This window comes from Eumetopias jubatus, unplaced genomic scaffold, assembly GCF_037043125.1.
Source record: "Eumetopias jubatus isolate StellerSeaLion01/CBP00866 unplaced genomic scaffold, mEumJub1_p1.0 scaffold_2, whole genome shotgun sequence".
NCBI classification, from domain to species: domain Eukaryota; kingdom Metazoa; phylum Chordata; class Mammalia; order Carnivora; family Otariidae; genus Eumetopias; species Eumetopias jubatus.
The window spans coordinates 34,989,676-35,044,965 of NW_028274808.1; the positions used below are offsets into that span (position 1 = coordinate 34,989,676).

The window sequence follows — 55,290 nt, forward strand, 5'->3', positions numbered from 1 at the left end:
ATCAATCAGCTCCCAGTTCTAGAGTTCTTTTAAGAATTGATTTAGGCTTGTGCTTATCATGGAAATTAAACCCTTATGAAAGATCCTGGTCACAGATTCTAAATAATTGAGTGACCAAAGTGCCCAGTAGTTTTTCCTTCTAATGAGCTAGGGGATCAAGTTTCATTAAAATATTTGTCCAGGACTCCTTTAGCATGAAGTTGCAATTTACTAGAATGATTTTTTTAAGAGTAGAATTTTTAAACAGGTACAGACTGAAGTTTTGGTGTCAGTTTTGATTCTTTATTCTGACTGATGCTCATGGAAGAAGGAGAACTGGATTAATTCGTTTTCTATTTTTTTTCAATCAAGAAAACTTAGACTACATTTCTAGAAGGCACCTGCTGTGGGGAGTTGCTTGGTCTTGGTGCAGCTTGCTACCTATTTGGTAGAGGGGCAGAGGGTTGCTGGGGTCCCTTTTATAAGACCCTGCTGTCCACACACACTGCCTGCAGGGAATGGAGCTCATGAGCCCATAAAGGATAAGGTTCCAACCCTTGTATTTAGCACCCTCTGCACCCTATATGAGCCAGTACCATTTTAAAGATGTTTTAAAATAGACGTGTAAGGGCCCAGAAGTTTTACAAATATTTGGGGGCCTTTAACCTTCATTTCACAGCTAATCATTGAAGTTAGAAAGCTCTTTCTCTTAAAAGCCTTGTCCCCATTTTCTTGCTCTTAAAATGTTACCAATCTGAGTCCCAGTGTCCTTCTAAGTACACTCCCACCCCATCCCACGGTCCCCAGATGAAGATCTTAAACAGACTTGTAGGCTTCTAGCAGGGATCTTCCTGATAAGCATGCAAGCCAGTGCAGCTAGGAACAGTTGGAGGGAGCAGGCTGGTCCTTAACACCTGGCTTCAGGAGCAGGGCTGGACTCCAGGTGCTTGCGCAGGTGGTTGGCAAAATCCACCTGGGTCTGTGATAAGACCTGGTTGATGATGGTCTTTGGCAGCCATCCCTAGAGTAGAAAAAGAATGTGGCCATCTTGTGGGTAGTGTTCATTGTAGAAACGTCTGTACCCTATCACAAACATGGGTTGCTTAGGGCTTGGTCTTCCAGCTCTGTTTCTGGGTGCAACCTTGGTGTTGACCAGGAGGACTGACTGCGTTACTACCCTGCTGTGCCGAGCAGTGTCCCTAACTGCTCTCTTCCCAGCTGTGTGACCCTGAGCTAGCAACTGTATCTTGTGGGGCTTAAGTTTCCTTCTTTCCAAATTGATAACTGCAGAGTTGAAATTTGACACAAGAGGTAAAAGGGAGGAGCTATTGTAGGCTTTTGAGATGATGGAATAGCAGGTCATTACTCAAGCCTCTTCCCTCCAACAATCTGTCTCTCAAAATGGAAGAGGATTTTTCCTGTTCCTTGTGGGATAATGTGGGAGGGTAAAGCCAGTTTTCCTCCCCACCACCTACCCACTGAGCCATTTTGTGCCCCTCACCTTGAGGTCAATGCTGAGCAGCCAGATGAGTTTGGTCTTTGAGGGACTTTGAGCCAGGGGATGGAGCACCATGCACGTGGGACCATGCTCGCCTCTGGCAAATGAAGAGATGTCAAGTCAGGGGGGCCTTGCAGAATTCCCCTTTATGCTGACCAGTTACACTAGCCACACTTCCTTATTACTTTGCCTTCAAATCCAAGAAATATTTTTTGCCAAGGGTGATATTTAACGGTTGGCATGGTCACCAGCTCATCAGAACAAATGCTGGTTGGAGCTAGAGCCTGGGGGCCTCTTGTGGTGCCTTGAAGTTGCAGATGGCCAGGGAAAGGGTCCAGGATGGTGCCTGGGGCCCCTAGGAAACTGAGGTAGGTAGCAGCTGTGTTCTGAGTGGTGTGGATTACCTTTTAATCGACGGTACGGTCGTACCTGAGCATCCCAGCTAAACCGCAGCCCTACCGCATGTTTTAGAAAGTTACTAAGGTGCTTAAACTTTCTGGGAAGGTCAGGACAAACTGGCTATCTAAGTAGGGCCAAACTTGTCTTCCTCCCCTGCCATGGAAAAAGAATATTTCTGTGTGAAAGGAAGCTGAGGGTAGGGACCAAAGGACTGGTTTCTTGGAGCTGAGGATTCATCACACACTTGGTGCATGCCCACAAGCCTGTGTTAGGAAAGGGAGGTTTTTTGGTTTGGTTTGGTTTTTCTAAAGATTTTATTTATTTGACAGAGAGGGACACAGCAAGAGAGGGAACACAAGCAGGGGGAGTGGCAGGCAGAGGGAGAAGCAGGCTTCCCGCCGAGCAGGGCGCCCGATTGGGGGCTCGATCCCAGGACCCTGGGACCACGACCTGAGCTGAAGGCAGACGCTTAACGACTGAACCACCCAGGTGCCCCAGGAAAGGGAGGTTTTGAGCGATTGCCAGTATTACCTGATGACACCTTTCTGCTCAGGCATCTCCCCGAAATGTGTGGCAATGCCAGCCAACACACAGGTGGAGCCTCGGCGCTTGGCACAGCGCACGCTCACGAAGTCACGGGGCCCCACCAGGTTTCCTGCTGCTTCTGCAGCCAGCTCATGGGTGATGACTGTATCTTTTCCAATCTTCTGCAGGACCTGCCAGGCCACAGGGAGCCGAGTCACCACCCAGCCAGTGCTGGTGCTAAGGCACCATCCGCAGCTTGCAGCCTCTTTGGCGCACCCTTCCGACTGGGCTCCTGTGGGTGCCCCCCTCCCCATACCTGGACTTTCCTCACCTTGATCTCCTTGACATTTGGGTTCCACTCTCCCATTGCTTCCATGCGTTCCACGAGCTCTTCATAAAGCCTCTCCATGGGCTGGTCCACCACCACCTCCAGCCGGAATACCTTGCCCACATCTGGGACCACTTTACTCAGTACTTGGTCCCCATTCGCCTGTCAGGGAAGAAAAAAGGAGCTGCAGGATAAAGGTTAGAGAGAAATATCCCTCGCTTAGGGCACACAGACGGGCAAGGCAGGCAAGGCAGGAAGGGGAACAGCACGAAGAAGCCTAACATTACTTCTGATTAAGACCGTTGGTAATCTTTCCTGCCCCAAGCTGCTGAAGCCTGGAGAGGTAAGCTGCCAGCGCCTGGACCCTTTCTTCTTGGTGGTAAGTGTTGATGGGTGTGGGTGGGTCCAACTGAAAAGGCTGCTGCTCAACCTCAGAAGCGTAAAGTTGCTGGGCAAGACAAACCTGGGAGTGGGAGAGTCTGATCTGCTACCCAGCTAATTACACACACACAATGTCGGGTGGGAGCTTAAAGAGGTTTTCAGTCCAATACCTCCTTTTACACCAGAAGGCTGGAGGCCCAGAGACCCTTAGCCTGAGGGCATTGCTGGGCCTACATCCCAGATTTCCTGGCTCCCAAACCAGGAGTCTGCTAACTCAGAACTTGAAGAAGGAGCGGGTTTACCTGAACTTAGGGCAATAGGCAGCATGGAAGCTTCTGGATGAAGGCAGAGCCACCAGAGTCTCAGTAGAGCCCGTGGCCTCAAACACGTGCCTGTTACTGGTTCCCAGTCAGGATGCGGTGCTCAGGAGCCAGGAAATCCAGAAGGCTTTGGGCCATTTGTATTCTCGTCCAGCCCCGTTGCAGCTGAGCCCAGATCAGCCCTGCAAGCTCAGCTCTAAGAAGGCTACACAACACCAACCCTGCGCCTTGGCCCTGGCCCTTCTGACCCAGGGTGGTACGGGTCTCTAATGCACGCAGAACCCCCACTGCATGGTCTCTGCCAAACTGGGTGTAGAATGTGTTTGGAGGGTAACGAAGGATCCAGAACAGTGTTTCTCAAACACGAGTCTCTGCAATATCTTTGATGGGCAAAGGGAGTATCTGAGGATGTATTCTTGAGAAAGGAGAATTTTCAAATTACAACTACCTGCTGCATGAGGCAGGAATCCTGAGGCCTTTGAGAATGGCAGTGGAACAGTGAGGAACGTGGGTTCCTCCAGGCCCACGCTTACCTGCTGGTTCTCCTCCTTCCAGCCCTCCTGGCTGCTGAGGATACCCAGGGCCTTCTGCATGGCCTCCTCTCCCTGCCGGATATAGGCTAGCTCCTGGTCGCTGTAGAGGGTGTCTTCCAGCCGAGAACCTAGACACACAGCCAAGGAGAGACTGGGCTTGCTTCTGTTTCCCTGGCCTCCGCCATGGCTGCCATCCCTTCAGTCTGGATCTGCTCATTCCTCTGCAGAGCCAAGACGAAAGCCATAGGGTCCGGCTTGCAGGTGAAGTTAGATACACAGCTGCAGCTGACGGGGGTGGCCTTGAGGAACTCCAGCCCCACCCTCTCTGAGTGAGAGAGGCCAGCTTAGGGTTAGGGGGAGGCGGGGGTGCGGGAGGGAAGCAGGGCAGCGTGCCCAAGCTCACACCCCGGAGCCGCCTCCTGCTGGCACGAGCCCAGAAGCCTCAGTACTTACCGAGCAGAGAACTCCGACGCCGAACCTGGTGAATCCACGCGCCGGGGGTCGGGCCCCCCAGTGCCCTCCGGTTCAGCTCCTGGCTGATGGCCAGCACAGCCTGGTGCCTCAGCCCTGCGGAGAGGGGAGGCAATTGTTGCTTAGAATCGAGAAATCCCCTTAGAGCGAGACCATTGCACCCCTTCATCTTGCCACAGATGAGGAAACACCAGGAGAGGGAGGTGACTTGCTCAGGAACACGGATCCCTAGGGGAGACCTCAACTAGAGCCAGGTCATCTCCCAGTCTAGTGCCGTTGTTCTCTGCCAGGCGACCTCCTGGGCCCAGAGTCGACCTTCCATCTGGGCTGGCCAGGCCCGGTCCTGCCTGGAGGCGGGGGCTGGATGGGAGCCCGCTGAAGTTTCCTTCTCGAACGAGAGAGAAGCTTCGTTCGACTAGAAAACAATCTGCTGCAGAAGGAGGATTAAAGATGCCCATCCCCTGTAGTCTGTGTCGCTGTCAGCAGCTGCGGTCCTTTGCCTGAGTAACTGCTCAGCGTGCCCCTGGGCGCAGAGCAAGGTGAGTCTTGTTGATCTAGTGAGAACAGCCCTGCTGCTGGTCGGGGTCTTCCAAGCATGGCTTCCATCTAAACGGAAGCCGGTTCCTCCCAGTGTAAGTGGGGAGCACTTTCGATTGGTTTGTGTACCCTTCAATGACCGCAGGGGATTGACTCAGATGACCTTGGGTCCTGATTAGCTCTACAAAATCAGACTTGGGTAACTGGTTCTGCTTCCTCATTGTACAATGATAACCAGACTTCCAGCTGCACCCGCTTTCTCTCTTCACTTTGCTCTTCTCTGCCCCCGTCCCCCATGTCTCAGGCTTTGCAGCACTGCCCGCTGGACTCAAGGCTCACTGCCCACCCTGCGCTGCGGCTCAGTCTTTGCTGGTACCCTTGGTGCCGATTCAGGCAAAGTCAGGAAGAGCTCAAGAAAGACCGGAGCCCTGGAGAGCAGGGCAGAAGTGACCAAACCCGGGGGAGAGGGGCGAGGGACACAGGCGTCTTAGTATCCAGCCCAACTGTTCACATGGGCAAAGGGATGTCCAGAAGGGAAGAGATGTGTGCCGGTTCCCCCAACGAGGTGCAAAGTGGGATCAGCCGGGGAGCTCCCTGAGTGCTCCGGGTCACCATGTGGGCCACCCCCCTGGCCTGGGGAACTCACCCTTCATGTTGCGCATGTGTCTGTAGGAGCTCCCAGCACACAGCTTGAATGTGGCTAGAAGCATGGTGTCCAGGCGGTGGGGACAGGCAGGGGAGCGGTGCTGTGGACACTGCTGCCGTTGCCTCCGCTCTCAAGGGTGGCTTCTTCCTTCCCTCTCCCCCCCCCCGCCCCCGGAGCCTGTCAAGGTCTGCCTCTGGGTCTGGCAGCCAGGGCTGGGGACCAGCCGAGTGTTCTGCGTCTTAAATGCCCCCCCGCTGAAGGCTGTACTTCATCATCCGGAGATAAAGCCATCACTCGCTGTGCAAAGGAAGGGGTCAAGGGTAGAGGGATTGCCACACACCATGGCTTTGGCCATTTGCGGGGAGCCTGGAGGAGGCGGGCCCATAGAAAGGAGCAGGGAGGCCGGTGCCAAAGGAGCAGGGGATGGAGGAGGCAGAAAAAGAAGCAGCTGAGGTCAAGGCAGTTTGGAAGAAAGCATACACCATCTGACTGGTTTTCAAATAGCATGTGAAGTGCTGTTTAAAATGTAGGTTTCTGGGGGCACCTGGGTGGCTCAGTCAGTTAAACGTCTGTCTTCTCAGGTCATGATCCTGGGGTTCTGGGATCAAACCCCAGTCCTGGGATTGTCCGGGAATTATCCTAGGATCGAGCCTGCATCGGGCTCCCTGCTCAGCGGGGAGTTTGCTTCTCCCTGTCCCTCTGCTATTTCCCCTGCTTGTGCTCTCTCGATCTCTGTCAAATAAAATCTTAAAAAATAAATAAATGAAATGCAAATTTCTTTTTTTTTTTTAAAGATTTTATTTATTCACTTTGAGAGAGCAACAGCGCACAAGCCAGGGGGAACAGCAGAGGGAGAGGGAGAAGCAGACTCCCCGCTGAGCAGGGAGCCCGATGCAGGCTCGGTCCCAGGACCCTGGGATCATGACCTGAGCTGAAGGCAGACGCTTAACCAACTGAGCCACACAGGGACCCTAAAACTGCAGATTTCTGGCCCTTAGCCTCAGAAACTCTAGATTCAACAGGTCTAGAATTGAGGCTCTAAAACTTGTATTAAGAAAAAAAAAAAAAAAAAAATCCCAGGCCGCTGCCATGCAGGTATCTTGTGAACTGCATGCTTCTCTTGGAGAAGCATTGCCCTGGTCTCTCACGAAATCTTTTCCCTTTAAGATTGAACTTGAGGTTGCTTCTAAGCTAGATTCACCCGGCAGGGATATCGGGGGTCAAGAGAATCACACTAGTGTGGCCCCTGGCCCAGGGCCTGCCTGCCTTGTGAGAGAGTTCTGTGTCCTGTCACCACTGCCCCGAGGCAGGGAGGGAAGGCCTACGAAGTGGGGAGCAGTAGCAGAACCCTACGGGCTCCTGCTGGCTCCCTCACCACAGAAAGGATGAAAGGGACTGGACCTGCTCAGAGCTCGCCCAGAGCCCACGCAGAACCTAGTGACTCTCACCCCCACCCTCCATTAACCCCTCATGAGTGGGAAGGGTCCAGCGATCCAGGGGCCCTTGTCCTGGGCTCCTCTCTGAGCAGTGGCTGCCCGGAGGTCCCCTGGCCCATTTCTCAAGGCCCACTGTGGGCCCTCTTCCTCTGGGAAGCCTTCCTCGACCACCCCAACTTTCTGGAATGGCTTGTTACTCTGTCTCACACTCTTACGGTCACTGCCACCGGAGGCGTGCATCATCTCGGTAGAATGGTTTGGGTGTGTTTGCTTGTCTCCTCCATGGGACTGTTTCTCCCTGAGGCAGGCGCCGTGTCCGCTCCCCCTCATCCCCTGCACTCAGCTCCAGGCAGGGCACAGAGCAGGCTCTTCCTCCTTCTCTATGGGGTGCCCAACTGGGCAAGGTGGGGGGTGTAGTATGTCTTTGGCTGAGAAAACCCAGCCTGTAGGCTTTGTTTCCAGCCCTTGCAGAGTCCCAGGGAAGACAGCACCAAAGGGAGAGGCCTGTGTGAGGGGTGGGGGGACTGAACCTTTCACGGCTGGATGAGAGGGTGCAGAGGGCTTGCTGAGAAGGCTGAATAGCAGCTCCCCCTCCCCCCGGCTTCTCCTCCCCGCATGGACACGTGCGCCCTCAAGCACATGTGCCCCTCAGTGGAGGTGGCGGGGAGCGGGAGGGGGTTATTATGGGACAGGCCATGCAGATAATGTTCAAGGCCCTGCTGTTGCCATCCTGGGGAGAGTTATGGCCACCGTGAGTGGGGAGGAGCTGGGCTGGGGAGACTGCAGGATCCAAGCACACAGCTGCTGCTGATGTCAGAGCTGCCACTGACTCAGGGAGGGGTGCTGGTGACCTCCCCCAAGGCCAAGGCCCTCGTCTTTCCTTCCTCATCATTCCCAGGACCAATGAGTAGTTAACTCTCACTGTCCCCCTGAGCAGTAAGGTGGTTCCTCTGGCTCTGGACGTTATCTGTGTCTGGCTTTGCTTTTTGAGGACGGCAGAAGCCCCAAGGGAGGAGACAGGGTGGACAAGGCAGGCCAGGGAGAAAGGCAACCAGAGGTCCGGCTCAGATGGTGCAGAGTGCGGGAGGGAGGCAGCGCTTGGGAGCACTCATTCCTTCAACACCCCCTTGTTGAGTGTCCACTGTGTGGCTCTGCCCTTGCGAGGGAAAATGAACCATGTGGCCCAGGAGGAGAGTCGGGGAGCCGAGGAGGAGTTCGGAAGTACAGAGGGTAGAGGGCCTCACCACACAGCGGGAAGGCGGAGTGGCCAGGAAGGCTTCTGGGAGGAAGGGACATTTGAGCTGAGTGTGCAAAGTGCGGTTAGGAGTTGCTGGGTTTGAGATCGAGGATAGGGTGCGGGGGTTCCGGGGAGAGCATCTGGCCAGCAGCCCAGAGAAAGGATCTGAGGGTTGCTCCATAGCAGGTTGTAGGGAGTGGTGGGAGGTGGAGTACCAAGGGTGGGGGGGGGGGCACGGGAAGACCCTGCAGGTGACGGAGCTGTCTGGGCCCCCGCTCGGAGGTGTGCACGGGCATCCCCAGGGTCCCTGGGGCTGGGCTGGCCGTGTGGCGAGGCTGGGGAGTGGAGGACACGTGGGTGTCGCACCTCAACAGGCTCCCAGCCCCCACCCCGCCCCGCCGTCTGCCTCTTGCTTCGCAATTGCCAGCCTCTCACTCCTTCCGTCTCAACGTCCTGATCTGTGAAATTGGGGTGTATCTTCCTTTTCCTTTGTGTGACCCTCTCAGGGTGGTGAGAAGGCTGCCATCAGGTGACAAATACATTAGGAGCCCACAAGAGAAAGTCCGGTCCTCTTAGCCCAATCTCCAGGCCCTCCAGTGTCTCCCACCCCAGCTGTCTTCTCTGGGGCCTGCAGGCTGTCTGCCCTGTGCACACCTTCTCTTCATCCAGGTAGCTCACGGCATCCCCTGCCCTCAGGGCTTCCCCTTGGGCCCCACCTCGCTCTGCTCTTTAACTAGAATTCGGTACTTTTTCCTTTGGGCCCCCTCAATAAACGTGTAGCACAGTATCAGTAAGTCTACTGGCCTCCCACACACCCCTTTTTAAAAAGACTACTATTTTAGAGCAGTTTTAGATTCTCAGCAAAATTGGGGGGAAGGTATAGAGGTTTTGTTTTTAAATTTTTTTTTAAATTTAATTATTTGAGAGAGAGAGAAGGTACAAGCAAGGGGAGGGGCAGAGGGAGAGGGAGAAGCAGACTCCCCGCTGAGTGGGGAGCCTGACGTGGGGCTCAATCCCAGGACCTCAGGATCACCACCTGAGCCGAAGGCAGATGTCTAACCTACTGAGCCACCCAGGCGCCCTTAGTACAGAGGTCCCCACACTTGCAGGTCCCCCTTTTTTGCATATCCATAAGCTCCATAAGGACCTGTAAACTCCACGAGAACTTGGATCCTTTGCAAGTTCTTGAATCCCTAGCACTCAGCACAGTGCTAGATAATTCATGGATACTGCATACTGCATCAATGTTTAATAAATGATTGGAAGGCATAGAGCCTGGTACTTTGTAGATTTTTCAATAAATACTGATTTTCTTCCATCTCTTAAGGGTGGTCAGCTTGGAGGTGAGGGCAAATCCTGGACTGCTTTTAGGGTATATGCTTATTTAGGATTGAAAGAATGCAGTATTTTTCTCCCAAGGCATCGTTGTGAGGAGGCAACAGAGAGTTCAGGCAAGTTTGACTCGTTGGGCTTGAGGTAATTATGGATTACCTCCCATTAGAGTACATTTTATGTCGTTGGTATCTTAATTCCTTAACCCGAGTTGGTCACCATCATTTCACAGGGCACCCTTATTTGTACAAAGTATGAGTTCACTGAGGGTATGGAGTCTATCCCAAGAGTCTGGCACACGTTGGGGATTCAGCAGATGATAGTAGCTGACGCTGAGCACGCCTCTGGGCAAGGCACTCTTGCAAGCTCTTTATGCATATTACTTTATCCTTACAACCACCACCTGGAGTTGGTACTATTCTTTTTTTTTTTTTAAGATTTTATTTATTCATGAGAGACAGAGAGAGAGAGAGAGAGAGAGAGGGAGGCAGAGGGAGAAGCAGGCTTCCAAGGAGCAGGGAGCCCGATGCGGGACCCGATCCCAGGACTCTGGGATCATGACCTGAGCTGAAGGCAGACGCTTAACCATCTGAGCCACCCAGGCGCCCGAGTTGGTACTATTCTTATGCCAGTTTTACGGCTGAGGAAATTGAGGCATTGAGGTAAGCAGCTTGACCAACCTCAGACAGCTCTGAAGAAGCCAGGCAATCTAGTTTGTGCTCTTGGTTACACAGCTAAACCTTTAAAAATCTCGTGTTTCTGGTGACACAGTCTTGGTTTCAGCTCAGGTCATGATCTCAGTTGTGAGATCGAGCCCTGAGTAGGGCTCCACACTCAGCGGGGAGTCCGCTTGAGATTCTCTCTCCCTCTCCCTCTGACCCTCCTGCTCATGGTCTTGCTCTCTCTCTAAAATGGATGAATAAATCTTAAAAAAAAACCTCGTGTTTCTCTCTGGAAACCGGGGCCAAGAGTTGCCTCTCATAGCCTGTCAATCCTGGCATATAGAAGTAATCAACAAACTTAGGGCGATGAACGACTTATTCAAACTATATTTGGTTCCTTGTTGCCCCTTCACTCTCCGTCTCCGCAGGTAAGCCAGGCTTTAGGTCTTCTTGCCCAGAGATTTGGGCAGGGAACACAAAGCTTTCTGCCTTTTGGAATAGCCTAAACCAGAGGAGCAAATGGAAGGTGGGTGGGCTAAATTTAACCTTCCTGATTTTTTTTTTTTTGATCTGTACAGTATTTTAAGAAAATTTTGTATTAGTTGCCAACATAAACTATAGCAACAGGAAACAGGTCAGTGGTTGCCAGGGGCCGGGAAGGAGGGAGAAGTTAAATTCAAAGGGGCAGCGGTGGTGGGAACATAACTATATGCAGGTGTTAACTCATAGAGCTATGCACTGAAAGAGGGGATTTTACTGTGTATAAATTATGCGTCAATAAAATCTGGTCTTAGAGATAAATTCCCAGGCCATCTGGATATCTGACCTTGAGCTGCACTGAGCCCTCACTCTTCCTTTTTGTCCTTGCTACGGGCTCGCTGGCTACCCAGAGCAGCAGTATCTGAGGCCATTACCAGCCAAGTGGCAGCAACCGCTACTGAGGGGCTGGAGTTAGGGAAAACATTTTTTTAAAAAAGATTTTATTTATTTATTTGAGAGAGAGCGAGTGAGCAAGCACGAGAAGGGGGAGGGTCAGAGGGAAAAGCAGACTCCCTGCTGAGCAGAGAGCCCCCCAGTGTGGGACTTGATCCTGGGACTCTGCGGTCATGACCTGAGCCAAAGGCAGACGCTTAACCAACTGAGCCACCCAGGCGCTCAGAAAAACATTTTTTTTTTTTTTTTAAAGGAGAATGGGTACAATATAGGCTGAGAGGGCGAAAAGAGGCAGGGCGGTGAAATGAGGCAGGAGGAAAGAAAAGAACTTGATTTCATCCTCTGCTTCCAGGGAGCCCACGCAGAACCTGAGGCGGAGACAGGTAGAGGAGTCCTAACCCAGGCACACCCACCCAGATGAATAACAGATACGCTCCATTGCCTAGAGCTGGGTTTCCAATTCTTTCAGGCTCGAAGATCTTGCGAAGGGGATAGGAAAAGTTGCTTTCGATCTTGGTTCACTTAACTGGACACAAGACCTGCTTAGTTGTTAGAAGGCAGCTCTCCTTATTGGGGGAGGGGTGTGGCGCTGGAGGGTGATCGGCCAGATGGGGGTGGGGCACTGCAGTTGGGAGGAAAACAGGCTAAGAGTATGTTCTTTCCTTCCAACACCCCTGAGAAGTCCACCCCCATCCCCAACCCCATGTTTCCCTGGGATGCTCTTCCAGACAATTGTACGCCAAGTACTTCCACTCTTCACACCTGGGTGTCTGTGGTCTGCAGTGAAGGCTGCCCTACAGTAAGAGCACATTTCCACATTCAGCACAAGGATCTCTAATGATTACTCCTGTTGGTTGCTCGGTGGGTCCAGTTGTCCTCATGTTCAGTCTCACTGGCAAAAGCCTGACCTCTCTTGGATTTAAGAAGCAGTTGACCCTTGAACATGTGTTTGAGCTGCCCAGGTGTGCTTATTTTGATAAATAGAGAATAGTACTGTAAATGTATTTTCTCTTATGATTTTTTAAAAGATTATTTCAGAGGAGGGGAGGGGCAGAGGGAGAGGGAGAATCTTCAAGCTGATTCCTTGCTGAGCGCGCAGAGCCCCACGACACAGGGCTCAATCCCAGTGTGGGGCTGGACTGCGGGACCCTGAGATCGTGACCTGAGCCGAAACCAAGAGCCCGCCGTTTAACTGACTGAGCCACCCAGGCGCCCTATTTTTTTTTAGTAACATTTTCTCTAGCCTACTTTATTGAAAGGATACAGTACATAATACATGTAACATACAAAATATGTGTTAATCAAATGTTTATTTTAAAGATTTTATTTGACGGAGAGAAGAGAGCACAAGCAGGGGGAGCAGCAGAGGCAGAGGGAGAAGCAGGCTCCCCGCTGAGCAAGGAGCCCGATGCAGGGCTCCATCCCAGGATCCCGGGATCATGACCTGAGCCCAAAGCTGATGCTCAACAGACCGAGCCACCCAGGCGTCCCTGTGTTAATCAGTTGTTTATGTTATGGGTAAGGCTTTTCAGTTAACAGTAGGCTCTTAGTAAAGTTTTGGGGGAGCCAGGAGTTACACGGGGATTTATGACTGTGTATGGGGGCCGTGTTCCTGACCCCTGCATTGTTCAAGGGTCACCTTTAGGAACCAATTGCACTGGTAGAGCACGTGTGCATGTGAGCTTTTATCTCAGGTGACATTCCTGCTCAGCGCACATTAATTCCAAGGGGACAGCTCAGACTACTCTGCTGCTTTTCGCTTAAAGCTGGAGGACTGTTTCAGCATCGGGGCACCGGCCTGCAGCATCTACGGCCAGGATGACTTCTCTGTCCCTCACTGGGAATCCTGGCTCCTAATGTGAAAGGAAGTTGGATGGAGCTGCTCTCGTAGCATGCCTTTTTGAAAGGTGAAATATGCCCCTCCGAGACACACATATGTAGAGCTTCTTTTGGGGGAGAATGGAGGTGTGGAACTGTTCGTTAACTGCCTCTCCTCTAGCATTTCTTGCCCAGTATGATTCCTGGGATTGACTTTTTTTTTTTAAAGATTTTATTTATTTGACAGAGAGGGACACAGTGTGAGAGGGAACACAGCAGGGGGAGTGGGAGAGGGAAAAGCAGGCTTCCCGCGGAGCAGGGAGCCCGATGTGGGGGCTCGATCCCAGGACCCAGGGATCATGACCTGAGCCAAAGGCTCAACGACTGAGCCACCCAGGCGCCCCACTGGGACTGACTCTTGCGCTGTGCAGCGCTGCCATGAATCTCATGTATGGCTGCGACTAGAGGTTGCCTGGTGCGTCTGCTATCCGTACGGCCTCTGCCTGAGCCCACCAGCCTCTACTCGTCGGCAAAACGAGACCACTTCCCAGCCATCTTCACCTCTAACACCTCTGGGATTCATTCGGCCATGGCTTCCCTGAAAAGCCCTGCACAATGGACAAGTATCCAGGGCCTGTTAGGAGTTTATCAGAGCTAGGGAAGGCTGTGACTTGTTTATTTAAAAAGATTTTATCTATTTGAGAGCGAGAGAGCAGGAGTAGGGGCAGGGAGAAGCAGACTCCCTGCTGAGCAGGGAGCCCGACGTGGGATCCTGACCTGAGCCAAAGGCAGACGCTCAACTGAGCCACCCAGGCGCTCCAAAGCTGTGGTTTAAATTAGCTAAGAGCCTGTAATATAAGGTCGAGAGCCATGGAAAGGGAAAAAGAACAGCTAGAAGAGAAAGAGATAGGTTTCTGTACTCAATTTTATCAGAATAAAGATGGACAGGAAAGGAGCTTTGGTAGATCGTCCTTATTTGTCTCCCTAGAAAGCAGTCTCATGGGAACCCCTATTGGAAGACACTACTAAAGATAATAGAAAAGTGTGAACTGAGGTGGAGTCTGAAATTAAGTGGAAATTAAGTGCCTTTTTCTCATAAACCGTAACTCTTGCTTGTTACTGCATTTGGAATTGTTTGACGGAGGTTGGAAAAAACAAGATACTATAGTGAAGCAAATTTCTTGAAGGTATCAGATGTTCTGAAACAGTGGGGCCAGGAAAACGAATGTAATTCTGCTGACTCGCAGTTATCTTCTTAAAGTGACACATGCTTTTCAAAGGTGGGTGATGGGTCTTGTCCCTTGTTGTGTGTTAACTTTAGTAAAGTGCAGGATCTCATGGGAATGGAGTTTGAGAAGCTGCTGCTGAAGCACGGACAGCCAGTACAGCCTCTCCAAACCGAGGCTTCTCGTACCACCAGTAACTGCAAAACGTGACTGAAAGCTCTTTCCTCAAGCCTGAAAATGTGTTTTTCTTACCAGACAAAAACATGAAAAGCGGAGAGGGGAGGACCTGCAAGGTATTTAGGATGCAAATATTCCTTCATCAGTAACTAGCAACTTGGAATTATCACTGAAGGGAGAAATCCCAGTGTGTGGACAGCTTATATCTTTGAGAGCAGAAACTTAGTTTTGTCTATTCACTGGAGGCAACTCAAAGTTAGGAAATAAAATGAGTCTTGAGATTTTTATTTTATTTACAAGTAAATGAGGAATGTCTCCCCTGTGAACGCTAATTTGGGACAAGACAAGCAATATAAAGTAGTTGCCAGCTCCACAGTGCCGTGTGAAAGGAGTCCTTGCCACTGCTTTTTTCTTAAACAATGATTTTTGTCATTAAAAAGGAAAAAAAAAAGCCACATGATTTCTTCATGTTGCACAAGTGAAAGAATTCAAAATAAACAGGACTTTGCAAAACTCTACAGTCTCTAGTCAAATGTATGACTTTCGTTCAGTGACAGGCACTGCTCCCCAAGAGCAACAGCCTCTGAGCAAATGACTTAATACTCATCCAGAGTATCTGCCCGAGGAATGGAGAGACCGCGATCCTTCAGCGCTTGAACTTTCAGCTTCTCGGCTTCCAGCTTGGTCTGCTGTTCTACCCTTTGTTCTTCTAAGATTTCTTCAATAGACACTTGCTGGAGGGGTGTGTCACTCTCCTTTTCCAAGTCCTACAAAAAGCAGGGTTGAAAATCTTCAACTGACCACCAAGAATAGAAAATATTACAGACCTTAAGGCAAATGGATTCCTGGGTCAGGCTTGGGTTATTTTTCATAATCGTGACAGGGCTGAAATACCCTTCTCCTGGGGACAGAGTGCCACTACTACAGAATATATACTTATGTGAATGTGGTAACATGGTATCAGTGTGTCTCACAAAGCCTGAAGTTATCTGAAGTCCTACATTACTCAAGGACTGCTGTTCTTAAAAAAATTATACATATATGTATATATGTATGAATAGCTATCCCCCCAACCTCGACAGATCTAAGAGAGAAGTTCCCGAGGCCAAGATGGCTTTAGGTGAGTTTTGTAATTTTCCATTATCAAAGTCAGCTTAATTGCTGGTGGTTGGGGCTCACTAAGAAGGTAGAGAACACTGATTCAAAGAAGCGCCCCCCCACCCCCCAAAGACAATAAACTGCCCCTCTATTCCGTTAACTAGGAGTCTTTAAATTATAACACAAGATTCTTTCCCCCTCTATGGCAACAAATCTTCTAGAGAAAACCTCAGTAGACCAGTTAGGTTACTAAACCAGTTTGGCTCCAATATATTTCTCCACTGTTTTAATTTAAAATATTTTTGTTTAAAAAAAAAAAAACGTTATTTTTTCTCTTATTTTAAAAATACATGCTCACTGTATGAAATTTAGAAAGCAGACAAGAAAAAAAATTTTCTTAATTATCCATAATTCCATTATGGAGCAATATTTTGGTGAATATCTTTCCAATTTTTCCATGTATATATTGACTTAAAAAACCCCTACAATGCAAATATTAACTGTAATTTTTTCATTTATTCTGGCATAATATGCTTAATTTTTTTAAGTAGGCTCCACACCTATCGCAGAGCCTAATGTGGGGCTCGAACTCACGACCCTGAGATCAGGACCTGAGCTGAGATCAAGAGTTGGATGCTCAACAGACTAAGCCACCCAGGTGCCCCTGTGCTTAATATTTTTATGTCTGAGCACCTTACAAATATTTAGTAACTAATCTTATGATGCAGAACCTCATTATAAAAGTATTTTACCATCCAGATTCAACTTATTCTCCTTAAAATGAACATACAGGTACTATTCTGTGTTTCTGTAACATGGAAAGATTATATATACAAGGTATTCTTATTTCTTATCTTCCTCTATGATTTTCAATCATAAAATTCTGGGAAGGCATCAATACACACACAAATCCTCCAGACGTTACAGCCTACCACTGGGTACTAACATCCCATGTGCTGCCAAGGCCTCAGAACCCACAGGCAGTGACATCAGGTGGAAGATTTTCACCAGAGAGGTTAGAATGAAAGCCACACAAATTATATAAGCAAGTCCTGCCTTGGCTCAAATGTTAGCTGCACCGGGCAAAATATATCTTATCAACTATAACCCGCCCTCACAATCCATGGGTAGCAGCTTAAGGGAAGATAATGTTCTTAGCGTGGTGTACTGCCTCTTGGACTTTTCAATATGTTATTCATTGAGCTAGTCATGTGGTTATGATGATGCCAATTCCCAACAATCAGTCTTATTACTTAAGACTGTGTGCATCATTATCCTTGAGGCCGAATCCAGGGACTTCCTAAACAACAGACGTTTACAGCCCTTAATTGGTTTCTGGGTATGAGTTTCTCTAGGGCTGGGACTTGACTTCGCCACACTGCCTACTGACTCATACAGCTGTATAAGCATTCCTGAACCACAAGGCTTTAGTGGTACCACTGTGAAAATTCTGCAGCATCCAGACCATGAACATACTAGAGTCCTTTCTCCACAAAAGGGCTCCCAGGAAACAATGAATCTTCAAGAACAAATGCAAGGTCCCTCCTTCTCCTCACATCCACACACATCCACACAGGGGCCCATGTGTGCCAATGTAACTGGCACGCACAGCATTTCTGTGGTGTCCATGACTATCAAACTGAAGTAGAGTATGTGTAAATATTTTAACTTAAATCTTTTCTCCTGAGAGCAAAGTCATGTTTCCTCTTTAAAAATTATATTGAGAAAAGCATAAACAAAGGAGAAAATAATCACTCATACTCCTACTGTCCAGAGATGGGTGAGCCCCTCTTCATATACCGGCAGAGCACGTTATAGTCACTTTCTCCCGCCACTCCCCACACCGCATGGTACTAGAGTGCTATATTTCAACCTCTATGTATTACAACAAGATGACAACTTCTTCCGCTGAAACATGCAAAAAATGATCTACTGAACCAAAATTATCCATCACAAAAACACTATAAAAATTAGAAAAAAATCCTTCCTACATTTCATAGCAGCAACTTAGCAATACTGTTACTGACAGTATTGATTCATCCTCTCTAGTTAACTGTTTCACCTTGAGGTCTCTAGGCCAACCTGACCCTGGCAGATTATCTCCTTACTTTCTCACATGGCTTATTGTTAAAAGCTGCTACAGACCAAACCACTCCACTCCAAAGACTTCTGTAAACCTGACTTAAGATGTGGTTAGGTATTGAGAAACTATACTGGAAACTTTACAAACAAAATAGAAAAGGATAAAATTAAGCAAACGCCAAAATGTTTGATACTCCTGGCAAACTCAATAATCAGATGCAAAGCCAAAGGTTTTAAATAAGGTATTTTTCTTTTTATGTAAATATTTTATGTAAAACATGAAATCAAGTTTTATCTTCTTTTAAAAATGTCTGAGAATCACTATATTGTACACCTGAAACTAATATAACACTGTATGCTGGGGCGCCTGGCTGATTCAGTTGGAGGAACATGTGACTCTTGATCTTGGGGTTGTGAGTTTGAGCCCCACACTGGGTGCAGAAATTACTTAAAATCTTTATCAAACAAACAATAACAACTACTGTATGTTAACTAACTGGAATTAAAATAAAAACCTAAAAAGCCAAAAAAAAAAAAAATCTGAGCACTTCTATTAGCTATATAGGATTCTAATAGTTTTTTTCGTGTATATATATATGCCTAAATATATGCATATGTGTATATGCATGGTTATGTACACACACACACACACACACACACACACAGACGTATAGTAACACTTTAGAAGACTTAACTTTCCACCTGCCAACTGGCCTTCCTGGCATACAGAGGTATCCTCTTTGGTTGTGAGGATCCAAGTGAGGCTAAGCTCCATTCTCAGGAGTTAACAGAAAGGCTTCTCCTACAGGCCCTTCTTTCCTTCCCCTTCCCCCTTTAAAAAACAGGACATCACGATGTATATGCAATGTGTCTTTCCCCCAAGCATTGCTCATTAGCTTTATGTCATGAAAATCTACTTGTAACCAATTGTTTAAATGACTGCAAAATAGGGCGCCTAGGTGGCTCAGTTGGTTAAGCGACTGCCTTCAGCTCAGGTCATGATCCTGGAGTCCTGGGATGGAGTCCCGCATCGGGCTCCCTGCTCGGAGGGGAGTCTGCTTCTCCCTCTGACCCTCCCCCCTCTCATGCTCTCCCTCTCTCTCATTCTCTCTCAAATAAAATCTTAAAAAAAAAAATAAATGACTGCAAAATATTCCAGTGTATATAAATCATACTTTATTGAATTATTCCTCTCTTGTTTGGTATTAAGTTTTTCAATTTTCTGCTATTAGAGATAGCAGAAATAATATATTAATGAACACGTTTGTACAATATGCTACTTTTACATCAGGTAAAATTAATGATACTTTGCTGCTAATGGGATCAAAATGTTTAAAATGCCAAGAGGCACTGAAACAAAGTTAATTATTCTCTGTAGTCTTCCTTTTACACCTGTAGCTTTCCTAAGCTAATGTGGTAGTTTCTGTGAGAAGCTGGGTGCCATGTGGAAAATATATTTTTTCCTTCTTGAAAAGACAAAAAGAAACCTAACTAGTATGATTATCAAGACCCACAGCAGCTTAACGGTTTTCACTTACTATTTCTCCTAGTAGGACAACATTTTCTCCTCTGACCACAAAAATCCCTCGAGGAATATCACCGTATTTTTTGCCCACATGAATACGCTCCACAGTCTGATGTAGCACTAAATTAGCTATAAGTGCACAGGGAAGAAACAAAGATATTTAGTTCAAATTATTGGGTAAAGGTCCATAACTCAAATAATCAGTTATTTTGAGTAGAAAAGATTTCGCTGAACATGATTTCCGAACTTTCTAAAAAAAAATTCTAGGAAAAGCTAAAATTTTAAACAGTCTTCTCCTGTTTTATTAAGACACACCCCTTGAGAGACTTCTAAAAACTGCAAACAGAGAATATTGGGGATTATGTTGTACTAATGCATGAATGATGGTGGGAATCAGTTACAAAAATTAAATTCCTTTCCATCAGTGAAATTGTGAATACTGACATGACTATAAGAAAATATAAAGGGGTAGGGCACTTGGAAGACTCTAAAACCTAAACAACTGCAGAGGTCAAAACTTTTTTTTTTTTTTTTAAACAAAAAACAGTTTTTCTATGTTGCGTGGGTATGTGTATATGATGATTTACCAAAGGTTTAACTTTGTTTCAGTACTTAGGATTCATTTAACCCAGTGCAGGTATCCATGGATTATGATACACGAAAACCTTTTTTTTCCCCATTTTGTGAGATAATCATACCTGATAATCTGAGAATAAAGTCAGGATTTGCTACTTTCCCCCCAAGGTAGTTTGATGAATTTGACTTAAGATTCAGAACCCCAGTCTGTTAAGAATAATTTTTTTTTTTAAATCAGTACTATTTGTCTTCTTTGAAGAAAAGCAAATATCTATGCTATCTTCTATAATTCCTCTAAGCGTTTCAATTATGTTACTTTTCCTCATGCCCAAATCCACTAGCAGATGTCCAACAAATGTGGATATGAACTGAGAAGTTCCTCGAAACAGAAGCAGATATAGATCTCTTTAGAAAAATGCAAGATGCAAAACAAAGACTGAGACTCTTTGAGTCTGATGTATTCCTAACATGTAAAATCTTGAGCTTAAAGTTGGGACCCCAAAAATGCTTCAGGAAATGCTTTCTACCCAATTTTCATTGGACAGGGAGGGATTACCTTCAGTGCAGGAACTGCTTTGAAGAGTAGTCGCTCCCAAGCCAATGTACAAATGAGCAGCTTTTTCAGTGGACTGAGTTTATTTCTATCATTTGGCTCCCTCTACTGGCGAAAATAAAAAAACAGTCCAAAACATTGTAATCATATGTTCTGATGAAAACCAGTTTTAGATATACAAGCTTGTAAATACTAGCTTTTGAATCACCTAATCATAATTTAGAAAACAATGACGCAATGACTTAAAACAGTATTCCATTATGCCAGACACTTGAAAAAGTTGCAGATAAATTTCAACATGAAATAACACAAACATACAATAGCAGCTCTTCACTGTAGAAAAGTCTGTAACTAGTACATACCAAATTGATCAATGCTTCTTAAAAAACCTATAAGCGTCCTTCCATCTCGAAGCAGGACCAAGTGCTTTTCTGGGGAGAGGAAAAAAGATCTTTAAAAAATGATAACTGTTGGGGCGCCTGGATGGCTCAGTCGGTTAAGCAGATGCCTTCGGCTCAGGTCATGATCCCAGGGTCCTGGGATCGAGTTCCGCATCGGGCTCCCTGCTCGGCGGGAAGCCTGCCGCTCCCTCTGCCTGCCACTCCCCCTGCTTGTGCTCACTCTCCCTCCCTCTCTCTCTCAAATAAATAAAATCCGGTAACGGATTAACAATAAAAAAAAAAAGTTAATAGTAGTTTAAGCTCTACCACTTCTTCCAATGTATTTAGGGCACAGTTTATTGGGAAATTAGAGGGAGGACCAAGGCATCCTGGGGTTTAGATGACAAGATCTGTAGTGGCAGAGTAGGCAAAGGACTGGATGAGTAGCCTAGAAGCCTGACCCCCAGCTCTAGATGTTGATGTTGGCAGTTAAACTCCCAGTGTCATGTCAGTTTCTATATCCACAAATTGAGAAATTTAGTCTAGATGACCTTTATGATCTTAATACCACAATTATTTTCCTCTCAACTTATAGAAGAGCTTCTATTTCACACTTTGGAATCAGGGAAGGTTTTATTATTTTATTTTATTTTTTAAAAAGGTTCTATTTATTTATTCATGACAGAGAGGGAGGCAGAGGGAGAAGCAGGCTTCCCGCAGAGCAGGGAGCCCAGTGCGGGGCTGGATCCCAGGACCCTGGGATCATGACCTGAGCTGAAGGCAGACGCTTAACCGACTGAGCCACCCAGGCGCCTGGGATCAGGGAAGGTTTTAAGTAAAAAAAATGCCTCAAAAGGTAAATGAGGATGCTGAGAGTCAGCTAGAGCAAAAATTCATTTAATATTTATTGAGAGCTATGTGCTGCTCTGGGGCTTAGATATACAGTAGAGAAGAAGACTCAGAAAGTCACCAACTTTATCAACTTATATTCCTGGTGGAGGAAGGTGAGCAAGTAAAAAACAAAAAAAAAATCCCGACCTACTGTGAGTAGTACAATGGGATAACAAACAAGATAGCAGGATAATATGATGAAGAGAGAGGGAGTAGCTACACAAGAGAGGGTGGCTGGGGGAAAAGGTGATTTTGAGCTGACACTGAAGAATGATAATAAAGCCGGTTGCTAGAATAACTAGCAAAATTCATTAATTTCTTTAATGCTATGCATAAAGTACTTTCTAGAAACATAACAGAGAAATAAGACAGTGATTCTTCCCTGAAGGAATCTGTAGTCTTCCTTGTGCCATAATTAAGTACCACAAGAAAGTAAATCTTAATTATATGTGAGAGAAACTATCTAGCTGGAGGAGGTATCTGAGTTGAGCCCTGAAAGATAGATAATTTTTGGCCTCTGGGATGAATGACAGGGAAAGGGAAAGGGGAATCTGTAATTTAGGAAGCAGGGGAAAAAAAAGGCTGGTATGTAGACATATGTTTGGCTAAAAATTGGGGGTGTAAAGGGAACTCACAGGATATAAAGTCCCCAAAGTACCGGAAACAGGTTCAGTTTGGATTATACTTCACAAGAAAACTTTGAAGACTGAACTGGCAGAAAAGGGAGAGCAGAATGTAAGACATGAAGAAACCTACACCACGGCCAATGAGAAGGGAGAGTTGAAGGAACTAAGACTGTATAGTTCTGTTGTTTTTAAAAAAATGTATTTATTTATTTATCTTAGAGAGAGAGAGAAAGAACGTGTAGGCATGCTTATAGGGGGGAGAGGGAGAGGGAGAGACAATCCTCAAGCAGACTCCACACTGAATGCCGAGCATGGGGCTCGATCCCAGGACCCTGAGATCATGACCTGAGCTGAAACCAAGAGTTGGACTTTTTTTTTTAATATTTATTTATTTGACAGAGAGAGAGAGACAGTGAGAGAGGGAACACAAGCAAGGGGAGTGTGAGAGGGAGAAACAGGCTTCCCGCGGAGCAGGGAGCCCGATGTGGGGCTCGATCCCAGGACCCTGGGATCATGACCTGAGCCGAAGGCAGACGCTTAATGACTGAGCCACCCAGGCACCCCAAGAGTTGGACTCTTAACCGACTGAGTCACAGATGCCCCAGACCGTGTAGTTTTTTTTTTTTTTTAAGATTTCATTTATTTGTCAGAGAGAGAGAAAGAGAGAAAGAGAGAGAGAGAGCACGCATAAGCAGAGGGAGTGGCAGGCAGAGGGAGAAGCAGGCTCCCTGTTGAGCAGGGAGCCCGATGTGGGACTCCATCCCAGGACCCTGGGATCATGACCTGAGCTGAAGGCAGCTGCTTAACTGACTGAGCCACCCAGGCGCCCCAAGACTGTGTAGTTCTTTTTTTTGTTAAAGATTTATTTATTTATTTTGAGAGAGTGAGAAAGAGAGAGAGAGAGAGAGCACATGAGAGGGGGGAGGGCCAGAGGGAGAAGCAGGTTCCTCGCTGAGAAGGGAGCCTGATGCAGGACTCGATCCTGGGACTCCAGGATCATGACCTGAGCCGAAGGCAGTCGCCCAACCAACTGAGCCACCCAGGCGCCCAAGACTGTGTAGTTCTAAGTGATGGGAATTTGCAAAGGTGGGGTGAGATTGTGTGTGTGGGGGGGGGGTTGCTGAAGAAATGAGTTAAGGACATGCAGGAATTTTTTTAAAGATTTATTTATTTATTGGAGAGAGAGAGAGAGTGAGAGCTTGCTCCAGTGTGCAAACGCTGGAGGGGGAGCAGAGGGAGAGGGAAAGAGAAACTCTAAGAAGACTCTGCATGGAGCCCGATGTGGGGCTCCATTTCATGACCCTGAGATCACGATCTGAGCTGAAACCAAGAGTCAGATGCTTAACCGACTGCACCCCTAGGCACCCCAAGATGTAGGAATTTTGAGTCATCATGTTACGGTGGATCATTTACCAAAAGTTGGCAATAAAAGAAGCTTAAGGTGGAAGATTATTAGCTATTTGTGATTCTGAAGGGTTAATTAGGACACTGTCAACTGGCAGTTGGGAATCTAAGACTGGAATGTCAAAGAGGTCAGAATTAGAGCAATTTTGGGTAAGTCCACAAAGAGGTGATATAATTATTAAAGTCCAGGAGCTCTCTTAGAGATTTATTTATTTTCTAAAAAAAAGATTTTATATATTTATTTGACAGAGGAAGAGATAGCGAGAGCAGGAACACAAGCAGGGGGAGTGGGAGAGGGAGAAGCAGGCTTCCCACCGAGCAGGGAGCCCGATGCAGGGTTCGATCCCAGGTCCCTGGGATCATGACCTGAGCTGAAGGCAGCTGCTTAACGACTGAGCCACCTAGGCGCCCCTCTCCTAGAGATTTAAAGAAAGAAGCATGGAGCACCTGTGTGGCTCTGTTGGTTGAGCGGCTGGCTCTTGATTTCAGCTCACGTCATGATCTTGGGGTCCTGGGACTGAGCTTCATGCTCAGACTGGCGTCTACTTGGGATTCTTTCTCTCCCTCTGCCCCCCACCCCCACCCCGCCCCATGCGTGCTCTCTCAAATAAATAAATCTTTAAAAAAAAAAAAAAGAGGAAGACCAAAGATAGAACCTAAAGGGCCCCTATTTTAGGGAACAATAAGAGTTGGAGAGATGAGAAAATCAGCCAGTACCAGTGCTGGAGAAATCAAAAAAACAGAATTAAGAATATTAAGAATCCGGTGGTAATAGTATCACAATACTGCAGAGGGGAGGGAAGAACCCACAAGAATGCATCAAACTGCTGCGTTTTAAGAATGCAGCTTCAGCAGTGTGATGACAACAAAAATCAGACTGCAGAGGTTACAGAGGTGGTCTGCTGTAGATGGTCAGAAAGTAGAGTCAAAATGGAGAGGATTCAAAAGGTTTGGGGGTAAAGGTACAAAAAGGGGATGGGATTTTGATGAGGAGACATAACTGAAAAAAGTATGAGACGGATGGCCAAGAATATACATGAAGGGAAGGATCCAGTGGGAGAGAGAAGATAGGAGAGTAAAAGGGTGTTAACAGAAGAAATAGTGGGAAGAAAGAGTAATAAAAGACACAGACTGAAAGGGAGGAATACTTCCTACTCAGATGAGAGGATGGGTGAATATGTAGAAGACTTGAGAGAGGAGGAAATACTGTGTGTGGTTGGGGGGACAGGGAAGGGTGCAAATGAAAGTGAAGAAATGCTTTCAAACTTTTCAGTAAAGGAGGAGGCTTGGAGTCTACAAAGAAGGGGTTAGAGGGTTTGAGAACAAAAATTATTTTTAGTAGAATGGCAGAATGCATTAGGGGCCTCACATAAATCAGATATATAAAACGAAAGGAGGGGCCAAAACAGCATCCACAAGTGACTAAAGTTGAAGATTTCATTACATATTACAGATGGGCTTGTGTAATTGTTATTCATATACAAATATGGTCCAATTCACACTACATTTTCTTTCAATAGCAAAATCACTCATTTGGATTTAAAGAATGATTTCAGACAATGAGAAAAAGAGAATATGATCAAAGACTCACTTTTTATTATTTTTTAAAGGATTTCATTTTTAAGTAATCTCTACACCCAACGTGGTGCTGAACTCACAACCAAGAGATCAAGAGTCGCATGCTCTACTGGGTAAGCCAGCCAGACGCCCCATGGACTCACTTTTTAAATTTGCATACATAGTAACTGTGATTGTTGTAACTCGTTTGGAACTGTGTAAACCATTTTGCAGCAATTACAAGTTAATGAGACAGACCACAGGATTAAAACGATTAGGAAATGTTGCTTGAGGAATAATTCACAGATGAGAGTTTAGAAAAAGGAAAGACAGGAGTCTTTCTTTTGTACAGGACTGAACTCATCCTCAGGACAATGACCAGGAAAAAGGCAGGTCTTCTTTGAACAAGTAAAATAAAACTGTCGAACAGAAAAATAAGTTTGAAGTGATTCAGCCTTTTCAGAAAAGTCAATACCTTTGTCTGGCAGTGATTTCTATTATCATAACCTGAAAGTGCTAAAGACTGCACTGTAAATGGCTACACAGCATAAAACCTATGTTTATTGCCAATTAAGTCCAACCGCTGTTATCTTATAATTTTCGTTTCTTAATCCTTTCTCTAAGTACTCTCATTCATCCACTAGTAACAACCTGGTACTTCGATATATTGCAGGTGGGAGAGAGTGGACGTGGGGAGGGGCAACTCTCATGTTTGACTCTTAGCAGCCGCGTCCCTCCAAAGAAGGAATGAATTCTACAGCTTGTGGCTTATCGACCCGGGGACTGGTGGAGGCTGCGAGACGCAGGATAGAGGTGGTCGGCTAGGAGGTGGGCAAACGGAGTGTCTTGGGGCTTTTCCCTCACATGTGGAACATGTCAACGCCGAACACCCTGAAATGTGCTAAAAACACACTCCCCCCGGCCCCAGACTCATATCCCTCTGAAGAGATACCCGCCCAGGAGGAAGGATCTCACCCCAGACTTCATCCAGAGGAGACGAACTACTCACTGTCGATGTCCTCTATGAGGCTGGCGGTGCCGGGCATATAGTTCATTTTGAGCTGAGATAAGGCTGCAGTGTACAGCGGCGGTGGGCCAGTGCGTCCAACACCTCCTTTCTCCGACCACAGTCGCCGCCTGGGCGGGACCGGGACAAGAACCCGAACCAGGAGCAGCACGTCTGCCCCGGCTTTCAGCAGCCGGGGCCTGCCGGAAACGCCTCCATATTATTCCCACCCACTTCCGGTATCACGTGCCCGTCCTCAGGAAGAGGCGGGGCTGTCGTGCGGTCCCGGGACACCCATTCCCCATCCCTGATAAAAGGGGAAGAGGAATCTAGATTGACTAGATGGTAAGGAAAATGTATTCTCCCTTTTAAGAAACACGGTGCTGCCGCAAGTCTTTTTGCTTCCCAGACCCCCGAGTCACGGACCTCCGACCTTCAACTCTCAGACTCGGCAGCCGAAGGGGCGGGAACGGGCCTGGGATTGGCTGTTGTCGGCCGACCCCTTTCCCTGCTGTCCAGTTCCTCTCCTCGGCTGGCGCCTGCGCTATGGGCTGGCCGTGGGGGGCGGGAAGCGCTACGGGGCAGTAGAGCCCATGTCGGCCTTGAGGCGCTCGGGCTACGGCCCCAGTGACGGTCCTGCGTATGGCCGCTTCTACGGGCCCCGGGGTGGAGATGTGCCCATGCACCCACCTCCGCCCTTGTATCCTCCTCGCCCTGAACCTCCTCAGCCTCCCATTTCCTGGCGGGTGCGCGGGGGCGGCCCTGCTGAGACCACCTGGCCGGGAGAAGGCGGAGGAGGCGATGGCTACTATGCCTCTCCAGGCTCCTGGTCAGAAACGGGTCGAGCTGGAGGAAACCACCAGGTAAGCTTTGCACCATCTGTCCCGGGGGTTCCGATAAGGGGAGTCTTTGGAGGGTGAGGGCCATTGGGATTGATAAACCTCCAGAGTTCGTAATGGATCGGGTTTCGTATTTGTTTTCGTTATGGGGGGTTAGAGAGACAGAGACTGGATTTGTGGCTGGGGGGATATGCTTGTGTTCTCTTTGCGTCTCCTTTTCTGCTTCGACCATGATAAATGTGTCTGTTACCATTAAAAAAGGAAGAAAGATCCTGCTCTGACTTGCTAAGCTAAGTAGCAAGCTGCGGAATCTCTCGTCTTGGATTGATGTTGGGCTGGAGTGACCTGGCCAAGCTTTTTGAGCTCTAACAATTTATTCTGCGTGGCTCATATGGCTGGCTCTCCCCGAGAAGGGAGGTGGCTGCAGCCCCCGCTGTCACTCAGCAACCCCTCCCGACGGGAAGGATCTGAGAAGGAAGAGGAGGGATCGGGCATTTAGCCCTTTGCCCCTAATGCTCTGCCCAGGATTGAATCACCAATACTCACCTTTACTTGGATTGTTAAATTACATTGCGGCTGCAACGTAATTGTCATTACAGCCTCCCTGTTTTATGATTTAATAGTTGGCTCTGAGAGGCTAACTCACTTGGTCAGTAGAGATATCCCTGGCTTTTTGAAGGTTCACCTTTATTGCCACTTTGTTTTTTAGGACAGACCTACCTTAGTGTCTGTTTTTACTAACTGAAAGAAATCTGAAGAGGAGTTTTGCTTTTAGGAAAAAAGGTGAAAAGCGAAAATAGCTTCAGCGTTTGTTTTGCAGCAAGCAGTTGTAGCGGCAGTGCGCCACTGGGCAGTGAGAGTGGCACCGCCAAGCTCCTGCCCTGGGAACTACACTCAGCATCACAGTGCCATAGCTTTGAACTGTGTCTGTGAGCCTCTGTGCTTTATCTCAATTTATTTTGTGCATCTGTTGGCAAGATATGTCCTAAGGTAGCAGAAAAGCCTAAGAAAGGTTATTTTGGAGGCCTGGGAATGCTAAAACATTTTTCATAAAAAATTAATGGTAATTGCTTTTTCGCTTTATGACATTTTGGCTTACAAAAGATTTCATAGGAATGTTCTACTTTCAGATAGCAGGGGGAACCTGTACACTCGGACTTACAACATTCTACTCCTTGTCTTCCTGCCAGAAATATACTTCTTTTTTGTTAAATCAGTATTCTTGGCAATGAATTATTATATGGTCAGGGGACACACCTCTCTTTCTGTTCAGTAATTATAATATCCTCATGGGTTGAAAATGTAGTGGTGAAATTCCCATACATTGCTGGTGGGGATGTAAGATGGTTCAGTGCTTTGGAAAATAGTTTGGCAGTTCCTCAGAATGTTAAGCATAGAGTTAGTATATTACTCAGCAGGTTTGCTTTTAGGTATGTACCCAAGAGAACTGAAAACATATCTACTTAAAAACTTGCCTGTTTTTATGAACAACAAGCATGTTCATGGCAGCATTATTCAGAGTAGCCACAAAGTGGAAATAACCCAAATGGCCATCAACTGATGAATAGATAAAATATGGTATATTTATGCAATGAAATTATTTAGCCGTAGGGAGGAAATTAAGTACTGATACATTCTACGACATGGATGAACCTTGAAAACATCGTGCTACATGGACAAAGGTAGAAAGACCACACACATACTGTATAAGTCCATTTATATGAAATGTCCAGAATAGGCAAATCTGTAGGGACAGGAAGATTAGTGGTTACCAGAGGCTGGGGGACTGGGGACTTTGAGGTGATGGTAAAGGGTATGGGGTTTGTTTTGGGGGTGATGAGAATATTCTGAATTTAGATAGTGACGATGGTTGCACAACTTTGAATATACTAAAAACCATTGAATTGTACACTTTAAAAGGGTGGTTTTGGGGCACCTGGGTGGCTCAATTAGGCGTCTGACTCTTGATTTCGGCTCAGGTTATGGTCTCAAGGTCCGGAGATCGGGCTCCGCCTCAGATCTGCACTCAGTGGAGTCTGCCTGTCCCTCTCCGTCTGCTCTTCCCCCCGCTTGCACTCTCTCTCTAATAAATAAATAAAAATAAAATCTTTTAAAAAGGGTGGGTTTTATGCTATGATGGTCATATCTTTAAAAAATTATATGAGAAACAACATGTAGGGAGTGATTAATTGTGAAGAACGGTTATATTTGTGTGTGTGTGTGTGTGTGTGTGTGTGTGTGTAAATCTGGAATAAGTAGGCTTCGGAACTTTTATCCCATGGTAGATTAGAGTGATAAAATGCTTGGCCTATAAGTAGGCAAACTATACCAAAGATCAGTGGAAAGCAAGGAGAAAACGAACGATAAAGAGATGACTTCTCCTTGGACTCGCAGTATTCTTAAAACAAGAGTGTGTTTTCTGGGCAAGGTTAGAGAAGTTAAGATTTTAGAATTGTGTAGGGTGTTTTAGTAATCTGTACACCCAACGTGGGGCCCACACTCACAACCCCAAAATCAAGAAGTCACATGCTCTTCCAACTGAACCAGCCCCATGCACCTGTATCAATCTTACTTTCTGAATGCATTTCCAAAACAAGCTGCATAGATTTGAAAGACATTTTTAAAGGTTTATATCAATTGGAAGTGAGGGAAGCCAGAGAAACATAAGGTGATTCTGAAGTTTTAGTATTTCCTAGGAATAAATGTTTCATAGTAATAAAAGGGAAGAGGAACAGGTTTTTATGGGAAGATATAGTTTAGTTTCATACCAGAAGAACTAGTGATTGGTTAAGAGAGGAGCTTAAAAAAATGCAAAGACTTCACAAGGGTTTGTGTACTGCCTTTATTTCACTTCTGTTGGAAGCCAGTAATTCACCGTGGTTACTATGTGCCAAGCTCTGGATGTAATGTATGTGATTGATGAGACAGGAGTTTGTGATTTTCTCTTTTTGTTTTTGTTTTTTTTGATGCCAAATTTTATAGTCTCTGGTATCCAGGAGTTGTTGTCTATAGGTACAAAACAATAGATGTGGGGTCAGGTGGGTGATGGGGGATGGAGATGGTGATTTGAGAGTCATCAAAGCTAAGCATATTTGAATTACCAAACTGGGTAATGTTCTCACAGGAGATCTTTGAGAGTCTAGAATAAGTGACAAAGAAAGAGGATTCAGAAGAAGACAATAAGAGAGAATACTTGGAAAGATAGTAGGGAAATCAGGAAAGTCATGCAGTGCAAACCAAGCAAAGACACAATTATTTTGAATGTTAGTTATATGAGAACTGAAAAGACGCTGTTGGATTTGGCAATTGAAAGGGTCTTGTTGATTTTAGTGGTGGGAGTTTAAAATAGTGGCAGGTTTGGGTGCCAAGACAACACCCAAGTATGTACGTTTACATACGTTACTACTTCCAGAAGTTAGTAAATGAGAAAGTGGTTACTTGACTGCAAACCAGGATCGGGGAAAGAATTTTTAGGATTAGTGGCTTGAATATGTTTGTAAGCAGAGAGTAGGAAAAAAGATGGGAACAAAATGATGGAATGTGGCTCGTGGAGAGAGGGATGAAGAAGTGAGGAAGAGCTGGAAAACCTTTTTCTCCAAGCTAAAGCGGTGGGGTGGGGGGAGATCAGTTTGGAGGTGGAGGGGAGGGACATTGAAAGAGTTTATAACTCTTGGTGTCCTTGGTGAAGTAGGAGGCTAGGTCATCTGAGAGGAGAGGAAGTGGAATAACATAAACTGGGAATGTGATATGATAAATGTTTGAAACAGGTGCCAGGGGAAGTGGGAAATTGTAGAGAAGCCTGGGAGAGACCCAAATGAGATTGAAAATAAAAATTTAGGATGATGGTCAGCATAGGAACGTAAAGTGCTTTTGTAGTGATTTGGGCATATATAGCTAAAAATAATTTTTAATGTACTTTTCTAATTTTTGTCTAATTCTTGTGAACAACGTAAACAAATTTGTAAATGGGACTTAGTGGCAGCACTAGTCAGATTCTTCTGCTGTTAGATTTGTTTGGGTTGGGATTATTTTTTGGAGGCATGTTGGTAAGTCACTTTGTAAATTTAATCTTGTGTATACTTCTACAAAACTAGTTCTAAGATAAATATGAAAGAAGTTGACTCCAGCCTTCATCTGAGATTTAGGTGTTTCTTCTCAAAGAGGAAGTAAATGAATTTGTTATCTTCTTGCATAATTTTGATCAAATTTCCAGTGCAACAAGAACTTTAATTCACATTAATTACTGCCTCTTGTGAAAACCTTTTCTCATTTTTGTCTGGTTTACATCACCTTTTAGCACGTTTGTCTAGTTTCAGACAACAAATAAAAAATTTGGAAAGAGTTAAGCACATGATAACATTGGCAACTTGGATTATAAAACAGATCAGCTTCAGCCAGCTTCCTGTGAAACCAAATGATATTTCATAGAATTATGTCTTTCAGGTTAGGAAGGCCTTGAGCTACAGACTTTCATTGTTACTGGGGATATTTTTAGATTTGTTCCATTTTGTCCAAAGGGGAGGAAAAAAAGCAAAGACAGTCTTTTATTAAGACTTAATAAAATTAGTAATTCTTGCCTCTTCATTGAAGACATCTCCCATCCAAGTACTAAGCGGGCCCAACCCTACTTAGCTTCCGATTTCAGATGAGATTGGGCGTGTTCATGGTGGTGTGGCCATAGACAACAATCTATTTTTCGTTTTTAAAAACTATGATATATTTACATTCTGTGAGTTGTACCTTTTTAAAGATATATTTCTATGAGTTTTGACAAATGCATACAGTCATGTAACCACTACCATAATCAAGGTATAGATAATGACCCATCTTTTAAAAGAAAGATTCCTAGGATAAGATGGAAGATTTAATTTTCATTCATTTCTAAACCCTATTAAAATTATAGAAAAGTAACTTTCTCATTTGTTGTTTTAAGTGTCATCTCATTTGCATAATGTGTATATATGTATGTATACACATATAAAATATACTCTGTATTTTGAGTGTATTTCAGTCAATTACAGTCATTATTTTTATTGCTTAAATGATTTCATATCATGAGAATGGGAGTCCCTTCTTCTTGGCTTCTGAGTCCTTTTGACATGACCCACTGATTTTTGACACCTTCCTTGATTTCTGGTACAAGATGTGCCAGGCTTATTTTGTATGTATTCTGTCCCAGACATAATGAACCATTCCTTTAAGAAAACCTTGATTTTTTAAAAAAATGTAAGATTATATTTAGAAGCATATGTCAGGATCCAGGCAGGAAAACAGAACCTACACTAGTTCTTTTAAAAGAGAGATCTGGGGGCACCTGGGTGGCTCAGTCAGTTAAGCATCTGACACTTGATTTCAGCTCAGGTCATGATCTCGGGGTCCTGGGATCGAGCCCCACATCAAGCTCTGTGCTCAGTGGGGACCCCCTTCCCCTCCCCGACTCTAAAATAAATAAATAGATAGATAAATCCTTTAAATAAAAGAGAGAATTTGTTCTAGGAAATTAGTGAAGTGGGCATTGGTGATCTCAAAAGGCAAAAAGAGAAAGTGGAGGTAATACAGAGATGGTAACTTGGAAACAGCTACAGTTCCTAGGGCTGGGGAACAAAGAGAAGAGGTTGGGTTATTAGAACCTGCCAACTTGGGAGAATGGCCTGGTGGAGCTGGAACCCAGAAGGCACTGCCTGGCTAGCACTGGTGTCTGAGGGAGTTCTGGAAAACCAGAAGAATTTGGAGATTGCTGCTAACTGCCACCCCCAGGTGGAAGGGTGTTGCTAGGCTGACAATGACAGAAACAGCAAATAAGCAACTGGAAGGAGCCCGGAAGTCCCTTCTCTCCTCCTCTAACCTAGTGCCTCCTGTTGGCAGAACTGAATAGTAACCAAGTTGCAAAGGAGAAATGTTTGGACTGCCAATCCTGCAGGACGGAGCCAATTATAAAATGCTGTGTTGGGCGCCTGGGTGGCTCAGTTGGTTGGGCGACTGCCTTCGGCTCAGGTCATGATCCTGGGTCCCAGGATCAAGTCCCGCATCGGGCTCCCTGCTCAGCGGGGAGTCTGCTTCTCCCTCTGACCCTCTTCCCTCTCGTGCTCTCTATTTCTCATTCTCTCTCAAATAAATAAATAAAATCTTAAAAAAAAAATGCTGTGTTGACAGACAATAGCTTCGTAAGTCGTACAGAAGTTAAATTTGAGTGCTAGGTATACTGATTGCAATTGTGTTATCACTGCTTTTAGACCTTTCGATGGACAGTTAATGAAATAGGTTTTTTTAATTAAAAAGTTTTTTCTTAAGATTTTATTTTTAAGTAATCTCTACACCCAGTTTGGAGCTCAAACTTACAATCCCGAGATCAAGAGTCGCATGCTCTGCCGACTGAGCCAGCCAGGTGCCCTGAAATAGGCTTTTTTTAGATAGAAAAATAAATGAGTTCATATTTATATTAATTCAAATTTAACATTACAAATTATTTTTATTTCTTTGATTGTATTTATTACTTTTGTGTGGAATATCTTGGTTACTAACAATGTTAGGATAATTACAAATACTTGCACAGTCCTACAATAATATATAAAATAAGGCCAAAATAATGCCAGGTTCTAGTTCTGGCATGACAGCGTGAGGAGCTCTGTGGACCCAGTCCCCAGTGAAACTGGTGAAAACTGTTTTTCAAAAACAACCAGTTAAAGTCTCTGTAAATGGTTTTAGGTTATATAGCAAATGAATAAACATTTATTCTAGAAAATCTACTCAAACTCAGTGAGAACAGTGAGAGTCTGTGCTGTTTGAACCAGGACCTGCTCCATTCTTCCCTCAGAGCAGTGAGACAAACTCCATTCCAGACTGGTGCAGCCAAGAAAACAGGGCTCCCTCTTCTCCCAGCTCCCAGTCAGAGGGTTCTCATGCTGGGAGGGGCAGCACGTCAACATTTCTCATCTTGCCGCCAGCTGTTGTTGATGAGACCAAATTCCAGGCAAGTGTGGTTAAGTAATGCTGGTTCCCTCCTCTGCCCCGTACCTACTTGGGGATGGAGGCTTTATTTTGGGCAGGGCACTGCTGAGAATACTAGGGCTCTGATCACCTTTACCCTGGCTTATAAGGCAAGCTGAGAAGCCCTGAGGTTACTGCCCTTTCCTCCACCAGGTGCTCAGCTCTTAAAGCAGGGTGTCTCTTAGAGAGGCATACTATTGTCCCCAACCCAGCTGCGGAGGGTGGCTCAGACATTTTATTTGGAGGCAGAAGCAGACTGTAAAACAGGTAGCTCCTAATCTTTTCCCAAAGGAACTGACTTTATTTGCAACAGAGTGTGGTGTGGAGAAGCGGAAGCCTAAGGATGTTCTCGAAAACTGTGGAGATTGTTGTGAAAGGCAACTGGGAGGAGATTGGTAGATTCATGGGACATCTGGTCTAAACTATAGACCACCTAGTTTGCTAAAGAGAACCAGGGAAAGGAATAGCTGGGAGAAGCCCTTTGGGGTTAGAACAAATCTTAAACACTGACTTTGAGACCTGTCTCTTCCAAGAAGCCTAAATTTTGGTTGGATCAGTTTGTGGAACAATTTTTTATCCCAGGGTGTGGAGCTTTAACAGCTAGGTGTGGTGAGGGAAAGAAATACACACACATACACACACACTCATTAGAGAAGTTAAAATATTACAGTAGAAAATATTCACTTAAGGCAAAAGAAAGCAGTAAAAGAAGAACAGAGGAACAAAAACAGATATGAGATAAAGAAAACAAAGAAGATCCAATTCTATGCTGTTGTGAGATAAAGAAAAAATATACATATTGGTCTCTGTCCTGGGTTCCTGGCGCAGAGCTCCTGAAACCCTTGTAAATTCCTAAATGAAAAGAGCACTAGGAGGGCGCCTGGGTGGCTCAGTTGGTTAAGCGACTGCCTTCGGCTCGGATCATGGTCCTGGAGTCCCGGGATCGAGTCCCGGGATCGAGTCCTGCATTGCGCTCCCTGCTCAGCAGGGAGTCTGCTTCTCCCCTGACCCACCCCCCCAAGTGCGCACGCTCTCTCTCTCTCTCTCTCTCAAATAAATAAAATCTTTAAAAAAAAAAAAGAGCACTAGGAGTATTTTTGTTCAATATTTGGTCTATGACCCCAGTTCCTGACACAGGGCTCCTAAACCCATTGGAATTTCCTGGGTGATACACTATTTTTTGTTCTAATGAGGTGTCTCTGGGTGATCTCCTGGATGGCTCCTGGATGGGGCTGGTCACCAGAAAGACCAACCCATGATTAGATGTTTGGAGTTTTCAGTCCTGGTCCTCATTCTCCAGAGAAGGGAGAGGGGCTGGAAATGAAGTTAATAATTAATCATGCCTACGTGAGGGAGTCTCCATAAAAATCCAAACACAGTGGGGTTCAGAGAGCTTCCCGTTTGGTGTACCTATCTACATACTGGGAGGGTGATGCACCTTGACTCCGTGGGAACAGAAGCTTCTGTACATGGGGTCCTCCCAGACCTTGCCTGCCCTATGTATCTCTTCATCTGGCTGTTCATCTGTATCTTTTATCATATCCTTTAATAAACTGGTAATCGTAAATATTTCCCTGAGCCGGGTGAGATGTACTAGCAAATAATCAAATCCAAGGGGGAAGAGGTCATGGAAACCTCCACTTTGTAGCCTAGTGAGACATAAATTGTGGGTAACCTGGAGACCAGGGGACCTGTTGCTTGCAATTGGCATTTGAAGTGGTGGGGGGCACTCTCATGGGACTGAGCCCCTAACCTCTGGGATCTGATGCTATTTACAGGTAGATAGTTTAATTGTAGGATAGCCAGCTGGTGTTGCAGAATTGCTTGGCATGGGGAAAGAAATCTCACATCTGGTATCAGAAGTGTTGTGAATGTGGTAATAGCGTGAGAGTAAATGAAAAACATAGGAGTAGAAGGTTTTTCCTTCTCAGCTGTCTGTGGGAGACACACTTCAGATGTAAAGATACAAATGGTTTAAAACTAAAAAGAGGAAAAAGAAATATGGAAACAGTAACTAGAAGAAAACTGTAGTGGCTATACAGTATCCAAGAAGTAAACTTTAAAACAAAAGATGTTACTAGGGATAAAGTGGGACATGATAAGAAGGGTAATCGATCAGGAAGATATAATCACTTTAAAAATATGTGTACCTAATAACAAAATACCAAAATACATTGAGGAAAAGCTTACAGAAATAAAGGGAGGAAATAGTTCAATAATAGCTCAACAATTATTATCAATCAATAATAGAGACTTCAGTACTCCACTTTCAGTAATGGATAGAACAACTAGATAATAAGATCAACAAGGAAATAGAAGATGTGAACGACCCTGTGAATCAATTAGACATAATAGACATCTATAGAACACTCCACCCAACAATAGAATATACATTCTTCTCAAGTACACATGGAACATTCTCAAGACAAACCATAGGCTAGCCATAAAACAAATCTTAGTATACAAGGATAGAAATAATACAAAGGATGTTCTCCAACCATAATGTAAAGACATTAGATATTAATAGCAGGAAAGACCTTGGGAAACTCACGTCTATGTGGAAATTAAATAAAACACTCCTTAATATTTTTTAAAGATTTTATTTTTAAGTAATCTCTACATCCAACATGGGGCTCAAACTTACAACCCCAAGATCAAGAGTCACACGCTCTACCAACTGAACCAGTCAGGTGTCCCTTAAATAAAACACTCCTAAATAACCGGCAGGTCAAAGAAGAAATCAAAAGGGAAATTAAAAAATACTTTGAGATAAATGAAAATGAAGACAGTATACCAAAACTCTTAAAATATAGCTAAAGTAGTAGTACTGCTTAGAAGGAAATTTATAGCTATAAATGCCTGTATTAAGAAAGAATAATGATTTCAGGGCACCTGGGTGGCTCAGTTGGTTAAGCGCCTGACTCTTGGTTTTGGCTCATGATCTCAGGGTGGTGAGATTGAGCCCCACTTGTGTGGGCTCAGTGTGAAGTCTGCTTGTCCTTTTCCCTCTGCTCCTCCCCCTCCCATAAAGAAATAAAATCTTAGGGGCGCCTGGGTGGCTCAGTCGTTAAGCATCTGCCTTCAGCTCAGGTCATGAGCCCCACATCGGGCTCCTTGCTCTGCGGAAAGCCTGCTTCTCCCTCTCCCACTCCCCCTGCTTGTGTTCCCTGTCTCGCTGTGTCTCTGTCAGATAAATAAATAAAATCTTTAAAAAAAAAAAAGAAATAAAATCTTTAAAAAAAAGGAATAATGATTTCAAATCAATAACCTAAGTTTCCATCTTGACACTGGAAAAAGAAGAGCAAACTATACCTAAAGCAAACAGAAGGAACGAAATGCTAAGAGTGGTGGGGTACCTGCCTGGCATTTGGAAGAGTAGAAATTAATGTAAGAGAATAGAAAAACAGTAGAGGAAATCAATGCAAGGAAAGGCTGGTTCTTTGAAAAGATCAACACAATTGATGAGTCTTTAGCTAGATGGACCCAGAAAAAAAGAGAGAGATTACTAGAATCAGAAATGAAAGAGGGAACATTACTACTGATCTTACAGAAATAAAAATCATAATGGAATACTGTTGGATAATTGTATGCTAATAAATTAGGTAACATAGAAGAAGTTGGACAAATTTCTAGAAAGATACAAACTACCAAAACTAACTCAAGAAGAAATAGGAAATCTGAATAGACCTATAACAAGTAAAGAAATTAAATTGGTAATAAAACAAAAACTGCCCACAAAGAAAGTCTAAGCCCAGGTGGGCTACTGAATTCTACCAAACATTTCAAGAACCGATACACCAATTCTTCACAAATTCTTCTAAGAAATAGGAGAGAACACTTCTAAACTCATTCTGTGAAGCAGTTATTACCCTAATACCAAAACCAAAGACATCACAAGAAAAGAAAACGGGCAATATCTCTTATGAATATGGATGCAGAAGTCCTCCAAAAAAAAATAGTAAACCAAATCCAGCAACACATAAAAAGAATTATATACCATGACCAAGTGGGATTTACCCCAGGAATGCAAAGTTGATTTAACATCTGAAAATCAATGTAATATATCAATCAAAAAACAAAACCTCTATGATTATTTCAATAGATATAGAAAAAGAAAAAGCATTTGACAAAATCCAACACTCTTTCTTGATAAAAATCACTCCAGGAATACAAGGAAATTTCTCCAATCTGATAAAGGGCATCTATAAAACACCTTCAGCCAGCCAACCGCATGTTTAGTGATGTAAGACTGGATGCTTTTCCCTAAGATCAGGAGCAAGACCAGGATATCTTCCCTTGCCACTACTATTCAGCATTGTCCTGGAAGTTCTAGCTAGGGCAATTGGGCAAGAAAAAGAAAAAGATATATGTAACTTATGTCTGTATGGAATAGAATTGAGAGTCCAGAAATAAATTCATGTGTCTGTGGTCAAGTGATTTTTGGTAAAGATGCCAAGCCCATTTAATAGAGGGACAGAGTAGTCTACGGTACAACATACAATACCATGACAACTGGATAGCCATATATAATCGATAAAGTTGGACTCTCACACCATGTATAAAAGTTAGCTCAAAATGGATCATAGACATAAATGTAAGAGCTAAAACTATGAAACTCTTAGAATAAACAAGGAGTAAGTCTTCATTACTTTGGGGGCACCTGGGTGGCTTAGTTGTTAAGCGTCTGCCTTCAGCTCAGGTCCTGGGATCAGGCCCAGAGTCAGACTCCCTGCTCAGTGGGAAGTCTGCTTCTCCCTCTCCCACTCCTCCTGCTTGTGTTCCCTCTCTCGCCGTGTCTCTCTCTGTCAAATGAATAAATCTTAAAAAAACGTTGGCTTTGGCAGTTATGTTACTTTTTTAGGGATTTAAAAATATGTCATTTTCTATAATTATGTGAAATATTTACAATTGTTCTAAAGTCAGATGTGCTAAGCATGGTATATTTAAGGGAAGTCTGCCTTGAGTCCCTGCCCCACAGTGTTGTTTTTTTAACTTTTTTTTTTTAAGATTTTATTTATTAGAGAGCACAAGCAGGGGGAGCTGCAGGCAAAGGGAGAGGGAGAAGCAGGCTTCCCGCTGAGCAAGGAGCATGATTCTGCTCAGCATGATTTGGGGCTCGATCCCAGGACCCTGGGATCATGATCTGAGCCGAAGGCAGACACCTAACTGACTGAGCCACCCAGGCACCCCATTTTTTAACTTTTTGTATTATAAACTTAATTATATGTAAAAGTAGAGAGACTAGTATAATAAAACTTCCAGATAGCTATCACTTGTCTTCAGCAATTATCGGGTAGGTTATTGTTAATCTTACTGATTTATATGCCTACTCTTGCCACACTGTTATGGTAGTTTAAATATATATTTAAATATTTGTTTAGGAGAATCTTAAGGGCAGGTTTTTGTTGTAATGGGGGTGATCTGTTTGACTAGGAGAAGTTAGAGGAAAGACTACAGGAATCAAATCCTCTAGAAGGTAAGAGGTTATGTGGTCTATAGCTGTGTGGAGGGATTGGCCTTTAATAGGGCCAAAGGCACTTCGTGCTCTCTGGGAAGACAATGGCTGGGTGCATTTGATTTAGTAAGTAGGAAGATGGAGTTTTTGTCTGATTGCTTCTTCCTTTTTAAAAAAAATTTTTGTTGGTGAAATATGTGATAAAGTTGTCAGTTGAAAAATGAGGGGCAGGCTAAAAGGATATTGGAGATTTGCGGGGGGAAGAGTGAAATAGTTGTTCTGGAGAGTGAGATGAATATCCATCCTAAGGAAGTGTGGTATAGTTGCTAGGCAGTGCTGTGTCTACTTGAGATTTGTGGTCTCTAATTGAGAAAGAAAGCAGAGAGCTCTAGCGTTTCTCTCCACCAGTATTTAGAGGAAGTGCAGATGTGAAGGCAGGGGACAGTTGGGTTTAAACTGGGTTGAGTTTTTTCAGGGTGAGTGTATCTGAGGGAAGCAGCGGCAAAGGATTAGGTTTTGGGAAGCTGAGTTAAGGAAGGAAGTGAGGACATGAGTGAGGTGACGGATAGGAGGGTGAAGAAGTAATGAAAATGTGGAGTACCAGAGAGAGTCAGTCAGGAGGAGAGAACAGAAACCAGGGTAGTTCTGGAGATTTAGGTGTTAGTTCACCACTGCTGGGGTGAGTCAGCTTCAACCCTTGTCTTTTTATCTCTACTACTCAAGATTCAGATTCTTGGTAGAGAGAAATCAATTAGTCAAATGCTTACCCTTTAACCAGGGAAAGGAAGGGAGGGCATTAATTGGGGGCATCTGTCTGCTTGAGAAATTTGGTAGTTAGAATCTGAAGTTTGCCTGTAAAATTTTTTTAAATCTGGCTATTCTCTAGTTTCTGTATCATGTAAAGGAGATGCTACTTGCCCAACTTGTATAATGTCATATGGAATAATTATGTGCTTTGAAAACAAAGCATTATGAAACTGATAAGTAGTGCAGTTAAACTAACATGGTGATAATTAAACTCTCAGTGATTACAACTGCCAATGAATTTCTTTGTGAAACAATTTGAAGATCTTGTTTAAGCTTAAAACTAAAAATATAAAGTTCAAAGCAAAATAAATTACAGGATAGCATGTATACATTAAACTAGACTCTAAAAAGTTTTGAGTTGATCTGGTCTCTTGGAGTTTATTGGCTTACTGCAAATCATTGCTTTAACTCTTGAGTTGGAGTGCAAAGCTGTAGAGATTAACGTTATAGCTAGATTTTCTTCTTGGAGTGGTAATTGTTCTTTATCAATTCATGATACTTGGGTTAGTTGTAGGCTGCCAGCAGAAACGTAGCCATAACAGAAAGTACAGGAATATGAAAAAAACTAGTGTGACATGGGGCACCTGAGTGGCTCAGTCAGTTGAGCGGCTGCCTTCAGCTCAGGTCATGATCCCAGGGTCCTGGGATTGAACCCTGCGTCGGGCTCCCTGCTCAGTGGGGAGCCTGCTTCTCCCTCTCCTTCTGTCTCCTGGCTCGTGCTCTCACTCTCTATCTCAAATAAATAAAATCTTAAAAAAGAAAACAAAAAACAAAAATAACTACTATGACAGACAAAAGAGTATTGAAGATTTATATGTTTGAAGTAAAGTTTAGTAGTAATATTTTCAAGCTCCAAAGTTGGTAAGATAGGCCTTAACAGTGGCAAAGAACTATAATCTTGTTGCATGAATTAAATTGGTAGTGACGGGGCTGGTGATTGGAGAGGGATAAAGGAATCTAGGTCTCTGGTTTTGCTAATCATGTTGGCATAGTAGAATTCCTTTATATATCATTTGGCATCATAATGCGTAAGAACAGACTTTTAATAGTCAATAATTGCTTTGTTCTAGGGCATGTGATTTACCATATAGTATTTCTGTATCAATTTGGTAATGAGAATTTAATAATGAGTGATTTTTTTTTAAAGATTTTTATTTATTTGAGAGAGCGAGAATGAGAGAGAGAGAGTACATGAGAGGGGGGAGGATTAGAGGGAGAAGCAGGCTCCTCGCTGAGCAGGGAGCCCGATGCGGGACTAGATCCCGGGACTCCAGGATCATGACCTGAGCCGAAGGCAGTCACTTAACCTAACTGAGCCACCCAGGCGCCCTAATAATGAGTGATTTTATAGTAGTGTTCTATTGCTTTTTGTCTCTTTTCTTTTTTAATAATTATAGATGCCTCTGTCAACTTTTCATTATGATATAAGAATATTATTAAAAGTGATTTTTTCCCCCCTTAGGACCAGCCACCATATTCTAGCTACAGTTCTAACTATTGGAATTCTCCTGCACGACCTAGGGCTCCATACCCAAGTACATATCCTGTAAGACCGGAAATGCAAGGCCAGGTATGATCTAAAATTGACTGACTTCCTGAATTTATTTTTTATTTATTTTTTATTTTATTTTATTTATTTTTTATTTATTTTTTTTAAGATTTTATTTATTTATTTGAGACAGAATGAGAGAGAGAGAGCACATGAGAGGGGGGACGGTCAGAGGGAGAAGCAGACTCCCCGCCGAGCAGGGAGCCTGATGTGGGACTCGATCCCAGGACTCCAGGATCATGACCTGAGCCGAAGGCAGTCGCTTAACCAACTGAGCCACCCAGGCGCCCTATTTTTTATTTTATTTTTTAAAAGATTTTATTTATTTATTTGACAGAAAGAGAGACAGCGAGAGAGGGAACACAAGCAGGGGAAGTGGGAGAGGGAGAAGCAGGCTTCCCGCTGAGCAGGGAGCTTGATACGGGGCTCGATCCTAGGACCCCGAGATCATGACCTGAACCAAAGGCAGACGCCTAATGACTGAACCACGCAGGCACCCGCTGAATTTATTTTTTAAAGATTTTATTTATTTATTTTAGAGAGAGAGCGAGCACAAGCAGGGAGAGGAGTAGAGGGGGAGGGAGAGGGAGGGAAAAAGAATCTCAAGCAGACTCCAGGCTGAGTTCAGAGCCTGACCTGGGGCTCGATCTCAGGACCCTGAGATCATGATCTGAGCTGAAACCAAGAGTTGGGCACTCAACCTGAGTTGAGTGAGCCACCGAGGCATGCCCTGAAATTTTTCTTAATGTATTGATTTATTTTCAAAACCTGTGGAGATTTCATAGTAGCAGTGTGTGGAGTTTTGTTATTTAATGGACTCTGTCTTAATGTTTTTGGCTCAGAAGTAAGGAAATATCTAGGCAAATACTATCTATAGCAAAGGTAGCTTGAGGCATAATAGATTATTTCTTAGGACCTGGAAACAATAAGCATACAATATACTTATTTTTTAAGTTTTAAGTTTGACTTTTTTTTGAAATATAATTGACATGTAACATTATATTAGTTTCAGGTATATAATGTAATGATTTGATATTTGTATACATTGTGAAATGATCACCACAATTAAGTCTATTTAACATCTGTCACCACATATCATTACAATTTTTTTCTTCTAATGAGAACTTTTATGATTTATTTTGTTAGCAACTTTCAAATATGCAATACAGTATTAACTGCAGTCACTATGCTGTATATTACATCCTCATGACTTAACTTATTTCATAGCTAGAAGTTTGTACCTTTTGACCTCCTTCACCCATTTGTACCCCTGGCCCTGCCTCTAGCAACCATTAGTCTATTCTCTGAATGTAGGATTTTTTTTTTTAAGATTCCACATATAAGTGAGATCATATAATATTTGTGTTTCTCTGAGTTATTTCTATCCATGTTGTCACAAATGGCAAGATTTCCTTTTTTATGGCTGAATAATAGTAAATTGTTTATGTATACACCACATTTTCTTTATTCATCCATCGATAGACACTTAGGTTGCTTGCATGTCTTGGCTATTGTAAGTAATGCTGCAGTGAACATGGGGATGCAGATATCTTTTCGAGTTAGTGTTTTTGTGTCCTTTGGATATATTATAAGTAGTGGCATTGCTGGATCATTCTGTTTTTAATTTTGTGAGGAACCTCCAAACTGCTTTCTTTCCATAGTGGCTGTACCAATTTACATTCCCACCAACAGTGCACAAGGGATTTTCTTCACATCCTCACCAACACTTGTTATTTCTTGTCTTTTTGATACTAGCCATTTTAACAAGTATGGGGTGATACCTTGATGTGTACCTGTTGGCCATCTATGTCTTCTTTGGAAAAGTGTCTATTCAGGTTATCTGCCTATATTCTAATAGGATTGTTTCTTTTTTTGCTCTTGAGTTTTTTGAGTTCTTTATATATTTTCGATAGTAGCTCCTTATCAAATATATGATTTGAAAATATTTTCTTCCATTTAGTAGGTTGCCTTTTCATTCTGTTGGTGGTTTCCTTTGCTGTGCAGAAATTTTTAGTTTCTGGTACTTCCACTTGTTTTTACTTTTGTTGCCTTTCCTTTTGGTGTCAAATAAATTGTACTCTTATGACAAATATTTAATTTTAAATATTTGAAGTATACTGAAAAGGTATAGAAAATTTGTATATTGTTTTTTCCAGCACCTAGCTTTGTCAGTTTTTCAGTTTGCTACATTTGTTTCAGATTATTTTTAAAAGACTTATTTATTTGACAGAGAGAAAGAGAACTCAAGCGAACAAGCAGGGGGAGCGGCAGGCAGAGGGAGAGGGGAAACCTTCCCCCTGAGCAGGGAGCCTGATTTAGGGCTCGATCCCAGGACCCTGGGATCATGACCTGAGCTGAAGGCAGATGCTTAACTGACTGAGCCACCCAAGGACCTCTTGTTTCAGATTTTTAAAAAGAAGTAAAACAAATACAATTGAAGCCACATGTAACACTTCTTTCCATTTCCTGAAGTTATATTTATTATCTCATATGTGTTCTTATGCTGGTACTACTTGTATGTGCATTTACATAGTATTATTTACCATGACTTGATATGAATGATTTCATACTAGCATTCTCCAGCTTGCTTTTTTACTCTGCATTGTTTTTCACTTCTTTGTTATACACATGTGAGGCAAGAACTTCCCTGGGGTATGGAATTTTGGAGTTTTGGTATGTATGCTTATTAAATATAGCCAAATTATTTTTCCACAATACCGTTGTGGAAATGAGGGAATGTTTACAAAGTCACCCATAATCTGGCAACCTTAGTAAGGCAATAATTGTTACATATGCGTATTTCCTTCCATTTTTTTTCTGTCTAGATGCCATATTTCTATATGCAAATAATTTTTTAAATTGTTTTTTAGAAGATTTTATTTTTAATTAATCTCTCTACCCAGTGTGGGGTGCAAACTCACAACCCTAAGATCAAAAGTCGCATGCTCTTCTGACTGAGCCAGCCAGGTGCCCCTGAAAATAATTTTTATTTTTTATTTTTTTAAACATTTTATTTATTTATTTTGACAGAGAGACACAGCGAGAGAGGGTACACAAGCAGGGGGAGTGAGAGAGGGAGGGAGAAGCAAGCTTCTCGCGGAGCAGGGGGCCCGATGCGGGGCTCGATCCCAGGATGCTGGGATCATGACCTGAGCCAAAGGCAGACGCTTAACAACTGAGCCACTCAGGTGCCCTTGAAAATAATTTTTAAAAACATGATTGTAGTACATTCACATTTTTTTAGAAGTAATCTGTAACACCCAACATGGGGCTCGAACTCACAACCGCAAGATCAAGAGTCGCATATTCCACCGACTGAGCCAGCCAGGCGCCCCTGTAGTATATATAGTTTATAGTTTTAAAGCGGCTACATTTAAGCAGCTTTCAAAGAATTTGAATTTTATATTGAGGTCAGAATTCTCTGTAAACCGATGTTCTCTGCAGAATTAAATTTTCAGATCACCATAAAGTATACTAATGTAATTCTCCTGATAGTTTTCAAATAGATAATATATTCAAATTCTGTTCTGATTTTCTGGTGGCATGGAGGCTGAAATAATGAAAATAAGTTTCTTTATGGGGCTGAATAATTAATTCATTTAAAAAATCATGTTCCGGATGCCTGGGTGGCTCAGTTGGTTGGGTGACTGCCTTCGGCTCGGGTCATGATCCCGGAGTCCTGGGATCGAGTCCCGCGTCGCGCTCCCGGCTCGGCGGGGAGCCTGCTTCTCCCTCTGACCTTCTCCCCTCTCATGCTGTTTCTCTCTCTCTCTCTCAAATAAATAAATAAAATCTTTAAAAAAAATCATGTTCCCTTTTTTCTCATTAATTTGGTGATACATTCCTTTAAGACTGATTTTGCGCTAGAAGAGTTTATTAAAGTTAGAGCAAGATTTACTTATGTACTTAAAGAAAACATAAAAACAGTTGATTTTTCATAATGATTATGGGTACTTGAACTTTAGGATAAAGTTGATATGAGATCGTGGAATACAAAATAAAAAAAATCTTAACACAGACTTCCATTTTACTTGTGTCATCTGCATTCCTATGACTGAAATCGAGAAGTAGGCAATGTTATTGCTTAATGTGATATGCTTGTGGTTTGGCCATATTTCATAAAATTCACCCTTTAAATGTACACATCAGTTGTTTTTAGTCTATTCACAAGGTGTGCAGTTATCATCACTGTCTGTTCCAGAACATTTTCATCACCCCAGTTAGAAACTATATATCTATCACACCATTTTTCTCTTCTCCTAGCCCCTGGCAACCTTTAATATACTTGTGATCTCTATGGATTTGCCTATTCTGGACATGTCACATAAACAGAATCATGTAATATTTGATATCTTATGACTGGCTTCTTTCTTTCAGCATAATGTGCATCCATGTTGTGGCAATGTACTGATACTTCATTCCTTTCTATGGCCAAATACTATCCATTTTATGGATATACCACATTTATTTTATCCAACATCAGTTGATAGAAATTTGAGGGTTTTTTTCCCACTTTTTGGCTGTTATGAATAATGCTGTTACAAACATTTGTGTGCTCATTTTTACGTGGACATAAGTTTTTTCAGATCTCTTCGTTATATACATAGGAGTAGAGATGCTGGGTCATATGGTAGCTCTGCTGTGTTTAACAAGTTGAGGAACTGGCAAAGTTCTAACAAAGAAAACTGAGGTTCTTTTTTTTTTTTTTAAGACTTTATTTGAGAGAGAGAGCAAGTGAGAGAGAGAGCACAAGCATGGGGAGGGGCGGAGGGTGAGAGAGAGGCAGACTTCCTGCCAAGCCGGGAGCCTGATGCGGGGCTCAATCCCAGGACCCTGGGATCATGACCTGAGCTGAAGGCAGAGGCTTAACCAACTGAGCCACCCAGGTGCCCCGAAAACTGAAGATAGCATTCTGAATTGAGAAACCATGATACAAAAAGACATTGGTCAGAACCTCATGATACTTTTTCATTTAATTTGAAGGGGAATTGAGTTGTAAAATATAGCCTATTAAGAACTGTAGTTAGGAACTTGAGTGAGACAAAAATTGGAATAGTTCCTTTTTTTTTTTTTGAATATTTTATTTATTTATTTGACAGAGAGAGAGAGAGAACACAAGTAGGCAGAGTGGCAGGCAGGGAGCTGGATGTGGGGCTCGATCCCAGGACCCCAGGATCATGACCCAAGCCGAAGGCAGCCGCTTAACTGACTGAGCCGACTGAGCCACCCAGGCGCCCCTGGAATAGTTCTATAAGTAGAGATATGGCATGAGGAGGCAACCTATGTATGATCATAGATTTGGCAATTTCAAAAATGAGTATTAGAGAAATCCGAATTGATACCACCTGCTGATAATTATGAACTCTTGCAGTACTTATGTGGTAAGACTTTCCATGGTTTTCATGAGAAGCACAATAGGAGGAGTTCTGTTGCTTAGAGGTAATCTGTTTTTGCTTGTATTGGGTCTGTTTGCCTTGGAATGGACAGGGAATTCATTGAACAGTGTATCACTTTCTGGTGAGAGACTTGACCACTTTTCGCCTCTTTGGAGTCTATATCTACACAATAGTCCATCAACTGTGAAACTGACTTTTGGAAGAAGTATTCATATTGGACGATCTTTAGCTTGCAATGAGACCCCTTTTGGTGTGACATTATTTTGACTTTTGAATGCTAAGTAATATCTATATTTACATCTAGAACAAGAGTAGCAGCTGGATTTTTTGTGATTCCAGTCTCTTGATTTCTTCTGGAAGCCAGAATGAGACTTTTACAGAAATTTAATAATTGTCAAAGATTTTATTTATTTCTGGGGCACCTGGGTCGCTCAGTCAGTGTCCAACTCTTGATTTTGGCTCAGGTCATGATCTTAGGGTCATGGGATCAAGCCCCGAGTCAGGCTCCATGCTCAGCACAGTCTGCTTGGGATGCTCTCTTTTCCTCTCCCCCTGCCCCTCTCCCCCTTTGTGCTCTCTATCTCTCTCTAAAATAAATCTTTTTTTTTTTTAAGATTTTATGCATTTGAGAGAGAGAGAGAGAGAGAGAGCAAGAGAGAGCATAAGCAAGGTGAAGGGCAGAGGGAGAAGCAGACTCCCTGCTGAGCAGGGAGCCCGACACGGGACTTGATCCTGGGACTCCGGGATCACGACCTGAGCCGAAGGTAGACGCTTAACCAACTAAGCCATCCAGGTGCCGTAAAATAAATCTTTAAAGAAAAAAAAAGATTTTATTTATTTCTTGTAGTTGCTGTTTCAGATTTTATCTATTGGCATATCAGCTGACCGTTTTAAAATTGCAGCTTATTGTCATTAGATACAAGTTTCCCTTCATTAAAATAGTCTACTTGGACACTGATGAAGTTGCTGTGGTCCTAGCAGCCCACTGGATTCTAGACATACTTGGGATTTCATGACGTTTTTAAAAAATATTTTATTTATTTATTTATTTGAGAGAGGGAGCACACATGCAGGTGGGCGGGGGGAGGAGAGGGAGAGCGACAAGTAGACTCCCCACTGAGTTTGGATCCCTTGACCCCGAGAACATGAGACCATGACCCAAGCCAAAATCCAGAGCCGGATGCCCAACTGACTGAGCCACCGAGGTGCCCCTTTCATGACATTTTTAATAGCATAATTTTTTTTTTTAACTACCAAAGTAATACAACTTTATTACTAAATATTTGGAAAATACAGAAAAGGGGGAAACACTAATTCTGCCATCCTAATAGAGCTGTATTTTGGTAAATTTGTTTTGCCCTTTCCCTGTTATGTTTACATAGCTTTAAACTTACTGTACATACACTTAAAAAAAAAGATTTATTTATTTTGGAGAGAGAGAGAGCGACCATGCATGAGGGGGGGTAGGGGTAGAGGGAGAAGGAAGAGGAGAGAATCTCAAGTGGACTCCCTGCTGAGCACGGAGCCCCATGTGGGTCTCCATCCCAAGACCCTGAGATCATGACCTGAGCTGAAATCAAGAGTCAGATGCTTAACCAACAGCCACTCAGTTTCCCCACACATATACTTTTTGTATGACTTTTTGTTTATCATATGTACTTTCCATGTTATAGGGTGAAATAACAGGTGAAGTTTTTTTTTTTTTAATGAAATTTTCAGACAATCAGAAGGGATGAGAATAGCACAGTAATCTCCTATGTACTCATCTCAGCTTCAATAAGTATCAATACACAGTCTCTTGTTTCATCTTGTTTCATCTGTATCCTTGGATTATTTTGAAGCAAATTCCAGACATATTATTTTACTTATAAATACTCAAGTATATATCTTAAAATACAAGTTTTAAAAACATAACTTACTAAAATTTAAAAAAACTAAAAATAATTCTTTAGTATCTTTAAATGGTCAGTTCTAACAGTACATTTTTTTTTAAGATTTTATTTATTTGAGAGAGTGAGTGAGTGAGAGAGAGAGCACAAGCCAGGGGAGAGGCAGAGGGAGAAGGAGAAGCAGACTCCCTGCCGAGCAGGGAGCCCGATGCAGGGCTTGATCCCAGGACCCCAGGATAATGACCTGAGCCGAAGGCAGACGCTTAACCGACTGAGCCACCCAGGCACCCTTCTAACAGTGAATTTTAAGACAATAAAATTCCCTGGATGAATAGCCCAATATGTACTCAATCATTCCGTTATATTGCAGGACATTTAGGTTGTTTGCAATTTTGTGTGACTATAAATAGTTCACGCCTGTAACTTTTTCTCTAGTTGAATCTTCTCCTTAGGAAGGATTTCTAGAAGTTGAATAACAGTACAAAAAGTCACATGATGTTTTATCAAGTTTCCAGCTGTGTGCATTATATTAAGGATTCTTTTTTTAGGCACATCTAGGTGGATGACTTTAACAGTCCTGTAATAGCTTTAACAAAGAGGTGGTTCATCGTCCTTCTGGTTGGGGAGTGCCTTGCTGGATCTTCCATTGCACCGGTTCCTGCGTGCAATTCTTTGGCCAAGTGGTGATAATAGCCTGTCTTTTATCTCCTTGCCATAAAAGTATGGCTGAGAATTTATTTTCCACAGAATTATGACTACCCTCCTACTTTGATTCATCCCAGTTTTTGATGTGTTAGAGTAGGAATCAAATTTGAATATTATTTTCTTCAGTCATTAACAACTGTATAAGCTATCTGGAGCCTTTTTTTAAATTGAGGCATAATTAACATACAACATTGTATTAGTTCCAATGTACAATATAATGGTTCAATATTTGTATACAATGGGAGATGATCACCACAGTGAAGTCTAGTTAACATCGCAGGGATTCTTTTCTTGTTCTTCTACCTAAAGCGGGAAAGAGTATGTATCTTAGAAGAGTACAGGAAAACTCGATTCTATGTTTTTACCGTTTAAAATTTAGCTTTAATCTTGTTTGGATAACTAAACTAGGATTCTGGGTGCCAATAATAGTCTGGAGAGGTGATTTAAAACTACAGTAAGCAACATAATGAAGAATTTGCCTCTGTAGTCTATTGTTTACTTGGGAAGCAGAGTGGGATAGTACAAAGAACCTGGGCTTTGGGGTCAGATCTGGTTTCATTTCTTGATCTTGCCATAATAATAGTAACAACAGTGATATTATAAATAATTACCATTTATTGAGCATACTATGTGCCAGACACTAAGCACTTATACATAGCATCTCATAGTAGTCCTGCAAGGTAAGTTTATGATTTCCATTTTTCTAGTGGAGAAACGAAAGCTCCAGAGAGGTCAGACACAAACACAGAGCTATCTCTCTAGTCTTCTCTTCTCTCAGTTGTATCATGTTTATTTTCTTCTCTGTGTAGCCCTTTCCCCGGTTTCCCAGAACCCTTCCCCAGGGGGAACGGCACAACTTCTCCGCTGTTAGGTGTTATTGTTAGGTATACTTAACGGAAGTGTTTGGGAAGCATGGCCCTGAGGCCATCACTTCATCATGCATCACAACATACTCTCTCATTGTTAGAACACAGACTCTACAGTGATAATTTGAGTTTAATATGTGGCATATGGTCATAGTATATGAGAGGAAGAATGTTTCAGAGATTGCTTAGGGAGTTCATATTTTCTTTTTTTTTTTTTTAAGATTTTATTTATTTATTTGACAGAGCACAAGCAGGGGGAGTGGAAAGCAGAGGGAGAGGGAGAAGCATACTCCCCGCTGAGTAAGGAGCCTGTTGTGGGACTCGATCCCAGGACCCTGGGATCATGACCTAGGCGAAGGCAGATGCTCAACTGACTGAGCCACGCAGGCATGCCGGGCGTTCATATTTTCATTAGTTACTAATCTTTTTCCTTCCTAAAGTTTTCAAAGTTGCATTTTAAGTCAGGGCATTTCAGTTCTTCCATTCAGTCATCCTTTTTTCTCTCAACTTTGCTTTTTTATAGAGTTTGAATTCTTATACAAATGGAGTATACGGCTCACCATACCCCACCGGTCCTGCGACAAATACTGCCTCATACTCTGGGGCATATTACACACCGGGATATACTCAGACCAGTTACTCCCCAGAGATTCCAAGCACTTATCGTTCACCCGGCAACAGCCCAGCCCCAGTTTCTCGTTGGCTGTATCCTCAGCAGGACTGCCAGACTGAAGCAGCCCCTCTTAGGGGGCAGGTTCCAGGATATCCTGCTTCACAGGTGAGCAGTTTTCTGTTGGGTTTTTATTTTTTTAATATTCTGTGAGTGAGGGGCACCTGGGAGGCTTAGTTGGTTAAGTGTCCAGACTCTTGGTCGTGAGTTCAAGCCCTGCGTTGGGCTACTTTAAAAAAAAAATTCTATGAATGATACCATGTTTATCTCTCTGTGCACTTCAAGGGGAGTTCTAATACATCTTTTATTTGTGCTTCCTTATAGCATATGGGTCCACTTATTTATAATATCATGGGACAGACTTATGCTGTGCTTTAGCCATTGAATTTTAATCTTTCTTCTTCTGAGTTTGATTGTCACTAAATCTGCCCTTGTATCTTTCGAACCAAGCTCTTTTTTGGCTTGGAGAAATGACTACAACTGATTAGAGATGCTGCAGCTTATCTCAGTAGCAGCTAAAGTATACTCTGTTAAGCAGAGAGGAAACAGCTCAATCTGTTTATACTATTTTCATTACTTTAAATTTTTTTTAGCAATGACCAGCATATTTCCTTCCTCTCAATCTAGAACCCTGGAATGACCCTGCCTCATTATCCTTATGGGGATGGTAATCGTAGTGTTCCACAACCAGGACCAACTGTACGACCACAGGAGGACTCATGGGCTTCTCCTGGTGCTTATGGAATGGGAACCCGTTACCCCTGGCCTTCAGCTGCCCCCTCAGCACCACCTGGGAATCCCTACATGAGTGAGAGTACTTCACCATGGCCTAGTAGCAGCTCTCCACAGTCACCTCCTTCACCACCACCCCATCAGCCCAAGGTAGGAGACCTTCTAAACATTCTTTTGATGTTTGGGTAATTGAGAGAGCACAACATGGAAATTTTCTGCATTGGTGTGTGTTAAATGGGGATTAATTGCAAAAAGTTGGTGATTACTACCTATAGCTTTACGTAGCCTGGTTTCTTTTTTCTTTTAACAAACTTTATTTTTTAGAGCAGTTTTAGGTTCACATCTTTTCTGTAAAAGCCAGAAAAATGCTCATTTACTGTTTGTTGTACTGCACTTTGAATATTAAACAAAATCAAAGATGTATTTTATTACCTCAGTCTGTAGACAGAAGACGATACCAGTGTGAAATTGTATAAACCATCATTTGCCTATGGCTAGGTTCCTTTTTAAGATCTGTCTTAAGGTTTTAACTCTTTAGGGAAAAAAATAATTCCTATTTATTAAGTCACTGCGGATTGTGAGGTGGGAAGGATAGATTATGAGGTGTTCATGATGATGAGTGCTTCAGGGTAGATTCCAGCCATTATCAGGAATTTTCTGCCTTTTACTTGACAGAGCACTCCTTTTATCTTTTCAGGGTTGTGTTTTTCTCAAATGATTAAGGAGGGAGGTCCAATTTTATTAGTGGGGAATCTTTTCATGTCCCTTCATGGTCAGGTGAAAGATGTGGGCTAACAAATCTGATATTAATGGATTCCCATTAAAACAGCTCTTTTCCCCTCTTTGCTCTCCCACTCCAAGGATGCCTCATACCCCTATAGCCAATCAGATCAAGGCATGAACCGGCACAACTTTCCTTGCAATGTCCATCAGTACGAATCCTCGGGAACAATGAACAATGATAATTCAGATCTTTTGGATTCTCAAGTCCAGTATAGTGCTGAGCCTCAGCTGTATGGTAATACCATCAATGAACACCCCAGCAATCAAGATCAAAGTGATAATCTTCCTGAAGAGTGTTTATCTTCAGATGAAGGTACTCCCCCAAGTATTAAAAAAATTATACATGTGCTGGAGAAGGTCCAGTATCTTGAGCAAGAAGTAGAAGAGTTCGTAGGGAAAAAGACAGACAAAGCATACTGGCTTCTGGAAGAAATGCTAACCAAGGAACTTTTGGAACTGGATTCAGTTGAAACTGGGGGCCAGGACTCTGTCCGGCAGGCCAGGAAAGAGGCTGTTTGTAAAATCCAGGCCATCCTGGAAAAACTGGAAAAAAAAGGATTATGAAGGATTTAGAACAAAGGGGAAGCCTGTTACTAACTTGACCAAAGAACTCTTGATTTTGGTTAATTAACCCTCTTTTTGAAATGTTTGTTGGTGACAAGAAGCAATACATTCCAACTTTCCTTTGATTAAAACTTGAAAAACTGGTAAAGGACTTGAAAGAACATTTTAGTTATGAGTTGTTTTCAGTTTTCAGACCAATGAATGTAATAGGAAACTGTGGAGTTACCGTTATTGCCAAGTAGACTCACTCCTTAAGAAAATTATGGATATCTACAAGCTGCTTCTTATCAGCAGGAGGGAAACACGCTTTATGTAACAGGCTTATCAAAAATCTACCAGATGAGACTGGATATAATCTGAGGCAAACAGGCTCTTGTTTTTTTAACCATCTGGATTACTTGTCACATTTTTGTACATTGTGACTGCTTTCAACATACACTTCATGTGTAAATTACAGCTTGGACTTTAGCCTTCTTGGACCTCTGTTTTGTTTTGTTATTTGCAGTTCACAAATATAGTATTATTCTTTACTTCTTGGTACGTTTTGTAGTAATATGTTTAATTATTCAAGAGACTATATTGACAGCCAGATAGTATGGCAGTTCTGAATGAATTTATATCTTTTCACCACTTGAACATATTGCAGTGTGTAGTGAGTTCTTGAGGTAAATTGTCTCCTTTTTTGTATAGATTATTAGGGTAGAGTTTTACCACTTCTCCTTTTCATGTTAATAATGGAAGGCGAATTGGGAGATGGCAAGGGCACAGGAATGAAATGTTTGTGGCCATTTTCTTTTTTGCTTTTTTATTGTTTTTGGGTAAAGATCCACCTTAAAATTTCCTTCCCCCATCCCTTAATTATCTTTTCACTGCTGCTGCTTCCATGTAGAGCATTATGATAGATACAGATGAAAAATTAAAGCCACAGTGAGAAGAAATAACTGCAGAACTAATAAATGTGACCATTTGGAAATGTGTTTCTCTAAAATAATTAGTTTCACTATCAAGATCCCTATGAACAGATTTCAGCTCAGTTTATAGTCAGAAACAATGAGGGTAATAAAGGATTCATGCTCAGGGAATGAATCAGCCATAGCGAGAGTGGGAAATTTTCTTCTTTTAAAGGTAGATTCGATGTTTACCTTTATTTCCCTAGGAAAAATTGTTTTATAAAAAAGATGTTTATTACCATTAATAATGGTCATTTCAGAGCCAGATTTAAGAAAGGGATATTGAAAGGGTTTTAGCTGGGCTTGATTGAGTAGCTTTATGTTATGGTGTGGAAGAGATTTAGGTAAATGACTTACTTTTTCTATCTAAGTGAGTTCTAGTATACAGTATCTGTTATTGGAAAAACAGCTGTTTCTTAATAAGATATCCAAGTGATAACTGTTTTTTCTAGACTGTCAGGCCTGTTAGTGATAATAAATCTATCAGTCATCTCCTCTCCTTTTTTTTTTTTTTTTTTTAAGTAGGCTCCATGCCCAGCATGGAAGCCCAATGTGGGGCTTGAACTCCCAACCCTGAGATCAAGACCTGAGCCACCTAGGCACCCCCATCTCCTCTCCTTTTAAACAAAACCAGACAAATATATGATGAGAAGAAATGGAGTAAAAATATTGGCTGGGGCTTATGGGTGGGATGAGTGACTTTATGAGATAATGTGACAATTTTATTCTAGGATTTTAATTTTTGGCCTAATAGAGGGATGTTAAAAAAAAAAGGCTTTCTATGAAAATTAGAAAATTGTACTTGAAACTAAAAATTTAGAAGGGGGAGAACCTTAAAGCCAACTTAAAGGAAACCAGTGAGACAGTGATGACTCAGTGACTGATTCAGGAGAGAACACTGTTATTTAACTGAGGACCCAAGATACCAATTTCCACGAAGTCTCGATTTTTATACACACACA

At 43.3% G+C, this 55,290-nt stretch overlaps 3 protein-coding genes and 1 long non-coding RNA gene across 7 annotated transcripts; 2 read left to right on the forward strand and 2 right to left on the reverse strand.

The window, feature by feature from the left end:
- Positions 1 to 268: 268 nt before the first annotated feature.
- On the reverse strand, positions 269 to 5,739 carry STAR (steroidogenic acute regulatory protein). Of its 2 annotated transcripts, XM_028096095.2 has the most exons (7): positions 5,618 to 5,739; positions 4,417 to 4,530; positions 3,964 to 4,091; positions 2,733 to 2,891; positions 2,408 to 2,592; positions 1,481 to 1,574; positions 819 to 1,000 (listed from the first exon to the last, which is right to left on the reverse strand). In XM_028096095.2, the coding sequence occupies exons 1-7, from the start codon at positions 5,679 to 5,681 to the stop codon at positions 887 to 889; spliced, it is 858 nt and encodes a 285-aa protein (XP_027951896.1). In that variant the 5' UTR covers positions 5,682 to 5,739; the 3' UTR covers positions 819 to 886. The 2 variants fall into 2 exon arrangements, with proteins under 2 accessions (XP_027951895.1, XP_027951896.1); XM_028096094.2 differs by lacking the exon at positions 5,618 to 5,739 and having other exon boundaries at positions 269 to 1,000; positions 4,417 to 4,894.
- On the forward strand, positions 2,380 to 5,761 carry LOC148164816 (uncharacterized). 2 transcript variants are annotated; one of them, XR_015767759.1, is made up of 3 exons: positions 2,380 to 4,224; positions 4,725 to 4,973; positions 5,276 to 5,761. It is a non-coding gene; the product is annotated as an uncharacterized LOC148164816 (long non-coding RNA). The 2 variants fall into 2 exon arrangements; XR_015767760.1 differs by having other exon boundaries at positions 2,380 to 3,072; positions 3,986 to 4,224; positions 4,725 to 5,761.
- Positions 5,762 to 14,707: 8,946 nt separating this feature from the next.
- LSM1 (LSM1 homolog, mRNA degradation associated) lies at positions 14,708 to 26,359 on the reverse strand. The gene is made up of 4 exons (XM_028096112.2): positions 26,140 to 26,359; positions 20,635 to 20,703; positions 19,157 to 19,272; positions 14,708 to 15,205 (listed from the first exon to the last, which is right to left on the reverse strand). Exons 1-4 carry the CDS (start codon positions 26,183 to 26,185, stop codon positions 15,035 to 15,037), a joined length of 402 nt encoding a protein of 133 aa, XP_027951913.1. The 5' UTR covers positions 26,186 to 26,359; the 3' UTR covers positions 14,708 to 15,034.
- A 42-nt stretch (positions 26,360 to 26,401) lies between these two features.
- Positions 26,402 to 54,351, forward strand: BAG4 (BAG cochaperone 4). 2 transcript variants are annotated; one of them, XM_028096106.2, is made up of 5 exons: positions 26,403 to 26,999; positions 41,687 to 41,794; positions 51,153 to 51,407; positions 51,927 to 52,181; positions 52,893 to 54,351. In XM_028096106.2, exons 1-5 carry the CDS (start codon positions 26,730 to 26,732, stop codon positions 53,376 to 53,378), a joined length of 1,374 nt encoding a protein of 457 aa, XP_027951907.1. In that variant the 5' UTR covers positions 26,403 to 26,729; the 3' UTR covers positions 53,379 to 54,351. The 2 variants fall into 2 exon arrangements, with proteins under 2 accessions (XP_027951908.1, XP_027951907.1); XM_028096107.2 differs by lacking the exon at positions 41,687 to 41,794 and having other exon boundaries at positions 26,402 to 26,999; positions 52,893 to 53,908.
- The last annotated feature ends 939 nt before the right edge of the window (positions 54,352 to 55,290 follow it).

Coding starts and splice junctions, on each gene's coding strand:
- LSM1 (XM_028096112.2), bottom strand. CDS start 26,185: ATGAACTATATGCCCGGCACCGCCAGCCTCATAGAGGACATCGACA. Junction 20,704..26,139: donor CCTCATAGAGGACATCGACA/GTGAGTAGTTCG, acceptor TCCTCTCCCCAG/AAAAGCACTTGGTCCTGCTT. Junction 15,206..19,156: donor TTGTCCTACTAGGAGAAATA/GTAAGTGAAAAC, acceptor TGCTTTTTGTAG/GACTTGGAAAAGGAGAGTGA.
- STAR (XM_028096094.2), bottom strand. CDS start 4,603: ATGAAGGGGTGCAATGGTCTCGCTCTAAGGGGATTTCTCGATTCTAAG. Junction 4,092..4,416: donor GCGTCGGAGTTCTCTGCTCG/GTAAGTACTGAG, acceptor CTGTGTGTCTAG/GTTCTCGGCTGGAAGACACC. Junction 2,892..3,963: donor GGAAGGAGGAGAACCAGCAG/GTAAGCGTGGGC, acceptor CTTCCCTGACAG/GCGAATGGGGACCAAGTACT.
- BAG4 (XM_028096106.2), top strand. CDS start 26,730: ATGTCGGCCTTGAGGCGCTCGGGCTACGGCCCCAGTGACGGTCCTGCG. Junction 41,795..51,152: donor GACCGGAAATGCAAGGCCAG/GTATGATCTAAA, acceptor GCTTTTTTATAG/AGTTTGAATTCTTATACAAA. Junction 51,408..51,926: donor CAGGATATCCTGCTTCACAG/GTGAGCAGTTTT, acceptor CTCTCAATCTAG/AACCCTGGAATGACCCTGCC.